This window comes from Papaver somniferum, chromosome 1, assembly GCF_003573695.1.
Source record: "Papaver somniferum cultivar HN1 chromosome 1, ASM357369v1, whole genome shotgun sequence".
Lineage (NCBI taxonomy): Eukaryota > Viridiplantae > Streptophyta > Magnoliopsida > Ranunculales > Papaveraceae > Papaver > Papaver somniferum.
This window is the reverse complement of record NC_039358.1, coordinates 171,964,273-172,035,684: the sequence shown is the minus strand read 5'-3', so window position 1 is coordinate 172,035,684 and position 71,412 is coordinate 171,964,273. Positions and strand designations below refer to the sequence as shown.

Below are 71,412 nucleotides of genomic sequence, written 5' to 3'. Positions count from 1 at the left end.
TGTAAGATGTTACAAGGCGGTTTTCACATGATCATATTTTGACTTTCGTCAAGAATAAAAGATGAACTTGGTTAAAGCGAAAGCTTACCAACACATATTTCGAGAAATAGGTAAGCGAGATAAACTCGTCTCAAAATATCAAATGTGTATAATTGAAGTATATATAGCAATACGACTTTTGTCTAAAATAGGAGATAGAGTAGATAGACTTTTGAGTGATAGATGAGTTCTAGTCTCCACATACCTTTTGTTGATGAAGTTCCACAAGTTCCCTTGAGTAGTTCTTCGTCTTCATTCGATGAACGTCGTGAAGTCTAAAGCTCAACTACACTTACTATCATAATCTGAGACTTAGCTATAAGTAGACTAGAAATAATTTCTTGTACATCTCATCTCCAAGAAATGATGTACATTTCTTAATACGTTTTCCAAAACATATGAAAAACAAGTTGTACTTCTCATCTCCAAGAAATATACAAAGAAATAATTCTTAATACGTTTTCCAAAACACCCGCTTGTTTATATTGGAGGAATAATTCTGAATGAAGAGAGTTTTGATGTCATTGAAGTTATGAACTGAGTTGGATGGCAAGTATCTGAAACATACTAATGCATCATCTTTTAATATGTTTTGAAAGAACCGTTCCATGATGTATGTGTTCTCGAGATACAAGGCCATCTGCTGCTCATAGTGAAAGACATGCTCGTTTGGGTTGGTATACGCTTTGAATCCTTTGAAATGAGATAAGTGAAACTTTTCTGGGAGTCGTCACTCTTTGATCTCTCTTGAAAATGGATCATATTTAAAAGTATAGGTTGGGTCTGACCTTGGCTTATTGATAAGAAGCTTGAATATGTCCTCATGCTCTTTAAATATCCTTTCTAGATTAGAATCAACTGATTCCTGGATAGTGTTTGTAGGGACCAACAAGTCTGGTTCAGAGTTTTGCTGTCTACTTGTTGACAGATACTGATTAGTGAGTGGGATCCGGTTACCAAATCATTGTCGTAGTTGTTCTTGATTAACCGGGCTTGTCCTCGGAATATGAGTTATATTAGTTGTTGAGGAGGATGAAATAGGTGCTTTCCTCTGTTCTGGCATCTCAGGTGTTGGTGGGGTCACCTGATTAACCCTGTCAGTTAAATTTGAGATGGATTTCAGTAAATATTGAAGTATTTCATGTGGAATATGCACCACAATAGAGGTGCTTCGAAGGAAGAGCTTTTGGCAGGTTTATCCTTGATACAGGTGTCATTGTTTGTCCTACCAAAACTTCTAACTGGCTGACCTTCTGGGTCCAACATAGTCGATGGCATGTCTGCGATTTTACCTCGTGAGGTAGTTGGCTCAGGTTGAAGGTCAGCTAATGTACTATCTCGACCTGGAGCTGTTGTATGTATATGGGGTGTAGTAATTGGCGTATGTGCCTGAGGCATTCTGCTTGTTGAGGATGCCATCTCAGATATTGGTTTCCAACCTAGGGAAGTTGTTTTAGGTCGTGGAGGTAGTACTCTTCTTGGTGTTGAATTTAACATGTGTTTGTACTACACACTGACAATCAACACGTAAGAGTTTGTACCCTAAAATCTCTTTCTTGATTTGGGGTAATTATTATTTTAAGCCTAAATCTGGAAGATTATTCGAGGACACAATAATCATATTTATTGTTTGGCAGTTAGATCTATGATGATTTGTAACAAACTGTTAAGTGAATCAGATGAAAATCGATAATTCACGACGTGGTTTTCAGATTTGTAGATATATATCTTTCCGGATATTATTCTTATTTTAGATGTATGGAAGTATCTCAAATTCCTGTGATTGTTGTTTTGACTTTCGATGATAGATTATATCGTTATTATGTTCAATCAAAAATCACATGTTCACAGGAGGATCGAACATCAATTATACTTTATAGATGTAGCTAGAAAATGACATGAGAATAATTTCATGGATCTTTTCCTAAATCATTCATATATCAGAAATCGCATCAATTTATGGATATATGTTATTAAAATGGAATCATGTGATATTTATACACGTATGAAATCAAAATGATGAGGTAAATCTAGATATGTAAGAATGACACATATATGTACTGAATCATTTTATGATGGACTCAGATCATTCGTTTTTACGCTTTCTTGACGAGAAAAAAGATGAGAAAAGGCTAGATTTATATAACTGTTAGATAATATGCTTCAATTTTGAGGTGGTAAAGCTTAAATAATGTGAGATAGCACACTAGGGAGATCAAAATGCTCAAAACATTCATTATTAACAAGATTCAAAACAGATCGAAGTAGTAATGCTTAAAACATTCATCATTAACAAGATTCAAAACAGAACGAAGTAATAATGCATCGTTACGATTAGGATGTAAGATTGGATGTCGTTCGTGCGTATCAATTTTAGATTTGTATTGGGATGATTATAATGCGGATGATCCATGTAAATTATCACGAGAAACTCAAAATTAATACGTTTTATGCATACAAAAGCTTAGATCTACATTTTCAGGTCAAGAAATCATGCACAGATAACATTTTTTATCTTTAGAAAAACGCATTCCCTTCCATATAAGCGTTTTCCAAACATCAAGATTACGATATATCATGCTTATTTCATAATTTAGATGTTAAAAGGTGTTTCTAGTGCCAATGAAGATGCATATTTCATGTCAAGGGAATAGAGACTTCGTATACATACCTACACAAAGTTATGATCTGATGATTCATTTAGTTGATCACCAATCATGATCAGTTACGGTACTCTTACTGTTAGAGCATAGCTCGGTCGACCTCGCATGTGTTGCTATCTCAAGCATGTTTGTCAATGTTAGTGATCAAAACTATGAGTCTTGATTTCTATCCTACATAGCTAAGTCTCGGACTAGGATAGAAAAGTGTAGTTGAGCTCAAGGACTTCATGGCGATTCATCATACAACGACGAAGATCTACTCAAGGAACCGTGGAACTTCATCAACAAAAAGGTATGTGGAGACTTGAACTTATCTATCACTCAAAAGTCTATCTCTTCTATCTCCTACTTCTTATGAGACAAAAGTCGTAAGCTATATAGACTGGATCATACACATTTGATATTTCGAGCCGAGTATATCCCGCCTATCTATATCTCGAAATCATGTGTTGGTAAAGCGTTTCGCTTTGATCAAGTTTATCTTCACCTAGTGACGAAAGTCATGAAAAGTTTCAATTACTTTGAGAATTGCTCTGACGCGAAACAGTCTATGAATAACGGCTATATAACGTCCTCTAAGAATGTCTCAATGATTGGAATGAGAGTTTAGATTACATAACCATGTATTCCTTAATCCGAAGTTTTCGAACTTTGTTGATTGAGAGAAACCGAAGGAATTAGCTTTGCCAAGTCCGCGAACCCAGTCCGCGAACTCAGTCCGCGAACTGACGGAAGTTCTTGTACCGAGAATTTCTGCCGGGATTTTCCAAAAACTTGTTTGCGAACTCAGTCCGCGAACTAGAGAAATTCTCTTTGCCGAGATTTTCTGCTGAGTTTGGAAAACTCCACCGGTTGTCTTAAGTCCGCGAACTTTTTTGTGAGCTTAAGAGGTTATGATCTAAAGATGTGCTCTGAACATGAAACTTAAATTACTAAGGAATGCAGTATGCAAACCGTGGCTATAAAGTTAATGAGTCGATTCAATCGAATTGAATCATCTTTGTTTCAATTGTGTCTTGTGTAGTTACATAAGATCTCATAGCAATTGAACAACTCTCTACCTAGTTCATTTGAGTCAATTGAACTAGTTATGGTGAAGAAGAACAAGGTTAATATGAAATGCTCATATGGTTGACCTTTTGGGTTACTATGTTGAACCAACATACACGTACACGTTTGGGCACGGTTTTCACAAACCCAGTAAACGTATATCTCAAGTGTGTGTGATAAGCTAAGTTTTCGATCTAACGGTTGAGAAATATTAGCTTGAATCTAAATCAGGTTTTCATCTAACGGTGAATATTGTTTGCTTTGTAACTAAGGAAAAACCCTGATTTGAAGACTATATATAGGAGACATCTAGCATTGGGCAAAACTAATCCCCACGCGTCTATGTGATACTAGTGCGCTCTCTAGAGTCGATTATCCTCTAACCTTTGGTTTTCTTCTCTAAAACCAGGTTAACGACTTAAAGACTTCATTGGGATTGTGAAGCCAGACCGATACTACTTTTATCGTAGTTGGGTGATCTGATCTTGCATCTTCTATCGTACGAGTACAATCTTTGATTGGCTTGAGATCGTGAGAGTTCTCCGATAGGCAAGATAAAGAAGTCACAAACATCTTCGTCTCACTGTTTGTGATTCCTCGACTAATCGCCTGTGTAGTCAGGAAGGATTGTAGAGAGGTGATTGATTAATCTAGGATGTTCTTCGGGAATATAAGACCAGATTATCAATTGGTTCCTGTTCACCTTGATTTCATATCTTAAGACGAAACAAAACCTAGGGTTTATCTGTGGGAGACATATTTATCCTTTGATAGACTTTTCTGTGTGAGACAGATTTGTTTATTATAAAGTCTGCGATTTTGGGTTGCACCAACTCTTGGTTGTGGGTGAGATCAGCTAAGGGAATCAAGTGCGCAGTATCCTGCTGGGATCAGAGGCGTAGGAGTAAAACTGTACCTTGGATCGGTGGGAGACTGATTGGGGTTCAATTAGAGTCCAGTCTGAAGTTAGCTTGGAGTAGGCTAGTGTCTGTAGCGGCTTAATACAGTGTGTATTCAATCTGGACTAGGTCCCGGGGTTTTTCTGCATTTACGGTTTCCTCGATAATAAAACTTCTGGTGTCCGTGTTATTTATTTTCCGCATTATATTTTTTATATAACAGAAATAATACAGGTTGTGCGTTAAGATCATCAATTGGAAATCCAACCTTTGGTTGTTGATTGATATTGATTGATCCTTGGACATTGGTCTTTGGTACCGTCCAAGTTATTCCTTGTATTTGATAAAGACTCGCTATTGATTTTAGCTTGAGTAAAAATCAAATCAAGAGAGAGATATTAACTCCTTGAGATACTTTTATCTAGGTTGAGTCTGGATGTCTAGTTGTTTCTCTAGCAAAGTATTTCGGAGTTAGTTCATACAGATTGCTAAGCGAAATATTGGGTGGTGTTGTTAGACCCCCACTTTTTCACTTACAAATGATTATCTCGATTTGAACTAGTTGGGATGGGTTATGGTTATCTTCTCTGTTAGTCAGATTATCTGTCCAAAAAGTATCAAGAGACAAAATCACTGAAAAATATTTCTTATTGATCAGTAAAAGTTGTGTACATTGTACTTGGTTTACAAGCATTGCCTTTCTGGATATTTATATTAGCGTGGCTATTACACAGGAAGCATGTATAACTCGAAACCTCCTTAATCTAGCTGGAGATGACGTCATTATCCACTCAAACATTACTTCCTTCTCGAATGATCTCCTCGACCTGGTTAGTGTTCCTTGTCACGAGACCCTTACACGAGGTCGTGGGATCTCAATCTTGACTCCTAGTTGTGTCTTCGGTCTATATCTTCGTTGTGGTCTTCAGAAATCAGATCGTGCACGTGGTTTGGTCTTCGTCTTCAGGTCGTGCTTATGAGAGTATGATGTCCTTTAAGTATTGCACGTACTAGAGACTCGTCTGCCCAACATCGACCCAGGCTCTCTCTCAGCACTCTAGCTCGTAGGACCTGTACTAGCTGTCAGTATTGGGCAGATGCTATATTTTTTTCATCTACACCAATTACAAGTAGATTTTAATCCCAAATATTTTTCTCTATTATCTCTATTTACGAACTAAAGAAGCTAAAAAAAGCGATCTTAATATTAGAGGCACTAAAATATATTATTTTTGTGAGAAAAATAATCATCGAAAAAAACTTAGCTCTAGGACAGTTACGAACAAAGATGATAATTTTAGTGATATCATTCAACATAAGAATTATATCTTTTCTATCCATGTACGAACATAGAGATTAAAGCTATCGATCTTATTCCCCGCCAGTTACGGTTTCAGGGAGGAAAGACGAAAACTAGAGAACACTTATAGAATCCATGCAATATATTTACTAAAGTATAATCGTGAGAAGATCAGTATTTCAATTCTCAAAATATTTTACTCCTCTTTTAGCCAGTAACCAACACAAAGAGTTAAGAGCTAACCTATGAGAACATATGAGATATCTGTTCCAATCACCATAAGTATGATAGTAAAGAATAAATCCCACAAAATAAGCAATACATATATATTTTCGGGATATGCAGACCCTAAAGTAATATACAAACCGAAAATTTATTTTAGGTTAAATTTTATGTTGAAAACATATATTGGGGTCGGTCCTAGTAGAGATCCTTTGGACCAGTCAGGCTATAGATCCCCATGTCAGGGATCGGTCATGCTATAGATCCCCAGGTAAGGGATCTGTCCTACTATATGTATCTTGATTCTTTTCAACCACGAAACAAGTTTCGCAAGTATACTCCTTAAGCTCATGTAGTTAAACATAGTTTCTAGGCACGGAATCTACCCAAAGCTAATATAAAATTCCAAACGCTCGTTCAACATCCTTCCTCAAATCCACTTGTTTCCTGTTAAAATACTTCATGAATGATCCACTTAGTCATGGGAGAGATGACTGTACGCTTGAATTAAGGTTGACCATTTTGGATAAGTTCCATCCGCCAACTAATACCCATGAGAGTAGTGATTTCCGTTGATTGTGAAATTAATCTTGAGAATTTTTTTATACTTTAGGTCTTTAAGCAGAGGTAATTTGTGCAAAATATTTATGTCATTTTGTGAACCCGAAAGACCAAAATGCATGCCCATCCAATAACTATAAGTTGCAGCAACTTTGAAATAACAATTGGCTTTGGGTAATGATATTTATATTGACATGCTCATAAGGTATGGCATCCTTGCTATACCCAATGCATGTAATCGATATTACCTTACATGCCTATAAATCCCCTGTCCTCTTTCGCAATTTTCTAACATCCGCCTAAGTTGTTTTCGTAAAAATATTGGACCAAAATAATTAATTATTGTTTCCCAAAACAATGAAAAATACTTGTATGCAGTTTTTTTCCTATTCGAATGTACTCATCGGTAGAATCCGTTGGACACACATAACCTAGAATCCTTAGGGTTGTAATAACCTTTTGTTCAGGACTATGACCTTTAATATTTCAGGCATCATACATACTGACAACGAAATTAACGTTGCACCTGACAAAGCTGATCGATAATTTTTATCACCAAATGTCGGGGCATTACAGAATCGATCCTGAAAATTTTGATTAGCGTACACAAAGTTGGGAATAATATGATTGTGCATTAGTTTCTGATGGTAAAATTTTGCCCTCAAAATGACAATCTTCTTGTGAATACTTGTTTTGGATCTAGAACTCTCGGTATATGTCCTAAATGTAGTTGTATCATCGTGGTTATCAGTTATTTATCCTCATTTGACTCATTCAACTATTACAACATCTGAATATACCTTTATTGTTCTTCATCAGACATCACAATTTTCATTTACATTTCTTCATAAGAAAAATCCACTAATCATGAAATTTTATTTTGAAATATAAAACGAGAAATTTACTTTAGAATTAGGTATGAATGAGTAAGAGAGATATGAAGAGACATGAGCAGTTAAGGGTAAGGAGGTTGGAAAGGGAAGTACGGTAAGGGATACCTTCGAAAAAAAGCTTAACGGTGAAAACTGCAACCAGATTCTTGGCCGCTCGATATAAGCTAAACCACCCAGTGCTTTCCCCATAGTGGTCGAGCATATTTTCCTGTCCTCTTGATTAGGCAGTATTTAGAGCAAAAAAAAAAGATGCCAGATCGAAAGACACGAAACTAAGATGAAGATGAATACCAAGAAAGTCTTATCTAGACCTTCAGAATGACCTCCATGTCATCTTTTTAATTATTATTTTAAAATATTTTTTTTTAAACCAATAGAAAAAAAGAAATCAATTTTATCCATTATCCAAAAAAATAAATCCTAAACATAAGACTGCACATCATTGTTATTTTTGGAGATGTTTTATGAGCAAAACACTGTTATTTTTGCCTGCCTAGCTAGTTTGCGGCCTAGGGCATTTATTTGGGGCATGTTACTAAAAAAAGGGTCATTAAGAAGTAATTTTTCAAAACCCATTAACCAACTATTCTCTTTCTACCCATTTTATCCGTGATTAATTAGTGTTAATTAATCGTTTTAGGTGTTAATTAACCGTGTTAGATGTGAAATCAACTAATAAAAATCGATTTTCAAAACATCAAACAACTGTTTTTTTTATTATTTTTTTTTTGAGAAAGACTACCCAAAATCGGTTAACGTTCATGCACTAGTAAACCGATCCTGGGTAGTGTTCTTTGGTATTCAAGAAGGGCATAAATAATCGGTTAAAGTATGCATAGATAAAATCCGATTCCTATAATCGGTTTTTTTCGGCGTCATATGTAAACCGATTGTTTGGTCGTAAGAAAAAAAAATCATTCATACTTTCATTCATTTCAAACTTACTCATTTTCGTAGGAATCATGGATGCACTTAGCACGTGCATCAGGCCTTTGATCCCCTAGGTGACCCTAGTGGACGAGTTATAGTCTCGTGAGGGTTTACATAGAGATTAACACACAAAAACTCCTAAAACTATCAATCTTCGTTTGAGGAATCCGAGTCTGATTCACCCACCATAAAGTCTGGGCCGAACTCCCAAAATTTTGGATACCATGAAGTGATAGCTTTCATCGAATGTGAATTATTCCCCATTTTCCTCCAAATAGCGCGCATTCACGGTTTCGTGCTAAAAAACATGACACAAACTTACTTTGTTAGTTACAAATTGATAAAAGTAGATTGTGTAGAATAAACCATAAAAATACTTACAAATTGTTTAAGAGACAAGATAAAGTAGCTAGCATTCAATATTTGTTGTTGAAAAGCCATAAAAGAAACTATCACATCTAAGATGACTTGGTGTCTATCATGGATTTGTTGAAGACTTCTTCTCTTCAGGTTCCCATAATCTTGCCTAAATTTATTATATATCTCTAGAACTCGACTTTGGGCGTACCATGCTTTGGTGATTGCCAAATCTTCGATGGAGTCAAACAATGCCATGCTTGTATGGGGATGTGTGAAATGAGTAGTTGTAGAGTATATGGAGTAGGAGCGAATATGATGAGCAAGTTTGAGGAAAATTGTGTCCAAGGATGAGGTTTCTATATATAGAGACAAAGACTCCAACAACTAGTTTTTTTCGAAAAAGGTGAAATAATTGAGCACAATCGGTCCTCTTAAATGTCCTTAAAACCTCATTATTGTTTGATGTCAACAGTAATCCGTTTTTATGTTTGGCAACATAAACCGATTGTGTGCGTGTAAAAAATTTGAGTTTCCAGCTAAAGTAATCGGTTTATATAGCTATATATGTAATCCAATTTTGACTAGAAAAAAGATACAAAAAAAACTGCATTTCTAAGGCATGAAGAATCATATTATACTGACTCCCACATAAACCGATTCCATGATGGAGCCTCAACAATCGGTTTATAAGTGCAGTCTTATAGCCCGATTGTTTACCTGTATTTGCAAAATAGAGTTTGGAGCATGCATAAACTTGTTTTGCCATAATCATAAAAAAAAAAACTTTAATCATCAAAAAAAGTGTTAAAGACTTAAACCACCCAAAGTATTAAAAACTTAAAACTTAAAATATTTAAAAGAGATCATCAACATCATGATGCACCAGTATCAAAAGTAGCAACAACAATTTCTGCTTCGGCAAAGGCTTGAGCTGCAGCCATCTCTTCCTAGCTTCAATCACATCCCTTATTCTCCTTGCAAACCGGATGATCTCAACGAGCTCTTCTAGTGCAAGATTGTCTGCCAGTGCGAGGGCCTGCTCCAAACGGGTCTCACAGCCATACCGAACTTGTAGAGGCTTCTAGGTACCATGGCCTGTGAACATCCTCCCGGTTGATCTCTCGAGAATAAAATGCTAGGTGTCCGAAGTCCAAATCTACAAAATAAAAAAAATAAAAAATCTAGGTCAAAAATCGATACATTGGACAACATACACAATCCGATTGTAACAAGAAACATACTGGAATTTCAAACATCAAGAATCGGTTTATGTGATACATGTATAAAAAACAATTATGAAATGGAATCTGAAGAAACAACTTCACAATCGGTACACTACCACGTAAATAAAACCCTTTTGTAAGGGTGCAGAGTTCAAAAAAAATTACTACCCGGAATCGGTTTATGCTAATGCACTTACAAACCGATATGTCTTTTCATATTCTGATTTCTACCCAGAATCGGTCGATGCAAATCGTCCTATAAACCAATTCCTCTGCAAGCTCTTCATGTACGAAGAAAAAAACTCATAATCAGTTGATACGATAGATCTACATAAGCCGATTCTGGGTAAATCAAAGATTTTGATTTTCAAAATGGTGGTTTTAAACATGCAAATCAATGAACAAATGCTAATAATAGAACAGGTTGATGGAGATTACATTTTCTTGGTTGGATCAGAGATCGTTGGAGAAGAAGATCAAAAAGAAAAATTGATTAGCGTTTATGGAATTTGGAAGGATTAGATTAGATTAGAATAGAATTTTTTATTTGTTTAGGTTTTCATGTTTTTGGTTTTTTTACTGAAAATGGTAATAGATTAGTATTTATATGGGTTAGTTTTAGGAATTAATTTGAGGTTATATTGGTCAATTTGTCAAGTTTGGCACCCCATAACCATTTGTAAAAGTTGGGAGAGGAATGTAGTAGGCCCCAAGGCCCCAAATAAATGCCCAGCCCCAAACTAGGAAGGTATTTTTGCTACATATATAAAACCTCATAAATAAGGATCTAAATAAAAATTCCATATAGGATTTTGAGCACCCAATGTTGGAGATGCTCTAAGGCTAAGTCTTATGGGCTAGATTTTGCTTCAAGATTTGACAAAAAGCGTTGTCTATTCTTCAACATTACTTCTCTCTCTAGATATATTTCGGATTCCAACTAATAGCGAGATAGTTGTGTTATTTCATTTAGCGAACCAAAATTCTACTGTTTGCGGAATGATTCAGCGAGACTGATTTATTTTTTGATCCGATGGCTGAGATGATTGCGCTGTTCCATTAGGAAAGATGCTAGATTATAATTGCTACAAGGCTTGGGGGTATTTTAGGTGACATGGCTTTCCAATCCCCATGCTAGATTGGAAGGCCATAAGACTAGGATTGGTTGGTTCTTGTCTGGGTTACGCCATACATACGTAACACAAAGCGTCAAAATTATAACCTTACACGATGGAATCTTCTACATAACATCTTCACTACTGTGACTTTCTTCTATCTCTAAGAAGCAGCAGAAGAAAATGGAGAAAGGGGGGAAGAAATGGATCATTAGAGGGAATGACAAACTTAAAGTGGGTACGGAAAATACAATCAGAGGATTGCTTGAAGTTATGAATAGTAATTTGAATGTAAATGATGAAAGACCAATTATTCCTCTTGGTCATGGAGATCCCTCTCCTTTCACTTGTTTTAGGACTACCCATATTGTTGATGATGCCCTAAATACTGCTATTCAGTCTGCTAAGTTCAATTCTTATCCTCCACCTGCTGGAATCCCCACAGCTAGAAGGTCTGTAATTCTCACTTCTAAGTTAGTTGACTTCTTTCAAGTTATCTGTTGCATGTCTAGGGTTTTAGTTTTGGTAGTATCGACAAGAATAAATAAATCCAACTTTCCTGTTGAACAGATCAATTGCTGAACACTTATCGCGTGATCTCCCTTATAAGTTATCAACTGAGGATGTTTTTCTCACAAGCGGTTGTCGGCAGGCAATTGAAATCATAACAACTGTCTTAGCTTGTCCTGGTGGAAACATATTGATTCCAAAACCAGGGTACCCACATTATGACGCATGTGCCGTTTTTCACAATCTTGAAGTGAGGCATTTTGATCTTCTTCCAGAGAAGGCTTGGGAGGTTGATCTTGATGCTGTCGAGGCTCTCGCAGATGAGAATACTGTTGCAATTGTAATTATAAACCCTGGAAATCCATGTGGCAATGTTTACACGTATGAGCATTTGAAGAAGGTGTGCTTATTGCAGTTACTTCTCAATATTAACTTAGTTTTCGTCAATACTTCTTAGGATAATAGTAAATCTCATTTCTTAATGCCTTAATGGAGGCGCTGATGATTAATCTATCTAGCATTGAAGTCCTGCGTGAGTATGATTTGATTATTTATTTATCCTATTAGAAGGTCGAGAAATCAAAAGTTAATGTGTGAAATATGATTCATAGTATTGAATTAGCTTCGCTGAAATAATTTTTGTTGGGCTAGGTGGCTGAAACGGCAAAAAGGCTTGGAATCCCTGTAATTGCTGATGAAGTGTATGCCCATCTCATCTTTGGGAGTAACCCTTTCGTGCCGATGGGAGTATTTGGATCCACAGTTCCTATTTTTACTCTTGGGTCTATATCGAAGAGATGGATAGTGCCTGGTTTACGACTTGGTTGGCTTGTCATTACTGACCCAAGTGGATTTCTGAAAGACACAGAGGTGCTTCTGAATTCATTAAGTTTTACACCTTGCTGGCTTGTTGTTACAATTTTATTGGCTTCAATTAATACTGATTTTTCTCTCTTTCACTCTCTCTATCACAGATTGTTAGTCTCATTAAGCAATGTCTCAATATGTCCACTAGCCCGGCATGCGTCATTCAGGTACATGTTCTTTGGTTACTTGTTTTAAATTGAATGCCAAAATTACCATAAGCATTTCACGGTTGCCAGGTAAAAGAAACTAAATATATGATCACAGTTGTTCTAGATTTGGGAGAAGGGTGATGGGTTCTCCTCGTGTCTGTGTCCTTCAGTTTTATTTTAAGTTAATTAGTCTCAGAAAGAAAAAGTCAAAGTCATGTAGACATGTTCTCTTTGGTAAATAGACGGCACTATGCAATTTCAGTATGGGCTTTTCTGTGTGCTTACTTCTGGTTTTGGAATGCACAGTGAAAGGTGCAGTGTGTCCTTCACAAATGTTGGTATCTACTTTGAAATGTGCATTGTCAATTGCATACTTCAGTCCTTTCTTCCAAGGAGAAATATATTGCAATATTTCTAATGTTGGTCGTTTATCCTAATTTTCCGTTCTATATGTGGAGTAATTTTCACACTGTATCTTCCTATATATTTTAACTCAGTCCTGTAGATGTTCAAGATTCACTTTTATATAGTTTGATAGGAGATGCAATTGCTCAATGGGCTTTTGCTGACTCTTTTTCTTAAGTTCTCGTTCCAGAGATTGAGAAATAAAGGACATATACGAGCTTCCTTGCTTTCTGTTGTTAATTGTTATCTTGATGTCTCTGTCTTAGGGAGCACTTCCTCAAATCCTCGAGAATACAAAAGAGGATTTCTTTGAAAATATTATTAGTTTGCTTTGTCAAGCTATTGATATCTGCTATGAAGAAATAAAGGAGATTGCTTGCATTACTTTGCTCCCCAGACCAGAAGGATCCATGTTTCTCATGGTGAGGGAATTGAAAGTTATAATTTGCATAATATTGTGGATGGTTGTGGGCTTACTTATCCTCGAGTTTCTGTTCAGGTAAAGCTGAATACAGTACTTCTGGAAGACATTTCTGATGATATGGACTTCTGCTTCAAGCTGGCAAAAGAGGAATCTGTTATTGTTCTTCCAGGTTAGAGTTTTTGAACTTCAAATATGACTCATTATACTAGGATTACTGAACACTCATATGCACCATTTGTATATTAAATTAATTTTCTTGCAAAAGCCTTGGAACAGTGTGTAATGGAAGGTGAACCAGATTTAGACCTTCATAAACCAAGATATATAGTAGCTTGAGGCTAGCACTCAGTGAAGCTTGCAAAGGAATAATAAACCTTCATCTATCATGTACCATTTAAATATACATGTTAGTACTGATTCAACTGTAAGCATTCTATGCCTGTAGTATGTATAAGAACTATCTGAATCATTCGTTTCATCCATGAAAGCTTCCAATAGCTCTCAATTAAATGCAGTCAAAAAATTCTTATTATTAACGCCAATCTGTATTTGTTGCAGGAGCTGTGTTGGGTTTAGAAAATTGGCTCCGAATAACCTTTTCAATTGATCTTGCTTCTCTTAAAGATGGGTTGCAGAGGATGAAGATGTTTTGTCGTAGGCACGCCAAACAACAGTAAGTGAAAACAACACATAAATTCATCATCCTCGAGTTATCGGATTGATCATGTTACGGGTTTACTCTCTACTCTGAATTGTCTCTATTGCTTTTTTATTACTGTTGTAAAATTTTATGTGCTCAATCGTAGCAGTTGGAACTTTTTAGATATTGTGATCCGAACAAAGTCTATATCTATTGTTCACAAATTCAGTGCCTGTAGTTTATCTCTGCAAGTTGGTCTTCTTTCCGAGTTTGTGCACGCCTTGTAACGAGTGTTCACATGACATTTATAGTTATGTAACGAGGGACGAGATTCTTTGAAGGGTTAAAATTGAATGGGTTATTCCTAACAGTTTGCAGGATGTCCTTGTAGGTGGTATATATCAAACGCACAGTAAATAGTTGGTTGTTATACTTCCATGAAACCTGTACATCCTATTTTGAATCAGAGCCTAATAAAGACCATCTCCTTTTCTGTTTCAAATGGAAGAATCGTGGTTTAGCCTTTCTTAGTGACGCTTGATACTATCTCCTTTTTGCATAAGTTTCTAGGCTTAACATGTACCCTCAACCACTACAAAAATAATTCTTCCATGTTTGGAACTACAGTTTTCATTAATGTTCTATACCAAAATCTTGTTTTTTTTTTGACCGAAATCTTGTATTGATCCTAGCTACTTGTGATTCTGTCCTCAACATTTAGAGATTTTTGGGGATATTTTGGAAGCTCATGTGTTTACCATGTGTTGTATGCCGACATCATCCTCAAAAAGTATCGTTATGATCTAAGGGTCGTCCTAATTATCGGTATATTTGGGTATCTTAAATTTTTTTATTATAAAATAGGATGGGATTTTATCGATCATGATTTTTTCCTTTTTCTTTTATTTTTTGATGCAAATTATCTCTGTAAAAGATATTTCGTACTAACTAGTTCCACTGCTGATTCATGTGAACTCGATTTACTAACATTTGGTTGTGGTCCAATGGTCCATTCATGATGTTTGTGTGAAAAATAAAGGCTCGTGTGATCCTTATATGCAGCACAATTTATATAAGCTGACCACGTGATCCTTATGCCGGAACACAAGTTATCACATGCATAATTCCCTCATCAGGGATGTTACGTTCTCATTTCAAAAAGTACTGTGTGTATTGTTGTATACACAGTTTTGGTGAGAACTATTCCCGTGTGAAGTTAGCTACCTCAGGTAATTGCATCCTTAGTACGCAGTGGGTTTCTCTTCCAAGTATCTCTATTGATTCCCTTTCAAATCAAGACAAGGAGAGATTGAGAAAGGAGTAAAGAAATGCGCTTTCAGAAGGAATGATAAATTTAAAACGGGTCAAGTTCTTTCAATTGGAGGAACTCCTGAAATTCTGAGAAGTGATCTGAAAGATAGAGATGAAGGTGTTAGTCCTCAAGGGAGTTGGGGGAGTTGGATGTAGTTTGGTTTTTTCCTGTTAGTCGTGGGGAAGTTCAAAAGAGTCTCTCGAAATCTCTGTTAGTCGTGGGAGAGTTTAGAAGAGTCTCCCGAACTCCCTAGAAAACCCTGTTAGTCGTGGGGGAGTTTGAAAGAAACTCTCAAACTCCCTGTTAGCCGCTAAAATTAGAATGATAGGGAGTTGGTGTTTTTGGGGGAGTTCTAGGGAGTTTATAGTGTATTTTTTCCTCACTCCAAATCTCTCAAAAAAGTAGAGATTTCTGGAGAGTCTCTCAAACTCCCCACACTCAAAACACCAAACTCTCTCAAACTCCCCACACTCTCTTACACTCCCTCAAAATCCCCAAGACTCAAAATACATTAAACTCCCCCAAACTTACTCGTGGACTAACCCCTGGAAAAGATCTGGTGATCCCTCCCCAGTCTCCATTCTCTTGTTTTAGAAACTCCCCCAAACTTACTCGTGGACTAAACCCCTGGAAAAGATCTGGTGATCCCTCCCCAGTCTCCATTCTCTTGTTTTAGGACTACTCACACTGCTAACGACGTCAATTCAATCTGCCAAGTTTAATTCTTATACTCCAATTTGTGGCATTCTTTCGTCTGGAAGGGTCTTTCCTTTCTCTTCCCTTATCTTAGATTAGATTTTTTTCGTTGTGGTGTTATTTTGTGCTTACTCTATTCATGTTATTCCTTCACTGTTACTACTAGTGTGTTTACATTTGATTTTATAGTTCGCATCATCAACTTCACTACCCATTTACACTACCTATGAAATAGGATTCGCGACTACTGCATTGCCGTCTTCAGTTGCCATCTAAGATAGTCGAGACGGGCACCCACCGATCTTGTTGAAATTCTTCACGAAATCAAGCCTATTTTAAAATTTCTACATATGCGTAACAGTGAAACATACGAACTCTAGGAAAGACAACTCTAATTGCTGTTCCGAGTCTTCCTACGTTCTTATTCGATTTTACTCTAATTTAGTGACGTCTTTCTGATGTACACGACTAACACCTTTGTCTGTAGGTCCTACAGTGGGCATTTCTGATGCACACACATAGTGTACACACCTGACTTTGTGCACATAACCAGAAAACTATTATTATGGGCCTAGTTAATTTTTTCTTTTGAAGCATTATGGGCCTAGTTAATGGTAGGTCGGCCTATTAAGAATTTAAGAGTCCATCAACTGGAGGTTCATGATAAAAGGGAAAAACAAATTGGAACCAATTTTTTATCCTCAGGTTCTGTACACATACCAGACATATTATGTCCATTTTGAAAATACCTAAACTATCTTTCTATACTAATAGATATTTAAGCTGGTTATTTCAAAGTTTCCATGATTTTTTCCACAAATTTTCACAGATTCGAATTATGTTTTCTCTCCTCTTTCAGTTTCTGGATTTCGATCTAGGGTTTCTTGAAGATTCTTTCGTGATTGATTTTTTCAATCATGTTCTATAATTTTTCTCGTTCCTCTTTCTGCTACTACTGATGATTTTTTTGTTTATGTTTATGTTTTCAACTGAATTATAAAGAACATATCGTTTTTCATGATGTTTTCAGAGTGTATTTCGTTTTTGTAACTCGATATATAATGTTTTGTATATTTATTGATTAGTTTTTTGTTCGTTTTTGTTTTTGTTGTTTTTTATGAATCTTGTTAGTAATTATTCAATTTTTTTAGTTAAATTATTAGGTTTTTAGCTTATTTTAACTTTTGATTTGATTATCTTTTTGTTTTCATTTTTTTTTTCTCAAATCATGCTTACTAGATAATAACCCGTGCTTTACACCGGGTAGCGACCATTTTTTTGTTTGTTTGTACATTTTGATTCATAATGTACCATTTGCAGAAGAGAGAGGGAAACGAAACAATACATGCATAACCGGAACAAATTGATAGTATAAATTTTGTATTGTTGAAAAAGAAAAAGAAATGCAAAAAACATGACTGAATATTAACCCCTGAATTAATAAACTCAATGTTTCTTCAAGCAGTCATGAAAACTATGTATGATAAGTACATAGCTATTGTCAAAACATTACAGAAGAAAAGCAATCAAATATAATCACATTGAGATGTTCCACAACATGAACATACTGAAAAAACTTTACACTAAATTACTTAATAAGTTAATTGTGTATGCTGTGAACGAGAGGTCCCCATCTCACTTTCATTATAGCTTAAGATTACGCGTTAATTATGAATCGTGATCAGCTGCAGGTCAGTACCTGATCCACCATTCCACTTTCACTATGCCTCGTTGTTTGAAACAGAAAGCTTGTCTTTATTGAACATCATCCTGTACAACGGTAGTGGTATTCCAATAAGGACATCTTCACCCCGAGACAATTGTCCCCTGATTCAGAAAATAGAAGCTTTATTTCAAATAATCAGAATTAAATGTTACTACGAAAACGACTTTCAGCTGGTGGCACACGTGACAGTAACAAGCTCCTCGAGCTGGTGGTGATGGTGAACTGTTGATGGTGGTACGGACACTGAACTGGTGTCTGATCGTTGTCGTAGGCGTCAAAAATTATTACACTTTCTGACTACTCAAAATATAAATATAGCAAGGGCAAGAAAGGATCGTTCCCACAGAGAGGACTTAGGTTGTCAATATGCTTCGGTTTCCTATAAATAACAATGGGTAACAAGGGAGGTTTTCTGATTTTTATAAACTAAGTTATACTAAAAACAAATAAAGTAAAGCAAACACGCAAATCAAGATATAAAGATATTGGTTAAGGATATAGTTTTCATTCACAAACATGTTCTTGTCTTAATAACTAGAATTGATATTTAATCTCTCATTATCAAAGGCCCTAGGATACCTTTATCGCAAGTATATCCCGCAAATCTCCTCTTATCATCAATAAACACATTAAAAGATGCGAAAATGAATTCTATCTAAGAGAACAACCTAACGTGTAAAAGCACTAATCAAGTTTAATTCCCTAGATGCATTAAGTTATATGAAATCAGGCCAATCAAAGCAATCGAACGTGTAAAAGCACTAATCCGATTTAACAAAAGTTATAATTCACTTGTGACTACTAGGATGTATCACTACAAGCAATACTCACAATTATGCTACTTGCAATCAGAAATTTATCACTTTTGTGTATAATAAACTCTAATCTAGCAATAAAGATGAAAGCAAACTCAATCGATTCGCGACTCGACTAAACAAGCATTCAAATCATGTAACAATATTAATGGTGAATCATAAACGATAATACTGAGACAAAATTAATATATCAAACAAGGATTCATGTTATGTGAAATCAACTTTATCCATAACCAATGATAAAAACTAGGTACACATATTCATGGAGTTCATAACAAGGAGGAAGATAAAACCTATCATGTTTCTAAACCCTAGAAAAATGAAGTAGAAGTAAAGATGCTACCCTCATGTATAAAACAATAGAATCCTTTTATAACCTCTCTCTGGAAACTCCATTCCAAATCTCGGTTAGGTTTTGAACCAGCCCAAAACTCTTCTCAAACTTGTCCATAGAAGTTAGGCCCACAACCCATTAACTTGTTAAGCTTCTTAGTTTTGTGAAACTGACAAGCAACTCCAGTCCATCTAGCAACACAAGAGCCACGGCTAAGTCTTTGCAAAGATGCCACAGATCAACCTACCTTTCCACGACCTGTACCAATGCTCCTTGTAACCAATCTTCCCTGCATTCAGTCCATACATCCATTCAAGCAACACACAGCACCTACACTACTATCTGCAATTCAAACCGATACTCAGCTTCACCACCAACTCAGTTCACTGAATCTCATTAATTTCAGTACCATATGCTTCAGCTTTTTCTTGCAAAACCTGCTCAAACCCATCATTCCATACTCAAACCAGCAGCCATTTCTCTTCCCATGAAAACTTCATGATAAACCATCAGCTGCAGCTCATTTCCTCCATCTAAACCCTTGCTGCTACTCGAGTTCATTATCTCATTCTCTGCCAGCAACCAACAACACCGCAGAAGCTCCATTATCGCAACTATGCATCCCAGAACAACATCAACAGCCCACCAGGGTCCTCTTCTTCATTGCAGAATCAACTTCAAACCCACAATTCTGCCATTTCATTATTCTTCCAAAACTGCAATATCACTCCCTGCACTTGAGCTAACACCACCGCTGCCATCTCCAACTGCAGCTCAAACACAACACATACTTGCCTTTGAACCTCTCCCCTGCCAAATACAAATCCGATTCAAACCTAACTTTCCGTCTCCGATTCCATCACAGCCTCTGCATCAAGCTCGCACCCTGTAGTTACATAACACCAACTTTACTATCACCAGGTGCAACACCATCATAATCTTCACAGCCGCGACACAATCTGCTCATCTGTTCCATCACCAGTTCATGATCAAGTCACTGTACCTTTGTAATTCACCAATTAGCACCAGTAGAAACTCACTCAACAGCCCATTGCATCTGGAACCCGACCTAAACATTCACCTATTTGTGGAGCTCAAACAGCTACAGGATCTCATGTCATGGCTACTTGAAATCCACACATCTTCCAAGCCATTTCAACTGCACCACCATCTCAACTAGCATCAGACTCCCTTGCTCTGAGTTCAAGCTTCTGCCAACACAGTAGTGCTGAATCAACATCTGCAAAACCATTCTCAGCTGTAACAACTTCAATTGCAACCACCACCCTCTTAATTGCTCAACAATGCCCAGATTCAACACTTCCATTTCCATTGTTAGCTTCTTCCACAGCAAAACCATCTCGAGCACCAGCTTTGTGTAACCAATTCAACCCATCTCTCCAATTCTTACCGACTGCAACTTCAGTTATCAATTTCTTCAATTCAATTGAACTACAGAAAAACCCTAAATTCTTTCTTCTGTAAATTCCATCAGCAGCCATCATCATTCTTTCTCTCTAACAACGATTCCAACACATACCCATGTTCTAATTCTTTACAAACTCTTCAAACCCTTGCTCTTCATCTCTGAACCCATCTGATTTCGAGAACCCACTCATACTCAAGTTCCATCTCGCCCTGAATTTCTCCATCGTCTTCTCTCAAGAACATCACAAACCCATTTCTCTAATGTTTCTTCTCATCCATCACCGAGATCAACAAATAATAATTTCCCTTCTTTTAATTTCTCATCGCCATGAAAATCAGCAGCAACAGCAAAGAGAAAAGGGGAGAACTGAAAGAAATGAAATAATTGGGGAGAAACTGTCTTCTCCTCGACCAAATTCAGGGCAAAATATAAAGGAACTGATAAAGGAATACAATGGCTGGAGAAGGGCCACATGAAGTTATTTTTCCTGTCGGTTCTAGATAACCGACAACCTAATTCTCTTTATTGCTCAACTGTCAGTTATAAGGGACTGACAGTTCATTCTCCATCTCCCTCATGTACGAACTAGACGGCTCCAACTATAACTCGCATGTGAATTGACATTTTTCCCTTTTCGCTCCAAATAGCTAATTTCTTCTTCTTTTGCTCATAATGACTCCATTGCACCTAATAAACTCAAAATCAAACATAAGAGACACAATTCATAAAGACAATAGCAAAGAAAGCATAAATACTAGATATAAAATTAGGTGTTTCAGACACCTATCAAATCCCCTCATACTTAGACTTTTCTAGTCCTCGAGCAAATCAAACAAAACAATTTTAAAACATACATACAACTTTGTGTCGCCGAGGATACGGTTACTCTTAGCATGAATAACAGGCCTTTTAACCCCTAGGTGTCCCTAGTGGACGAGTTATAGTCTCGTGAAGGTTTACTAGAGATATACCCACAAAACCTACTTTACCAACTTACTAGTTCTCCGAAATGATAGCATCCAACGCGCTAAGAAGACATAGAAATTCTGCACACTAGTCATAAGAAGTTAGACACATAAATGAACACAATCTCATCCTTAAAAGTTGAGAGAGAAATAACCATCCCTTATCGAAAGAAATTCGGGTTCGGAGTGATCAAAAGTCTCGACTCTGCCTCACAAGAAAGGGTTTTATGAAGTTGCTCTCAATAATAAACAACTTTTTATGGGTCACACATGTGTCCAGGTAGGAATGAAGAGAGAATCCTGCGACACGTTGAATGGTATGAATGCAAAACCCTCCGAATTGTTTTGAAAACCCACATCTTTTATTCATTTTGAAAACCCTTTTTTCTGACGATCTCTAAGAAAGGAAATCAACCACTTAACGAAGGTGAAAATATGCTTACTTACCTCGTTATCCGTTCGGCGTGCACTTAGCACCACTCTCACAGCATCCATAGAAACGTCTTCGGTCTTCAATCCTTGTCTTCATCTTCGTCTTCGGTCTTCAACTCTTGATGATGAAATCTCGAACTTCGTAGAATCTTGACAATGTAATTCTTTCCTCTAATTCCTTGTTGCTTGAAACTTCATTACAGATATTTCTTCTTCCATTAGCTTTATTGAATGAATACAAAACCAAAAACGAACTAAACAAACCAAATATGATGCAATGAATATATATTTTTTCTCTTTTTTTTTTCCTTTTTTTTCCTTTTTTTTTTTTTTCCTTTTTAATAATATGCAAGATAAATAAAGTAAATACAAAATGAAAACAAACAAAATATTTAAACTAATGATGAACCTAATAAAATTGTCTCTTGTCTCCTTTTTTTTTTTTGACAAGGGATCTAGCATAGCGATGACCATATCCCAAGTTTTTTTTTTTTATTTTTGAGACAAGAGAAAATAAAATACAAATTAACAAATAAAAATAAAGATAAAATAAAAATGCAAGTACAAACATCATGGTGTAAGTACTTTACCGCTCGATTCTTCACAACTTGTATGTCTCGATATCATAAACTTCTTGAATTCTCATCTTGATAATATTCGCTCATGTACAATAGTCTTCAACTTGTAAAAATTCTGCTCCTTGTCTTGTTTCTATACTTGAATATGAAATCTGCTCATTTTTGTACTGTTGCTTGTAAACCTTGAACGTCTTCAACTTTCCTTCGAATTTGTGATGCTCTTCTTGTTGATGATGATGGTGTTTCTATGGACCTGTTGGTGTAGAGAGAGATAAAGTGGATGGTGCTAACTGCGAATAAGATTACAAGGGTTATGTAAGTTAGCAATTCGATGTCACCATTAATGATTGATAAAATAGCACTCAAGAGATCAAAATAGTGCTTCTATTGGTTGGAGGTTGGGTAGCTCACCATTCTACCCGGAGTTTACGTGCGGTGACACACACACTCTAAAAGCACAAATTTAGACAGGTACAAAGAATTGAAGGTCGGTGCCTCTTATGATGTAACATGGGTAGTCTCCACTATAGGGGACCGCTACTCTAATAACGAATTCAGTCTGCACCTCATTTGCCACTGGCATGGTTAAATCCAACTTTAACTCCCAAACAAGTAAGAAACCCGATCATGTTCTCTGTCATCTCTAAGTTCAGTCACTCTTGTGAGAATCTCGATGTAATCTTAGCGACATGTATACTATGTGACTCTAAACTAAATACAAGTTGGAGTTTTTTTATTCACTAATTTACACAAAAGTTGAAAATTTTGAAAATTTTACAATGCAAATGCTTAACCACTCCCCCACACTTAAACTTTACATTGTCCTCAATGTAAATTGAATCGTCCAAAGAAAGTCAAGGTGGGAAATCTTAAAATGATATGCGACAAGAAAAATAAATAAATACAAGACAAGAAAAAAATCAAAAGATAAGAGATACAAAACCAATAGGTGGCCTCCCATGCAGCGCTTGGTTTAAAGTCGTCAACCCGACTTGCAAGACGAATTCCCCATACACCAACAATCTGAAAAGTTGGGGATCCTTACATGTAACCTGTTTTGCAAATAGTAACTTCACACAAACATTAGTATAATAAAGCAAAAGTGAAGCTATAGCCCAATAGAAGTTTCCCCCACACTTATTCTTGTCCACACTTGGAAGTGTATAAAGAACATAAAATTCAGGAACTTCTATGGTTTCTTCTTTGCAGACTTGCATAGTATGAGAATCAAATGTTTCTAGTGGCGTAAATCGAGAAACAAAGTCATTCAACAATATTCTCGAAGCACATACATTCAAACCAATAAGAGGTAAAGGAGAAGAAACAATATGCAAAGGGTTAGACAAACCTTGCACAATCTCTTGTATCACATAATCCTCTTCATCCTTGAAAAACTCAAGTGAATGACTCACCTCTTTTATATCATGGTCCTCTATCAAACCTTGCAACCATTCTTCATCCGTTTCTGCCTTAACCAAAGTCTCGACATAAACATCATCATTACAATTCTTTGCAAGATCAATTGGGTCTTCCACAATATTGGTCAAATCGGTCACATTCTCAACACACTCCTCTTCGTTGTAAGGCACATACTCTTTTGCGGCTCCAAATTTCGCTACAAGGAACTTTTTTAGAAGACTCAAAAATGCATCATCCTCAAGCTCCCCCCTTTGAATGGGCTCTTGATCATTATAAAGATCAATGCTTGAGTAATCTACATAAGTGTCAACATATTCCTCTTCGTCTTCATTAGATTCAAACCTTGTTGCAACGAAATTATGTAAAACACTAGTTTCATCATACTCATGTACCTTTTGAATAGGTGCTTGATCATTATAAAGATCAAGAGTTGAGTCCTCTACACTAGTGTCATCAAATATCTCCAAAGGTTAGTCTTTTTCAACACACTCATCTTCATTTTCAGACTCACCGTAATAAGAATCTTCATTGGTTTCCCATCTTTTATCACGACGCCGTTGAAGCTCCATATGAATGGTCCTACTAATTTCATCGACAAGCTCTTCCGAGTTTCCATCATCTTCCAACTTGTATAATTTCTGTGCAAGTTTTCTAACGTTCACACGCTTACCACCATTGGCTACAATAGGTTCTCTTTCCCATGACTCTTCCCTTTGAATGGGTGAATGATCATAACTACGATCCGAAGTCGGGTAAGAAAAAGTGTTGCAGAAATTGGTTTGTGCGACGTTCCCTTTATCACTGTCAAGTTGGTCTAGTCCATTTATAGCACTCATACATCTCGGATAAACAAAATAAGAAGTAGAATTGTCCCACCTAGGTGCTTGACTTACATACCTACTACAAGGTTGTTGTTGGTATGTATGAAAATCACCATAAGCTCTTGGATATTGATCAAAGCCAATAAATTGGTTTCGAACGTATCCCATAGGTGATGGCCAATCGTCATAATGTTGAGGAGGTTGAAAACCGTATCCATTATTCCAATATGCTCCTTCCATAATAGGTACTTGAAACAAGAGTTCTCAAACCAAGGTTAAAAACCAATAAAATAAGAAAAACAAAAATAATAAACAAACTAAAAACAAAAATAAGGAACCAAAAACAAGTGACAACCGCTGCCTCCCCGGCAGCGACGCCAAAATTTGATTGCTGTCGTAGGCGTCAAAAATAATTACACATTCTGATTACTCAAAATATAAATATAACAAGGGCAAGAAAGGATCGTTCCCATAGAGAGGACTTAGGTTGTCAATATGCTTCGGTTTCCTATAAATAACAATGGGTAACAAGGGGGGTTTCCTGATTTTTATAAACTAAGTTATACTAAAAACAAATAAAGTAAAGCAAACACGCAAATCAAGATATAAAGATATTGTTTAAGGATATTGTTTTCATTTACAAACATGTTCTTGTCTTAATAACTAGAATTGATATTTAATCTCTCATTATCAAAGGCCCTAGGATACCTTGATCGCAAGTATATCCCGCATATCTCCTCTTATCATCAATAAACACATTAAAAGATGCGAAAATGAATTCTATCTAAGAGAACAACCTAACGTGTAAAAGCATTAATCAAGTTTAATTCCCTAGATGCATTAAATTCTATGAAATCAGGCCAATCAAAGCAATCGAACGTGTAAAAGCACTAATCCGATTTAACAAAGGTTATAATTCACTTGTGACTACTAGGATGTATCACTACAAGCAATACTCACAATTATGCCACTTGCAATCAGAAATTTATCACTTTTGCGTATAATAAACTCTAATCTAGCAATAAAGATGAAAGCAAACTCAGTCGATTCGCGACTCGACTAAACAAGCATTCAAATCATGTACCAATATTAATGGTGAATCATAAACGATAATACTGAGACAAAATTAATATATCAAACAAGGATTCATGTTATGTGAAATCAACTTTATCCATAACCAATGATAAAAACTAGGTACTCATATTCATGGAGTTCATAACAAAGAGGAAGATAAAACCTATCATGTTTCTAAACCCTAGAAAAATGAAGTAGAAGTAAAGATGCTACCCTCCTCTATAAAATAATAGAATCCTTTTATAACCTCTCTCTGGAAACTCCATTCCAAATCTCGGTTAGGTTTTGAACCAGCCCAAAACTCTTCTCAAACTTGTCCATAGAAGTTAGGCCCACAACCCATTAACTTGTTAAGCTTCTTAGTTTTGTGAAACTGACAAGCAACTCCAGTCCATCTAGCAACACAAGAGCCACGGCTAAGTCTTTGCAAAGATGCCACAGATCAACCTACCTTTCCACGACCTGTACCAATGCTCCTTGTAACCAATCTTCCCTGCATTCAGTCCATACATCCATTCAAGCAACACACAACACCTACACTACTATCTGCAATTCAAACCAATACTCAGCTTCACTACCAACTCAGTTCACTGAATCTCATTAATTTCAGTACCATATGTTTCAGCTTTTTCTTGCAAAACTTGCTCAAACCCATCACTCCATACTCAAACCAGCAACCATTTCTCTTCCCATGACAACTTCATGATAAACCATCAGCTGCAGCTCATTTCCTCCATCTAAACCCTTGCTGCTACTCGAGTTCATTATCTCATTCTCTGCCAACAACCAACAACACTGCAGAAGCTCCATTATCGCAACTATGCATCCCAGACCAATATCAACAGCCCACCAGGGTCCTCTTCTGTTGGAATATTTTGAACTGAAGGTTTTATTTGGCCGATAAAAGCCTGTTCGAAAATTTCGAATCCAAAAGACACCATTGATGTCTGTTGATGAAGGAACCTGACGTTTCGTGAATAGAAACCTGTTGGCGAATAAAAAACCTATTCCCAACAGGTGCAAAACCCTTTATAAATAGCTTCTCCCAGTTTCGTTTAACATATAACAAAAATCAATCTGTTTTCTCTATTTTAAAAAGCATCATCAGAAATCAGAAATCTCTTTGTGTGTTCTTGATTGAATCAAGGGGTACAAACCTTGAATTCAGTTTTCGTTGCAGGGCTTTCATTGTATCCTGAAGGCAATATTTCGCATACCTGTTGTAATCGCCAATTGTTATTGGGAGGGTAGAAATATTTGTCTAAAAGAAATTTATACAAGCCTTGAAAGTTTTGGAGTGCAACAATTTCTTCTCTGTGTCATTCATCCTTTGTGAAACCCATTTTTTTCCAACATCTTCTTCATTGCAGAATCAACTTCAAACCCACAATTCTGCCATTTCATTATTCTTCCAAAACTGCAATATCACTCCCTGCACTTGAGCTAACACCACCACTGCCATCTCCAACTGCAGCTCAAACACAACACATACTTGCCTTTGAACCTCTCCCCTTCCAAATACAAATCCGATTCAAACCCAACTTTCCGTTTCCGATTCCATCACAGCCTCTGCATCAAGCTCGCACCCTGTAGTTACATAACACCAACTTTACTACCACCCGGTGCAACACCATCCTAATCTTCACAGCCGCGACACAATCTGCTCATCTGTTCCATCACCAGTTCATGCTCAAGTCACTGTATCTTTGTAATTCACCAATTAGCACCAGCAGCAACTCACTCAACAGCACATTGCATCTGGAACCTGACCTAAACATTCACCTATTTCTGAAGCTCAAACAGCTACAGGATCTCATGTCATGGCTACTTGAAATCCACACATCATCCAAGCCATTTCAACTGCACCACCATCTCAACTAGCATCAGACTCCCTTGCTCTGAGTTCAAGCTTCTGCCAACATAGTAGTGCTGAATCAACATCTGCAAAACCATTCTCAGCTGTAACAACTTCAATTGCAACCACCACCCTCTTAATTGCTCAACAATGCCCAGATTCAACACTTCCATTTCCATTGTTAGCTTCTTCCACAACAAAACCATCTCGAGCACCAGCTTTGTGTAACCAATTCAACCCATCTCTCCAATTCTTACCGACTGCAACTTCAGTTATCAATTTCTTCAATTCAATTGAACTACAGAAAAACCCTAAATTCTTTCTTCTGTAAATTCCATCAGCAACCACCATCATTCTTTCTCTATAATAACGATTCCAACGCAGACCCATGTTCTAATTCTTTACAAACTCTTCAAACCCTTGTTCTTCATCTCTGAACCCATCTGATTTCGAGAACCCACTCATACTCAAGTTCCATCTCGCCCTGAATTTCTCCATCGTCTTCTCTCAAGAACATCACAAACCCATTTCTCTACTGTCTCTTCTCATCCATCACCGAGATCAACAAATAATAATTTCCCTTGTTCTAATTTCTCTTCGCCATGAAAATCAGCAGCAACAACAAAGAGAAAAGGGGAGAACTGAAAGAAATGAAATAATTGGGGAGAAACTGTCTTCTCCTCGACCAGATTCAGGGCAAAATATAAAGGAACTGATAAAGACATACAATGGCTGGAGAAGGGCCACATGAAGTTATTTTGCCTGTCGGTTCTAGATAACCGACAACCTAATTCTCTTTATTGCTCAACTGTCAGTTATAAGGGACTGACATTTCATTCTCCATCTCCCTCATGTACGAACTAGACGGCTCCAACTATAACTCGCCTGTGAATTGACATTTTTCGCTTTTCGCTCCAAATAGCTAATTTCTTCTTCTTTTGCTCATAATGACTCCATTGCACCTAATAAACTCAAAATCAAACATAAGAGAGACAATTCATAAAGACAATAGCAAAGAAAGCATAAATACTAAATGTAAAATTAGGTGTTTTAGACACCTATCAGTGTCTGTTGTGTGCGAGAAGGAGATGTTGTGTGAAAATGTTGATAGTAATGGACCAGGTGAAACCAGTTGTTGGTAGTATGTAATCGGCAGGTGGTGAAGATTCATGTGGGTGATGTTGGTTGCTGTAAAGAGTGGCTGGTGCTGGAAAGGAGAAGCTAAGTTTTTGTAGGTGTTAGAGCATTGCTCGATTGAATCCACCAAGCGTTGGTATGTCAAGTTTGGTTGTCATATTTTAGTGAATTAAAACTCATGTTAAGAGTCACTTGATTATGTACTAGAGTCAACTTCGTATAGGTTAGCTTGAAAGTATTAGGATATGAGACATTACAAGTATTGCGAAGTATTGAAGATGTGAAGAAGCAAGGAGATACAACGACAACAATCATCCTTCCACTTGAGGTTAGTGATATTTCACTTGAACTGTTTCATTCCCCAACGTATCTTTCAAGTCGTGCGTATTGAAAACAAAACTGCGAAACATATTTGAACTCTAGATAGACATAGTATTAAGGAATACAATACGAGGTTTATTGCTTAACCATTAAACTTTGTAGATAAGACATCGCCATAATCATTTGAATGCTATTGTGATTATGTATGGGTATGAGGTGAGGATTTCATCCTAGGGAACAATGTTCTACATGTGTTCTAAGGAAGTAAGTTCATAAACTTGTTTGTGAACCGAAAAGGAAATTGTCAGGTGTTATTGGTTTTGTTATTCATTGCATATCTTATGAACAACCAATATGTGTGATTGAGTATAACCGCTCACAACTTGTTTGTGTTCTTGGTAGAACTATTCACAAAGGCCTGACTTATGTATTGTTATGACTTTTATTAGTGAAACCGATCTTAAGTAATCACCTGAGATGGTGTGATCGGGTTTGTGATTTTATGTCTGACCAAATATGGGAAAGGGGAACTGATCCTAGTAAGAGGTGCAGTACATCACAAAGGGGAACTGATCCTTGTATGGGGTGCAACAAGGTTTATAGCAGAAAGGGGAACCGATCCTATGGACATGTGCAACACGTTTTTAGGAAAAGGGGAACCGATCCTATGGACATATGCAACACATATAAGTTAGATACCATATATATGTGGGGAACCGATCCTAGTACCTAGTCAACCGAATTTCGGAAAGCTAGTGTGACTATGCACAATACTCACATGGAAGGTAGAACCGAAACTTGTTTTGGTAGAACCGTTAAACCCATGATTGTGATTGAATGTTTGTTTGATAAATCGCATAGTTCTTGAAAGTCAGATGAACCAATTCTAAACTTGTTTGGAAGTGTGGCAAATCGGTTTCAAGGTTGTAAGTGTGAAAGAGAACTTACAAAGTAAGGATGTCGACATACTTTGAACACGCACTATGAATGTTTATTATTTAATTGTTCAAAGTTATTCCTTAATAGCTAAGGGAAGAGAATCCCAGGATCGAAACATAAATAAGTTAAGAATCTTTTAATTAAGGTATTTAACTTCATTTTGTAGGGAAATAAGAATTAGTAATGTGCATTTACTAATTAGAGATTTTCCGAGAGATTTCGATCATTATTTTTGGACAGAGCATTTTCAGGAATTATGAAACCGAATTTGTGCTTTAATGAATATCTTGAGAATATTTTCGGTTTTGGAAATTCCTTTGTGTCCAAACTTCCTTGTATATAAATACTTGAAGTTTGCCCTTCTAGCAAACTAATCCTTCGTAACAACATACTTCCTCTTTGTTGTGTTGCGCCTATTCGGAGAGGAGAGTAACCTAATTAGGCGAAATCTCTTACGACCGCTCAATTTAAAGTCTTCTTTGGGATTAAGAAGCTCTAGCGTGTACCGTTGGTGGGAAACTAGATAATTGCGGTTTATCTTTTGTTTTCATTGATTTGATTGATTAACGGTGGTTGAACTTTGATTGCACCTAGTTTGTTTATGCTTGAGAATCTTTTATTCTGATATAAGATTCACTCAAACTAGTTTAGAGATTCAACATGGATCTTTAGACTGTTGTTAGTTCTGAAGACGATCTTGTGATAATCCATTGTTAACAGACTCCGTTCTGTGCGTGATTGATTACAAGAGATTCAAGTGATTGTGTGCAGGTTATTATTGAAGATCTAAGAAGTTTTGAAGACGAAGAAGATATTGAAGATTTCTGATTTGTGGGTTCATAATCTTTGGTGTGCACAATACTTGTTTCGGTAAAAGAGGATCCAATTAATAATCGGTTTATCCTTGTGATAGATTGGATTGATTAATTGAGTAGATCGGCATCAACACAATTCTTTGGATTAATAGTGTTGTTGGCTTAATCTTAAACGATTACTTCGGTAATTGAACATAAGATAGATCTAAGGACATGACGAAGGAGTTTATGTTAAGATAAACAGAAAGAGTCTTTGTCCGACTCATATCACTTGGTTGAATAGAGTTGATACCAAACAGATTTGTTGTTCCTTTACTGTTTGGAATACAAACCAAAGGAATTGTTCCAAGTACATGACTAAGGTCGGAGGCGTGGGAATACAGACGGAACTAGGTGAACTATAGGTTTGGTTTCTTGGTCTCAACTATACGAAGTTAGGTGTAATTTTGTGTAGCGGCTAATCTTGAGAGTATTCAATTATGGACAAGATCCCGGGGTTTTTCTGCATTTGCGGTTTCCTCGTTAACAAAATCTTGCTGTGTCATTTACTTTGTATTTCCGCATTATAATTGTTTTATTATAATTAAAGTAAATTACACAAACATTAATTCCTATTTACTTGATAAGTGAATCCTATTGTGTTTGGTTAAGTCCGAACCTTTTTATCAAGTAACATACTTCGTTGTTGTATTGTCTCGATCTCGTATCCATAGACGATCACACGAAGTGTGAACCGATTAGTTGTATTTTCTCGACTCAGTCCATAGACAATCACTTTCGGAGAAATGACTTATAGGTAGGAAATTTTTTAGCTTGAGGTATATTTGGGTACCCTCGCCTTTTCAGTAGGTTGAAGAACTGTTGGTGGTTTTGAAGGTGGAAGAGATAAAGGAGCATATACATGCTTGAATAACGGAAAAAAGAAAGGAGACTCGAGTATCACATTTTACAGGGATCTACTCTCCCATGATCTCTGACAAAATTGTTGCCAGTCCATAGGTGGTATAGCCTTTACTTGTAAAAAAGATACTTAAAATTAAAATAGAAGAACAATAAATCAGTGTATAATAAAAAATCAGTATTAAACTGCAAAATTGGTAATTAACAATAAACAAGGGCTAAGAACCGTAATTGTTAAACCCGACGTGTTTTAAATAACTAGATTGTCAAATCCACCCACTGCAATGAAATGAAAGGCGTGAACAGGGAATTATTAGTTCTTGGAATATAACTTCCTAAAGAACCAATATAAAAGTCGAGGACATCAAACAGTTAATGTGGCAAACAACAATTATTTCCTCATTTGAACAATGTTTCCCTTGTTTAAGTAATATAATACAAACTAATATTTTAGAAGGTTTGAATATTAAGCCACAATTTCTATCTCCGGTGAAAATCGCTTCGCACTGTTCTTAAGATTACCAAAGGCATCATTCTTATGCAGCACAAAGCTTTCATAATACAAACCAAGTTATGTGTAAGCAAGTAATTCTCCAGTTTTTTCTAGTCATAGATTTCAAAATTTTGGACTTACAATGATGTTTATATACCGACAGTAAACCAACTCAAGGAGGTTTGGATTATGTTTGACGTTTTGTATCCTCATTATGAAGATTCCATCTTTATTCATGATGATCGGGTGCATTGAACTGCAAAATTAGTCAGCTTGACAAATTCATGTATAATTAATATTCAATTCTAGATTCACCATGTCATTTACGCAAACAACTAAAATTCATTGAACAAAACAACAATAAAACAACTTAAGAAAGTAGTACCGAAATTGCGACGATAGAGTGCCAAGTCCGACCTAGTTTCTTGTCAAATTCCATCTTGATATACTCAAACACTTGTTTTTTCACACTGTGTTGCTCAAATTTCCTGCTCAAACAAAATCAAATGAGGAAGAAAAAAAAGTAAGTTCAAATCGAATAAAGATTGAACTTTGTTAATAAAGATTTTAAGAATATACCTTTGTTGGATAACATAAGGACATCATTTTCATAAGATTTTCAATGGCATCATTTGCAAGTGCAATAGTATAAAGCTTTTTCTTTGAACTAGTTATGATAAAGATAAATAAGGTTGATATGAAAGTGCTCATATGGCTAACAATTGGTTAACTATTGTTGAACCAACTAAGCGTACACGTTTAGGTACAGTTACCTTTATCTAAATGACGGTACATTTCATTTGTGTATGACAATCTAAGTTCGATATAACGGTTAAAAGATATTAGCTTGAATCTAATCAGGTTTTAATCTAACGGTGAATATTGAATGCTTTGTTACCAAGGTAACATTGATTGCAAACCCTGATTTGGAGACTATATAAAGGAGAACTCTATAAACTGGGAAACCTAATCCCCACACCTCATGTGTGATACTAGTTGCGACTAGAGTTGATTCTCCTTTAACCTTAGGTTTTTCACGAAACCCTGTAGGTTAACGACTTAAAGACTTCATTGGGATTGTGAAGCCAGACCCAACTATTTTCTCTGTAGTTACGTGTTCTGATCTTGTTGTTTTCTGTCATGATTGAGTATTATCTTCTTTAATATTTGCTCAAGATTTATTCTCCGATAGGAAAGATTGAAAAGTAGTCACAAACATCTTCGTTTCATCGTTTGTGATTCCACAATATCTTGTTTCGTTAATCGATTAAGATTATTGTGAGGTGATTGATAATACTAGGATGTTCTTCGGGAATATAAGTCCGGATTATCAATTGGTTCCTGTTCACCTTGATTTATCAAAAGACAGAACAAAACTCATAGGTTTATCTATGGGAGACAAATTTATCTATACAATAGACTTTTCTGTGTGATACAGATTTGTTTACCAAGTCTTCGACTTTGGGTCATAACAACTCTTAGTTGTGGGTGAGATCAGCTAAGGGAATGAAGTGCGTAGAGTCATGATGGGATTCAGAGACGTAAGGAGCCAACTGTACTTTGATCAGTGTGAGATTGATTAGGGCTCAACTACATTCCAGTCCGAAGTTAACTTGGAGTAGGCTAGTGTCTGTAGCGGCTTAATACAGTGTGGTATTCAAATCTGGACTAGGTCCTGGGATTTTTCTTCATTTGCGGTTTCCTCGTTAACAAAACTTCCGTTGTCTGTGTTATTTCTTTTTCGCATTATATTTTGTTATATAATAGAAATATCACAGGTTGTGCGTTGAATCGATCAATTGGTAAATCCAACCTTTGGTTGTTGATTGAAATTGATTGATCCTTGAACATTGGACTTTGGTACCGTTCAAGTTATTTCTCTTATATTCAATCGGGCTCGCAAATTCCTATATTTTTTTGATTGTGGATTGAATTGAGAAATTGAGATACAACTCTTGGATATACTTTTCTTGAGATTGAGTCTGATTGTCCAGTTGATTCTCTCGAAAGTATATTGGAGTTTGTCCATATAGATTGTTAAGCGAAATATTGGGTGTGGTTGTTAGACCTCCGTTTTTCAGATTCTGTTATTTTCTGTTATGGAGTTTATTTTATTTGATGTTCATTGTTGTTATGTTTTAATGTTGTTTCATTTTCATCACATTTACAGGTTCAAACATGTCTATTGTTGATGGTTTTAATCCAAATACTTACTGTTATTCATTTGTGTACTATAAGGAACATCATTTTTCCTACCTGCTTACTTTTAGTTCGAGCATCACTGATTTGAAGTATTGTATTTGTGAGAATTGGAGAACGTTGTGTCCTTCTAATATTGTTATCAATTTTGTTGACAATGGAGCGAAAGTTCCTGTGGTTGCTGATTTTAACTTCACGGTCTCGCTGTGTTGCACTTCAAAGCAAGCATCATTCTTTGAATTGCATGTGGAATGTCTTTCATACGGTGATTCTAGTTCTTCCAGTTTCAGTGACGTTCATAACAATTCAGAACTAATTAGAAGTGCTAGAGATAGTTACGAAAGTGATGGAAAAAAAGTTTCCAAACCTCTTTTTTTGGATGAGTGGGAGCATGCTTTTGAAGATCGAGACAAAGTTTTTTGTGGTGGTGTTCAATTTGTTCGGTTCGCTTAGCCTGTCAAAAGTACCGTTGAGGACTGGTATCGTGTTACAAAAGTGAGCAATCACCGAGAGAGGTTCACAACAAAATGCAGTAAGGTACCTTGCACATGGATGATACATGAAATCACCTTATTCATGATCGTGTCATGCACAATCCACTTATCAAGCTTCGGGAGATTACGGATTACATGAAAGTTGGGGTTGGGGTTGGTGTTAATCTCAAGTATCACCATGGATACCATGGGTTGGAACTTTCACACCAACAGATTTTGGCAATGATGTGAAGTCTTACACTGATCTAATTTGGTGGGCTAATTCTTTTAGGAAACAAATACGAGATCTTATGTGGATATTCAATTTAACAATACGTATAACTCAGAGATTTGAAAGGTTGTTCATTGTAATCGGTGCTTGTAATAAATGTTATAAGTTTTAAAGACCAATGATCTTTTGCGATGCAACTTTTCTGACTGTTAGATTCAAAGGTGGACTAATGACTGCGACTTATTTTAATGGTGATCAAGGCAAATGTTTTTTTCCTCTTATTCTGCATTAGTCCCTGGAGAATATGTTGATGATTGGGATTGGTTTATGCACAATCTTAATGAAGTTGTTGATGATCGCCCCATCATATTTATGACTGGTCGTGGTGAAGACTTGTTGAGGGTTATTCCTGACGTTTTCTCGGAAGCTCGTCATGTGTATTGCTATTACCACTTGAAGAACAACTTGCCCATTAGGAAATCAGATGAGAAGTATAAATATGTTATGGCTTCTTTCAAAAAATATACATATGCTCTTTCACCAGCTAAATATGAAGAAGCACTGGGGGAAATGGAATTGACGGGAATGTCTTGGGTTGCAAACTATTGCTGCAATATTCCCAAGGAAAATTGGTCCAACGCATTCTTCACCGGTTTTAGGTTTGGTCAGACTACGTCAAGTGTTGTTGAGTCCTCTAATAATTGGATTCGGGGCAACAGGAAGTTACCTGTCTGCGCTCTCATTGACATAATCAGTTTTTTTTTTTTTTTGTATGTGTGTGTGTAAAGATGAATGATTTTGCTCATTTTTCTTGTTCTCACGTGTTCTAAAATTCATAGTATATTGAAATTCTTTTTGTTCCATAGATAGGTTACGCATTATGGAGATCATGGCTAGTGTTACCCCCTAATTCAAGTTCTTTGGAAGTATAACATACATGTACCAATGAATCATATCTGTGAAGATAGTTTTTTTTTTTTTGGAATGATTTTGATAAAAGCAGTTGAAACTATTACATATTCTTTGATAAATCATAGTAGATATAATAATTTATGTGTTTTCTTGTATGGTATATATGAAAATTCATATTAGTCATCTTTGGCAGATATGAAAATTCATATTAATCATCTTTGGCAGATGCAACTTTTTTGCATTTGTGCATATAGTTTTTCATACTCTAATGCTATTGCAGTTATTTATTTCAAGGGTGATACATACGTAGATTATATCCAAGACTACTCAAAATTACCTATTTTCAGCAGTTGTACTCATTTGCGACCAGACCTGTTGCTCATTACAACAGGCCAGATCAGTATGATCCAGAGGATACTCTTTTACCACCTAATCCACGAGTTCCACCAGGGAGGCCAAAGGTGAATCCTACAAAAAGTGCATGGGAGGAGAGTAGGAAGTCCGTCAGATGCTCCAACTGTCATCTCAAAGCTAATCATAACAAGGCTACGTGCATTGTCACTTGTTCGTACCCATGAGTTTTGAGTTTCAATTTTTCTTAGTACTTCTTTGGGTCACAATGCAAATTTTATTTGTTAAAACATGTGGTAATATATGAAAGAAAATTAGAAATAAATCCTTAGAAAGGTAAAGATAACTCCAAGCCCCCAACAAAACCCTAAATCTTTCGTTTCTCTGTCACGGTGTATGTTGTCTTGAACCCTAAATGTCTTCTTAAATATCCCTCAAATTTGGCTCAAAGTCTTCTTCGAATGAGAAAGTATGGCCCTCAAACTTGGCTCTAAAGTCTTATTCAAAATGAAAATTTGATTCTTGGAATTACTTAGATCTTCCATATCTTTTGTCAGGGAAAATAATTTAATCTATTATTCTCTTGGTCTTGGTTTATGAGAAAGAATTTAATCTACTATTCCCTTGGTCTTGGTGTCCATGGTTAGTCTTTTTTACTGGATAAAATTGTCTCTCCTTTTTAGTCAAATTATTATGTATCATATTTTTTCAGGGGTATAAATGGCAAGCAAAATAGAATATAACATATTTAAAAATCCGTGTCTTGGAATTTTACAAATTTCGTCTCGTTGGAAAGATTTTAAAGAAATATACAATGAGTAGAAACAACAATATCAAATTTAGAGTTTTTACGAAAAAAAATCGAAGATGTTTATCCTTTTATGCACAATTTTCGAAAATCGAATGCATAGTCATTATGCAAACCATCACAATGGATGCATAATTGTGTTTGTTTAATAATCTAATAACGGTTTTTGTTTTTCTTCGATCGGCCCTCCCCACTGTAATAGCGGTGTTCTAGTCTATTAACACGTTTTGATGCTTGGAAATATAGTTATGTGCTAAGAGATGCCAACAACATACCAGGCCTTTCTAACTACTATTCTCAAGTTGTAAATGTGTCTCTAGTTTAATTAGATTTAATGGTTACAATCCTCAATAGAGGAAGATAATGTAGTTTAAGCTATTTTTTCTTATTTCTTTAGAAAAATAAAAATTAATGCAATCATAATGCGCAACTACAATCAATTTTATTTTTACTTTTTGTTTTGACACATCTAAGAAAACTCTATTGAACTAACCCGAATTTCTACGTAATTTTAAAAAGAAAAACTTCTGAATTTTGAATTAAAAATAAAAACTTCTGAATTTTGAAATCAGTTTTAATGTATTATTAGTGGCGGAGGTCGAAGACAACCAATCTAGTCACTGGTCAATTCTTGTTTTGACAGAGACTGTCCGTTTGAGTTGTTGGATATTCTCGGCCACTTGAGTAGTTTCCTTAGACTCGCCGCCCTATAAACTAGGATTGGAAGGATATGGCATGAACTCACCCGCGAGAGGATATTACTTTCTTAATAAAGACAACTTTTAGACCCATGTCAGACACAAGTTTTGTTCCATTCGAAACAGTGCCATACCCATGCCAAACACAAGTAGAGTGCCCCCAAACTTGGCGAGGTTTTCGTTTCAACAAAGCTTCTCAAGTGTCAACATCTCACCATAGAAAAGGAAGTTGTGCAATCTTAGTTGGCAAGGATTACCTCATTCCTCCAAAACAAAGTCGTAATTGGTGGAGAACTTTATCGGGAAGTTAGTTGCTTTACACAAATTATAGAAAGAGGGTCTTCTTATTTATAAGAGCCATGGTATCCTGTTGGAACTCAGAAGTGGTCTATAGAAAAATAAGGGAGATATGGGCTCGCTAAACAATGGAGGCAAGAAATTTGTTAGACGCAATGAAAGACTTAAAGCGGGTTCGGATATTTCAATAGGAGGGGCTCTTGATATTCTGAGAAGTAATCTGAATGCCAAAGATGAAAGACCAACTACTCCTCTAGGTCATGGTGATCCTTCTCCTTTCTCTTGTTTTAGGACTACACACGTTGCTGATGATGCCCTAAGTAATGCAGTTAAATCTGCCAAGTTCAATTCTTATGCGCCTGTTGGTGGTATTCTTCCCGCCAGAAGGTCGGTCGCTATATATCTATTTTCTGATTCTTTTTGTGTTGTTAATTTTTAGTCTGGTTTGTCTGTTTGTCCAATACTGACATGTTTTTTTTTTGTCAACTTGTCTGTTGAACAGAGCGGTTGCTGAATATTTATCTCGTGATCTTCCGTACACATTATCAGCGGACGATGTTTGTCTCACGAGCGGTTGTAGACAGGCAATTGAAGTTATAATATCTGTCTTATCTTATCCTGGTGCAAATATATTGATACCAAAACCAGGGTACCCACATTATGATGCTTGTGCTTCTTCTAACAATCTCGAAATTAGGCATTTCGATCTTATTCCTGAGAGAGCTTGGGAGATTGATTTAGAGGCTGTTGAAGATCTTGCCGATGAGAATACGGTTGCAATTGTGGTCATTAACCCTGGAAATCCATGTGGAAATGTATACTCGTATGAGCATTTGAAAAAGGTGCGCATATTTTTTCCTACTTTTCCTTGTACTTCGAGTTCACCTATGTTCTTCTTAGATTAGTGGTGCAAATGTGAATTACTTTTATGTAGTCTCACAAGGAAATTTGGAAGCCACCATATCTTCTCTTATACGAACACATTGGACTTGGAAGTGAATGTCAAATTTGAACATTGAGTCATTGTTTAGTTGTTTAGAAGGTTTTAATGATTTTAAGTAACATATCAGGTTGCTGAAACTGCAAAAAGGCTTGGAATCCCTGTTATTGCTGATGAAGTTTATGGTCATCTCACTTTCGGGAGCAACCCTTTTGTTCCCATGGGAGTATTTGGATCCACTGTTCCTGTATTTACACTTGGGTCCATATCGAAGAGATGGCTAGTGCCTGGTTGGCGACTAGGCTGGCTCGTCATTACGGACCCAAAAGGTTATCTGAAAGAGGCAGAGGTACTTTTCCTCCTCATATTACTTACTGTGATCTTTATGTTCTAAGTTTCTTTCATTCTTCACCTAGTTGCGCATAAACACGTTGAAAGAAATTTGTGGTGTTTTTGTCTGGAACCAAGAATATAACGCTAACATCTCTGTCTCCATCGTCTCTTGTAGGTTGTTGGTTCCATAAAGCAATACCTCAATATGAGCAATAACCCAGCAAGTGTTATTCAGGTATGAATCCTTTGTTTACGTGTATTGGTAAATGCCTAACTATTTGCAAGCATCCCCTGAATATCTTTCCGTATTGCATGCTTGCTTGATTCTTTTACATTGGGAAGAAGTGTTGGGGCTTTGCTCACCTGATATTTTCTTTGAATTTTCTTTTAACATAACATTCTCTGTGTAACCTTCACACTAGTCCTACATGTACGTTTTTCAAACCCTATGCCTGGAAACTATAGTGTCAGATATAGATTGATAGCACTTTTCCTTGCATCAAAGAGCATCTGTTATTTTCCCTTTCTGGAATTGAGCTTTGAAGGACATAGGTAAGCTTATCTTGGTTCTATTATTAAACTGTAATCTTGGTGTTTCAGGGAGCAATTCCTCAAATTCTAGAGAATACTGAGGAGGATTTTTTTGAAAATACTATTTGCTTGCTTCGTCAAGCTCTTGATATTTGCGCTGAGGAAATAAAGGAGATAGCTTGCATTACTTTGCTCCAAAAACCAGAAGGATCCATGTTTGTCATGGTAAAGCTGGATACTTCACTTCTGGAAGACATTTCTGATGATATGGACTTCTGCATTAAGCTGGCGAGAGAGGAAAAAGTCATTATTCTTCCAGGTTTGTCTTCGCTAAAAGTCATTATTTGATGCTTAAACAACTTAATCCGAATCACTTGGATAACCAATGACGAGATTATTTTTCTCATTAGCACTGGGAATTTGTTGCAGGAATTGTACTGGGTCTCAAAAATTGGCTCAGGATAACCTTTTCCATTGATCCCCCTTCTCTTAAAGACGCTATGGAGAGGATAAAGTCGTTTTGTCAGAGGCATGCCAAGCCACAGTAAATACACATAACAATTGAATTTCACAATTCCTTCTAGATCATTCACTTCTCGACTGAACGCCGCGTAACATTGACTCTTTTACACAATTCTGAACTACCCTTCCTCGATCAGATAGCTTTCTATATTTATGATCCGCTCCCCACTGTCTTCTCTTGCGTATTTTGTTACTCCGGTTGCTAAATGATACCTATACAAATTATATGATACTATTGTGACTTTGAATGAATCAATGGTTTTGTTATTCAGTGTGGTCTAACCTCTTCAATCTGTTCATTCTACTAGGAGCTTGAAATTGGATGGACGCCTAACAAGTGAAGGATATGTTCCTGGAAGCAACCTTCAATCATTAGAGTTCCATGAATCTAGCGAACTCAGAGTCAAAAGCAAAACATTTGAAAGTTGAAAAGAAGTAGATGCGACACTCAATGCTGGTAAAGAGACGAGCCTATCGGAAGTGGCTGCGTTAAGTTTTTTTTCTTTGATAGGAAAACCTCGGTCAAGATTACCGTTTATCATTTCCATAGTTTTTTTTCGTTTTCTGGTTTATAGTTCCTCAGGTTTTTCATTCTTAATTCTTAATTACTAGTGTCCAGGGCCAGGCCCCAAGAGTAATTGTATATGAAGTTATTTTCAGTAAAAATTATCTAGTAGTTGCAAATATCTATTGCTACCTACAGCCCAAGATTAATCTGAACATATTGTAGCATTCCAGAGCTGTCATGAGTCCTGTTAGGAGGACATCACACATGCTTCATTAACGTTTTCTTCACCACGTTTGCAATGGACCCAATTAAGAGCCTTCAGTTATTGTGAAACAGACATGGCAGCATTGAATTGAGACGTCGGTTGAGTGATACTCACTAGCTACCAAAACAGAGCTTTATAAGTTTACCAGACTCTGAAAAAGGGCTGTTTACCACTGTTGGTTGATTACCCCCCACCCGGCCTAAACGTAGCCGGCAATTTTATGGATTTGTCTTTTCTTATGGACTCATCCTCAATCGAATATGGAATAAGTCAAATGACTACACAGCAGGTATTTTTGTCCGTTGAATGAATGAATGACCCTGATATGAATGAATATCATAGTAGGAAGTCTCACTCTGGAAACTATATTCATGAGCGCAAAAGTTAATGGGATGTACGACGCACATGTAATGTGTCTATGGAATGAATCAATTCATATGTCGGGAAGGGGAATTGAAAGCCGGGAAATAAGAAGAACTACAGTAAACTTCTTTAGAATATTCAAAGTTTTACATCAATGGATAGATGGGTAGTAGAAGACAAGTCATTTGTAAGAATCTTCCAAATTCCTAAAGGAAGATTGTAATATCTCTCTCTTTTCAATAAATCCAACATCGTATTGATTACTATAAGTTTCACTTCTTCGATTTTTCCTAGCTAGTACTACTACTCCTCTTGATGCTATGGCTACTGAGGTTTGTCTCTAATTTATTTCTCTACTTTGATAAATTAAGCTATCCGTTTATACTTTTCTTTTTTAATGAAATCCTTGTTTACCTGTTTCTTACTTTCTTTCTTCTTCGTCAGAATGAAAAATCGATTTATGGGTTACTGTTGATTACCTGTCTTTTAAGATTGATTTTTCCCATAAATATTTTCTGTATTCCATTTCTTCTTCTACTCAGTACGATCTTATGTACAGTATACCACGGCTCATGGAGAGTCATGGTGATCAACTTTATCATTGTATTACCAAGTTCGGACATCTTACTCTCGATTGTGTTAATGCCCAGTTTGTGACTTCTTTCATTTCTGTAACTGCCATTCAGATATATACCTTGTTTTCTATGACATGCGTCCGTTACTTACTGGTTTCCTTCGAAAATCTTGCATCTCTTCTGTTTCCGTCGATGCTTTGTGGCCTGTCCCTTTAACAGGCTCAAATTTTGTAAACTAATTTCCCAGGTAGGAGTACTGTCCGGTGGATGGCCACTGGGGCTAGAGAATATGAACATAAGACTAGAAATCGTGGACAACTTCCAAATCAGTAGAGAGCCATACACCTCCCAACCACGCTCAACCAGCTTTTCTTCGTTCACATCTTCTGAGCTCGACACTGAGGTGATATTCCTTCCGAGCTTCTTTTGTTTTCCCATTGCCACCTGAATCACAATTTTGGGTTTCGAGTCTTTCTTAACATGTTTTGTTTTATCTCTTCGCGATCAGTCAACAAGGTCCTCCTTCCAAGATCCCAGCGTATCATTAGGCCGGCTATTAGGAATGAAACCCAGGCAAGGAGAAGACTTTCACTTCAAAGATTCGACTCGCCTAGAAGAAACCCATGGGATGTTATCCACCGCAACCAAGAGACATGAAATGGATATGTCACAAGGGATCTGCATTCCGCTCTTCGTAAATTTTCGCTTTAAGATCAGCCCTAGTAAGAGCTGTGGAAGAGGTCAATGAAGGTTTTGGAGCAAGACAGACTACATCGTCTCTCTTGATAACCTTCAAAAGTAGAACTTATCTAGAACAAGATTCAGATAGTTCAAGTATCTTTCAACTTCCAAAAGTAGCACAAGATGTTGTAGTAATCAACATTACTCAAACCACTAGTTCTCAAGTTTACTTTTGCATTCAAAACTTGTAATAGAGACAACAAACATTAGCGGACACTTGTAACAGAATTCCATGGAACATTGATATTGTTCAGGTTCTTGCAAGATAGGCCTCTTACATCTAATATCACTGCCTATAACTCCGGGCAAGATAACAATTACAAATCAACCAAATTTTTAACTTTAGAAAAAATGCATCTGGTAGACATGGTTGAGAACTGAGTATGGTGATATGATCATGTCAGGTTCCGAATAACTACCCAGTTTAAAAACATACAAGACCATATTGAAGATTGCTAATGTCGTCGTTTACTATCATCGTCATCATCCTCGTCGGAATCACCGCTCTCACGGAATCGCGGATTCTTTTCCTGCACGATTAAAAGAGATGTCAAACTTGAGATACAGGCTCGTTTATACGCACTACATTGACAAACAACATGCAAATAACAGATGCAGTACCGGTCTAGATTCATGGTCGGATGTTCTTCGTGATTCATTGTCAGCAAACCTTTTCGAGTTCCCAGGTGGACGTCGATCATCCTCTCGGTAACGCTTGCGGTGAAAATCTGTTAACACAGTTTAAATTGTTCAATTATGCATATAATGAGTCTTTTCGCATTAAAGCAGCAGCAATAAGATATAAAGCCTAAAACGTCATCATCTGTAAACAATAGGAACATGTACCTCTTCCCTGTCTGTGGCCCCCATGTCCACGCTCTCCACCATGTCTACCACCGCCACCGCCACCACCCCCACCACCATCTACAGGCAAAGAAAACGTCAATAAAACAGGTTCTCATACTTGCTCTCTACAGTGAGGATTTGCACTAGGATCCAACATGATTACAAAAACAAATAAAAAAATTGCTTGCTACAAATCGCCCTCAAGGTCTAAAAATTCAGATTCACAAGAATACCTATAACTGAGACCCAGAGATTCATGAAAGGAGTAAACCAAATCTGGCAACACGTAAGCCAGGGAACAAAGATGTCACCTAAGGACCTCAATTGAAGGACTTACACTGAGGTGGTGCCATTACTGGGTGGAAAGAGCCCAACGACCCTGTACCGTAATCTACTAGCTGCCTCTGTGCTTCTAGCTCTTTCTGTACCAATTTTCCGTAACCACCTCTACGTGAAATTCATTAAGGAAATAAGAACTGAAAAAAGGTCCGCATTTCATAATAAACAAATTCCTACAACCTAAAAGCTGAAAGGAGAGGTTAGACGAGATTGCATACTCATGATAATACAGCCTACACGCATACTCATTCGATGTATTATGTTTTAAATGGCCGAATCAAAAACAAATTAATAGCCTTCAATGGTACACCAAAACAAAAGCTTATAAAATGAAGAAGACTTGTTTTAAAAGGATATCTGGATCATAGTCCGTGCGATATTCATCTCGAACCTGACCACCACTTCGACCTCTCCCCCATTGCCTCCCTTCTTGGAAACCCCAATCAAAATCCACACGAATTGGGCGATCGTCCAGAATTGTCCCACTTATATACTTCACTGCATCTTCAGCATCATCTCTGGAGTAGTACCTAATTAATGCACCAACATCATGCATCTATTTTATTAAACAGTATCTGGTGAAGTAAAGAGATTTTTAATATTTTGCCAAAACACGACCAAAAATGCATTGACGGCAAAAGGTATTGTGAAATCTTTGTAACTAAAACTCTTTTAGATACAACATGCAACCGCCAAACATGATTCTCTATATTGTAAATTTGTCTTCATTATCAGAAAGGCAATAGTGATTATCAGGTTCAAGGTTGTAAATTTGTCTTCATTATCAGAAAGGGCAATAGTGATTATCAGGTTCAAGGTGTTAGTGATTCAAATAAAGCCATGGATAACATCCGTGTGCATATCATGCATCCACTTAATCAATCAACTACAACTGAAGTGAATTTAAGAACACCAGCAAAAATGACATGCTTCCTCATATCATGATCCATTTTTAGGTATAGCCAATCAAAAGACCCTATAACCAGCTTTACACACAAGAGAACTACTCGCCAAGTACTTCTGGAAGTAGAATTCTATTTCTAGTAGGAATAGCTAGGGGTTCTACATTTTTTGGTAGATTACCAACATTGTACAGAATTACTATTATAAAGGAGGCTTAATATATATTTAGGGTGCGAGTTAGCCCTTGTAGAAGGGAGAGAGAGAGAGAATGTTAAAGAGGGAATTCAGAAGGAAAATAGAAGAAGAGAGATACAACACATAGGGTAGAGAAAATAGATAAATATGATAAAGCAATAGTTAGATCACAATACATAAATATGTGAGCTTAGTCATTGGAGGGAATTATTAGATGCTATCTATCAAGAAAATAGTTAGTAAAAAGTAGAAATCTTAATCTTACATGATAAAGCAAAAGCCACAGGGGGTTTTGCTGTTTTTGTCCAAACCCATGACTATCTTCTTAATCTCTCCAGCACGAGAGAATAACTCATAAATCTGCTCCTCCGTTGTGTAAAAGGACATGTTCCCAATATATACAGTTGTTGAAGTTTGAAGTGCATGATCGAATTCTTCTTGTGACCCAGGAAATCTTCTATCTCGATATGCTGAGAGTAAGTTTGGATCCTAGAATTTCGGATAAACATGTTATAAATAACAAAGAACCACATAGAAACAGATTGAAGCGCAACAATCAAATCAATAGCAGTAAGGTCAACATAAATGAAACTACACCCATCCAAAACAACCACGTTATTCATTATAAGTAACTACTCAAAAGTTTCAAGATACAAAAGTTTATAACAACATGAAGTGATCGAATACACAACTGGCCATTCTACATGTCCAAATCATAAAGAAAATCATGATTTATTATTATTAATTTCCCAAATTTACACAATATCTAGGTTTTTAATATACCTTAATCAGTCTTACCAACTACAATCTCACAATTACATCCAAAAAGCATATCAATCAATGGTTACTTCCAAACAAATGTCGCCTTAGATCGACTAAAGAAATAACCTAAAAAAATATTGGAACCTGCATATTATTCTTAATGTTAAATTTTTCTGAGAAACTCTCTTGAGAGAGACAAAATGGCGACCATTTGTACGAAAGGCAGGGTAGAGTGAGAGTCATCTACCTAGCATTCGAAAACCTATTCAAGCTGTTTAGGACGATTATAACATCTAGTATGTTCACTTCCCCAACCAATCGTTGCATAAGGAACTATTGTTACCTCAAAAAAAGCTTGCTATCATATTCCCCGCCTCCCATCCCTTTTTCATAGTTCTAGTAAGTAATTGCTTCCTAAATCAACTTGTTCTCCCTATTTTGGCACTATAATCCACACTTCCGTTGTTAAACAATTTCGTCAAACCCTAATTACTCAACCATTACTATCGAATAGAAATTCAGTAAGATAAAGTATGATCTGGGAAATTAGGTTACAGAAACAACAATAAAAACATACAGAACATATTTCATAGTTTAAAATGTTACGCTACAAATGAATAAGTTTCTAAAGAGATGTAAAACTTTGTACCTTAAACAAAGAAGCCATGACAACCTCTTCTGAAGGAATTCTTCAGGCAGTGAAAGAAAAAAAAAACTGTTCGCTATTAAGGGCTTCTTCTAAAGAGTTCTCCCGAAAGGTCTAATAAACCCGGCGCTCATAAATTGCAAAAACCCAGTGTTTGGACATAAATACCCTTTAAATATTTCTTAAAACCAATTTTATCCTCTTTATCACGTGTAAATGTGGGCATATCAAAATTGAGACCTAATAAGTCTTTTTATCGCTTCACAAAAACCCTAAACCCGAATCATCAGAAGCATTTGGAGAGATCAATAAGAGTCAGCCATGGCTATTGCTTCTTCGTTCGCTAGATCAGTTCTTCGATCAAACACGTTTCGTAGCTCAGCTGCGAAATTCGCTTCTGAAGCTAAGTCAACTCGTTCTGCATTTCGTATCCCGAAACAGAAATCTATGAATAGTCCCATTTTCAGGTTAAGTAATGAGAAATTTCTCTAGCTCTTCCTAGGTTTATCATTTTTCTGAATATGGAATAATGATTTTGATTATGATTTTTGTTTTCTAAAGGTCACCTGTTGAGATGAGTTGCTGTGTGGAATCGCTGATGCCATATCATACTGCTACTGCTTCTGCATTGTTTACTTCAATGCTTTCTGTTTCTCACCGCTATGGTTGGCTTTCTGAAGGTACTTAATATTTACTCAATTTGTAACAAAACTACAAGATCTTGTGTTTCGTTTAATTTTGTATTGATTGATTTGTTTTGGTATTTGTATGTTCGCGATGTACTTCAGGGAGTTTAATTGATGATTATTAATAGTTGAGGAAGACTAGATATTGTGATAAAATTATCTTTTTGAGCGATGAAAATCTGATTCAGGAGAAATTCTACCACGAGAACTGTTAATGGTTGATATCTGCTATTGGATCTCTACTCACTTGAACATCTTAGAATTGAATAATTATTCTTTTAGAATCAAAAATCTGATCATTAGAAATGTTTTTTTTTCTTCCTTATCATCTAGTCATTTTATTGTTCTAATTAGTCAGATTCCTATGTACATTCCACCTTATTTGTTTAATGAATTTACCATCCATCAAAAAGAAAAATATGTTGCTCAATTGGTATTATATGTTTGTTCTAGTTGAATTGAACTATCCCAGAGTTTTATGCATTAAATCAATCAAAACAAAACCGAGCTGTAACACTGACAATTACGAAGGGTCATTAATTTGATTTTTCTCCATGTTTGCCCTTTATTTGAAGTATACGAGCAACCTTGATGATTCTTTAGGGGATACAATTCGAAACTTAGGACATGGATAGTAACACACACATAAATGATGCGCAGTAAATTCAATAAATGTGGTCTTGGCCTCTTGGGATCTCAAAAATAATAAAACAGAAAAATTTGTTCATTTTATTATTGCTGTAGTGTAGTTCTTTTCTCATTTGTTTGATAGAAGAGTGCATACTCTTTTTCCTCTTGTAGGCCAAGACAAGACTAGATGAAGAGCATGCAATGGTGGAATCGCTTGGATTTTATTTTGTCTGTCAAACTTTTAGGCGTAGTTTTATTGATCTTTCCAAAAGTTCTCATGAGAAGCCATCCTTTTTATCTTAAGTGGAGGGATGAACACTGTTGTGTATGCTTACAATGTTGAAGATACGTGATTATCATTCATCAACAAACTAAATAAGTTCTATTTGATCACTTGGCATCACAACACTGAACATGAATTAGCTAACGTCCTAAATATTTGATTTAACTTAAATCAGTTAGTCATTTCTCTATTAGTATTTGTGATGATCATTTATGAAGTACCATACTGATATGCTGTATTCAATCAGCTGGCAATGATGACGTGTGATGAATGTCGAGTGGACTCAACCAGAGTTTTATATACAAAACTCTCGCATTCTAAGAAAGTGACGGCTGATAAGTTAGAAGTATTGAATAAGTCAAAGGCAGCTAAGTCAGTTTTTCTGCATTTTCAAACCTAGATATTGTGACACATGCGCAAGTTAGATTTAATGCCACAATTTTTGGCTGTTTTGTGTTTGATTTTAAGTCTAGTGACGCAGATGTAATAGTTTTATTGCAAACGTGCCATTGAACTTGAACAGGATACCAGTTTCCCTCTACTTGTTTTTTCATTTTTTGTTCAGAAACATACTGATCTGGTGTATTCAATCAGCTTGCAATGATGACGTATGATGAATGCCCAGTGGATTCGAGCACAGTTTTATGTACAAAACTCCGTGCATTGTAAGACACTGATTCCTGTTCTTAGATGTTCCACATAAGCTGCAAAACTGCTTTATTTCTTTCCAAGCTTCTAACCTAGAAACTAGTACATTATTTGTTTCTACATTCGACAATGCCTCTTGAGACACTGAATGTAAAGACCTGGTCAGCTTTCTTCTTCTTGAAGTGCGGTATGAAGTTATAGTCATCAGGAAAACTATCTGGGTGGAACTGTGCATTATTTTTTATATCTTTAACTATACATTATTGTTTATCATGACTGGTTAGCTAGATATATATATATTCGGATGTTTCTCTGGGAATTTACTGAATCCCTTCCTTGGAGGCACTATGTATGTGCTTTGACCAGTAAGCATTGCCCCACTCATGTGTCTTGCGAACTTTATGGCTTGTCAAGCTTTCAAGTAGCATGTCTTCTCATGTAAATGACCTACCCTAAAAGTTAGTGAATTTGGAGATGATTTCTGGTTCATGCTATAGTTGAGTATCAAGATCTTGGACTCTTGGTATGAGAACACCTACTAAGATCAAATTAGTAATTGATTTATTGTAATCTTACTAGAAGTTATTTTTCCAAGCAAACTTGATTGCTTCAGAATTACGCTGTGTATGAAAGCATTTTTGTAGGCAGGATTCAAATGAAAAGTACTGCAAGATTGTCAGATTCTATTATGTCAGTCACTTGATAGGCTAGATGCTAGACACGGATCAGAATTCAGTAGATGACTTACACGAGCCAATTAGTTGTTCCGTTGTCTTTGAGTTGGTCTCTGTTTGTTTTGGGTTGTGCTGTGATCTTCTCATCGTCGGTGTCTCCTATTTTAGCTTCGCTGTTGCATTCTCGTTTATCCTTATGTTGCAATAGAACCATCTTAGTTGAGTTTTAAAATGTCTCCAACAACCACGTGATTTAAGCTCTCAGAAAAGTTTTACACTGTTTTTCGGGTATGTTATGGTTAGTGGACTTCATCCATCTCCTTTTTATTGTGTTGTAGATGGATAACTTATAATTTGTCGGGTGCAATGCGTTGGTGGTAGTTTGTTGGGTTCCAGTGGACTTGTAAAGCTCGTGCTTAAGGCATACTTTTTCATTGGATGTGATAACATAAAGAGAGAAACCATGTTCTACACATTTCATAATGTGCCAGAATAGGCTTATATATTCCTTCCTGTGCAAATTTTTGTTCTCTAAAACCTTCGGCCTGTGATGGAATCCTCTTTTTCCTTTTGAGAAGTCATTTATTAATAGTCTACAACTACTGAGCTTGTATTAGATCTTGTAGCGAATAAACTGCAGAATTTCATTTCATTCTGTATTTTCCTCCTCGAAGGTTCATGGTTTCTTGTGTTGGAACAACTTCCGAAATTTCATAGGAAGAGAACTCCAAATGCAGTCTCTCTTAGTGTTAGTAGGGTTGTGCAGACAGCAACAGGTTAGTTCACATGGTTAATACACACACTACTGTGCAGACAGCAACAGGTTAGTTCAAGTCGTTTACATGGTTGCACCAAATCTGATTAGTATTAGCCTCTGGTTAAGAGTAATTTTTGTTGTTTCATGGTAATGTCGTTGTCGTTACAATTTTACCAGAGGTGTCCCCAACTTATGGTTATCTTATTAGGGGATTATGCTTATAGCCAAAGATTAGTTTACATGGATAACAAATGTGGAGTCTTTTATGTCCTAGGACTGTTGTATTGGCTGGACCAACTCTGCGTTATAGCTGATACTTTAGCTGCCATTGCTATGTTGTGGTTAGCAAGCAGGTTGATGTGTTTCTTTTATTTATCTTCTTGCCCTTTACTAAGTAATGTTTTGGACATGTATGTACCAATTTCCATTTCCATTTTTGAATAATGCATCTAGTTGTACGGGTAACGTTTGAAGTTGCTGAACCAAAGAGAATGTGCATGACTACTACAAATATATTAATCTTCATTTGCCTTCAGCTGATGCCCTTAGCATTATGATCTTCAGTCGGGGCGGTAGCCACTACAGTTGCAACAATCGTTGTACCCCAGTGGCAGCTACACCAGTCCTATTCAACCCAATTACTGAACTTTGCAAATTGGTATTTCATTGAAAGAACCAACTTTGGGTGTCCCCTAATACTTGTGAAGTAGAGCCATCTAATGTTGAAAGGTTGGAGCTAGGTTGGAGCCTTTCCTATTATTAGATTTATCTACTGCTAGAGCTTGAATAATACAAGATGGGGGAGTGGTATCCCAATTCAAAATATAACTAAGATGTTCTGCTTCCTTGGCTGAAATGTTTGTGACATTATTGGTGTTTTAATTCAGTTTTGCATACATGCATTTAATTGTTAAGTCTTGTCAAGAAGAGCCATCTCAGTTTATCTGGTTTAAAACCAGCCAATTACTAAACTAATCTCATTTTCAAAAACTAAGAGAAAAAACTTACAATGGCACGCTAGACGCATTCTGCACTACTCCGGTACACTGTATTCCTGCCTGACGGTTTGGGCGTAAAAAAATAATTTTGCATCTAAGGTGAGTGGAATCATTTGGATATTATCAAATACCATGGTCGGAAAATACTCGAAGTTAATTAGAGTAATTGCAAACATTCTCAGCTGCAATGCTGTGTTTCTATCCACAAAACACCAATTCTCTTGTACTTGAGACAATAAGTATTGCTGCCTGACATTTTGGCTCACCCAACGACAATGCAATTTGGTACACTCCTTAAGAGTGCCTCACTAGTTGCAACAACTCAATTTGCACTACCCATGTGCTGCAAACGCAGCTTTACCTTACTAATTATAAAATTCTCTTTCGTCCATCAGGAAAGGAAAAGATGGGCAACTCCAGTGCAGAAACATATGCAAAGATATGCAGAAGTAAATCATCCAAAAGAAACAGAGAGAGGCTAATAGATTATGATAATTTAGATGTTATTACTTTCCAAGTGAATACATTAGGAGCAAAAGGTGGAAGGTACTGTATCCAGTATGTGATCCTTTTCACATCCAGCCAACAGCAAAAGATGATTCCTAAACTAATACCTAATTTATCATAATAAATATTTGAAGAAAAAGACGTAGTAGCTTCAGTGGTTTTAGTTTAATATTACCAGAATTTAAACCTTCATAGCAACTTCGAAGAACATTCAAAATAAACCTAACCCACATGGCTTTAAGACTCGGCCTTCTTCCAGTAGGACACAGAATACCAGATGCAAATCACCGAACTCATCATTCTGCAACATTTACCAGTTCATATTCAACAAGAGAGAGATTGTTGTCCTCTTTAACAACAAACTCTGCAGGTTCAGTAACCTCCACACGGCCCCATTTATCAACTGCTAACCTCATGGATCCCTTGAACATGTCAATCTTTGCATTTCGCAGAATAACTGTTGAGTCTGCCTTCATCAAGTCCACTGGGTAAAAGCAAAACCAAAATGAATTAAAACCCAAGGGAATTCATTATTCATTCAAGATGAGAGTGGCATATAAGCTAGAGAAAACAATTAGACCAGAGAACTTCACCACACAACATACATAATACTACAGACAGCTGCATACACTATTACCGATATGGGATTTTATCTCCTTCATAGGACGGCTTACTGTCAGCTAATGGTACATTGTATTTACATAAAAATCATTCACACATACTGAAACGGCTTTCGCAGCTTGTTGTCTTACATCATGCCCAAAACGTGTATGATTTGCATCGTGCCTGTCTAATCCCAAAGAATGTCGAAAATTATTTTCCAAAGTTTTATAGTTTCCAATAGAAACTCTAGAGGTTTAAATCGTGTCTGCCAAGCTTGCAAGTATAATATACAGTTAAAATAACACAGATCTTTAGGTATTAAATTCATGAACAGACCAAAATGATTAACAAAACATAACACAGAAAGGGGTAAAGGTTAAAAGAAAAAGATTAACAAAAAGGGGTAAGTGTAGCCCCATTTTCCAAATTCACATAAAAATCAGAAACCAAAATGCAGTAAGTGTTGAAATTTAACCCAATAAACAAAGGATAACACGACCAGAGTAATGCAACAAGAGTAAATTAGTGTTGGTATCAGAAAAACGTTAGAGGCCCGAAAGACAAAGAACTCAGTCACATATTCAGTCAATAAATGAGATATGCATAGTCTTCTCCACTCTAGTTAAGAAGAAAAGAGAATTACCATGTTAGGTTAACCCATATGCAAAATGAATATCTGTATGTAATATAGTAATTGCTACATAAACAAAGCAGGAAATTTTAATGTACAAATAAATAACATTCAAACCACGTCATATATGAATCATACAATTAGACTAGCAGGAAGACCAAAATTAGGGCATTCTTCTATCTCTAATCATTCACTCTTACACCTAGGGTTTTGCAACAAAAAGGAACATACAGCTCGACTTAAGCACGCACAACTAGACTGGACAAGAGAGCGAGAAATGGGAGTTTTTATACCTTGTTCATTGCGAGCGGTGAAGAGGATCGTCCCAGTTTCATCTCCAATAAGACACTCAGCAATGCTAGTCTGACGAGGTTTTTGTTGCTGGGTACCAGGACGTCCCTTCTGCAACACAGTCGTAGAAGTGACTACCTTCACAACGAGATTGTGTCCGCTAGTTCCAGGCTTTAACTGTTCAACCTTCTTGAACACAGGCTTCCTCATTTCTGGTTTGGTCACTGTTGTTTGCTGTTGTTGATCCGCCATTAAATTATGAGTATGTTTTAGAGAGAAAACAGAGATGTAAGGTGAGAGACAGTTTCAAAACCCTAACCCTAGAAAAATAAAAATGAAACGCAAGAAGAAAAAAATTTTCCCTTCTCTCCTAAACCCTTCTAGGCTGTTTGGTATTTCGAATTGAAATTTGTTTCTGACTTATCTCTCTCTTCTCCCGTCAAGTCCTCACTCCCCTCTTTTTCTGATTTTTATTTATTACTATTTCTTTTTTTGCGGGTTTTTTGGGGGAAGAGACTGTGTGTGAGTGAGAGTTATTTTTGGGTGCCAAAAATGCGATATTTAAGTGAGAGTGGTTGACCTGGTAGACCACGCTTGTTTTAACAGCTACGTATATCTCTAGGTCCAGTCCAGGTTCCATGATAAGTATGGATTGGGCCATGGTTTGTTTTATCTATGCGTAAGCGTGTTGTCCATATCCGTTGATGTCATCCAGGATCTTTATGCCGCATTTTGGTCGATTCAGAAACTCTTCCATATCTGTATTAATGTTTTTTTTTTTTTTTTGTTATACCGACTCATACCCGATCGCAATTATTCATTTTCTTTAACGATTTTGTTTTGTTCACGGTCAGATCTGAACGGATACTTTTAATAAAAATTGACACAAATCGCTATATGTAGCAACTAATTTTTCTTTTCAAATCATCTTCCTACAACTTGATTCTTCACTTAAATCTCCTCAAATCATCTTCCTACAACTTGATTTTTCTAGTCAAATTATCTTCTCAACTAAAAAATTTCTTCCATTTTTTTTGTCCAACTTTTTGTAGACAAAAATGTTGCAGCCTAAAACGCTGCAAACTAAATCAAGAAATAAATAATCTATTTAGACAAGTATCTTGTTACTAAGTTTTGTGTTACAGAAAAATAAGGAACTTATTATGTGTATAATAGCATGTTATAAGAGCAGTTCATATGGACTCAACAAACATGAAGTTTGTTGGTTTGTTGAGTGAGATGGAAGAACAAGCGCGCGCTTGATGAAGGCCGGGAGTTGGAAGGAAAAACGCGGGCGCTGGATGTTTGACCTTCCGTTGGTTTTCTCTCTCCAAACTCGGCTATATATTTAGGTTTTAGAGTTGTGTTGTGACGAGGTCACCCTCGTGACAGTCATAATAAGGGCTCACCTTATGACCATTGGATATTACATCTTAGATATAAACGCATCCCGAGATAATATTTATTTTTGAAGATATATATAAGGGGTAGGATCCATTGACATGGTTATAATGATATAATCTTGACATTTCAGCGCCATTTTCTCTACCGAACCCAACCGGCAATGAATTTGAAGCTAAGATTTCGATGACATGTTCCTCATATAAAACTCTACATTACCACCAAAAATGAGAGTATTCTGAGATGTATAAGACCACCATCTACCATTTTGAATATCAATCGTTGAAGATTAACGGTTGAAATTAAAATTTGTGGATGGTGAAGTTTCGTATTTCGGAATGCTCTCATTTTTGGTGGGAGTGTAGAGACTTATAAAAAGAACATATCACCGATATCTTAGCTTCAAATTCATCGCCGGCTGGGTGTAGTAGATAAAATGACGCTAAAATGTCAAGATCATGTCATTATAACCATGTCAACGGATCCTTACTTTTATTAGTATTTATCTCTTATTTATACCTATATATTTTTATTTGATTTGCTTGTCCATCCCTTTAGCCAAAACTTCTTATTTCGTGAGATTGAGATATGCTTTTTCATTGTTCTTACTGTTTGACAGAAAATACAGATCAATAAGAAAAGATCACCTACTCTATTACATATCAGTTAAACTTCTACTTTTTTTTGTCTTCTATAACAAACCCATTCAATCAAAACAAAGTATTTTCTAAGAAACTCACTCAATAAATTCTTGCTAGAAAACCTAAAACCGTGAATGAATCTCTTATGATTCTAAAGGTAGCATTGAATCATAAAAAGGCGAGGGTACCAAATATACCTCAAGCTAAAACTTTTCCTACATATAAGTCCTTTCTCCGAAAGTGATTGTCTATGGACTGAGTCGAGACAATTCAACTAATCGGTACACACTTTGTGTGATCGTCTATGGATACGATATCGAGAGAATGCAACAACGAAGTATGTTACTTGATAAAAAGGTTCGGACTTAACCAAACACAATAGGATTCAATTATCAAGTAAATAAGAATTAACGTTTGTGTAATTTACTTTGATTATAATAAAACAATTATAATGCGGAAATATAAAGTAAATGACACAGCAAGATTTTGTTAACGAGGAAACACCATGGAGTCTAGAGCTCAACCATACTTTCTATCCTAGTCCGAGACTTAGCTATTAGTAGACTAGAAATCAAGACTTATATTTTTGGCAACTAAACTTGACAAACAAGCTTGAGATAGCAACGCTTGCGAGTTCGACCGAGCAGTGCTCTAACAATCTCCCCCTTTGTCAATTTCAGTGACAAAACTATCAATACATATGGAGTACAAAATAAATAAACTTTGCAGCTTCTCTTCCACATGCATGATCTCCTTGGTTCTTCAACATTACTCGAAATCTTCGTCACTTCCAAGTACTCCTATGATTCCAAAGGTTGTAAGTTCAGCATCATCGTTGTTGAAAATCCGTAGCCATAACAATGAGAAAACAAAAGCTCTCAATAATTGTTATACAGTATCATAGTATTATTACACAGCATCAAAGTTCAATTGTATCACAACTTCGACAACAATACTATGGTGATATGTATCACTCCCTCTTAGTCAATACTCCATCTCACATGGAAACCACTCCCCCTTACATAATGATCCGAAAACCATATGTATTTGTAGTATGAACTACATATTAATTCTCCACCTTTTTGTCAATAAAATTGGCAAAGGTACGAAAACTAGTGGGATCCTAATGAAATTTCCATAGAGACACTTCATGATAAAAAGAAAGTGCATATCAAATTTTTTAGATGCAATCATATAGCCGAAGCTAAATGCATTCATCAAGGAGTTTATAAAGATACAAGACAACTCCTATAATACTCCACATCCGCACTCCCCACGAAGATTTGGAAATTAAGCACAAGTTCAATTAAGAACTCTCCCCCATAAAATGTCATTCCCGAAAGAACCTTACTTTCACAAGAAAAGAAGAATTTCTTTGGACAACACAAATCACATAAAAATATGAATTTGTATCCAAAATACTCAATTAAATTAACCACAAGAGAACCCATGATTAATTTAATCGGAAATGCTCGACATAAGAGAACTTACGGAGCCGCACAGTACATACATAAGAAATATGGATCAGGGAAGATCAATATTGTGGAATAGACAAGGATTCATTCTATTTTCCATCACTGTTTGCACAATGACATACAATAGACAAAATCCTTGTAAACAAAAGTTTTATCCTTTCTTCCATCAAATAATGACATAAAGGCTTTAACTTTTGTAAGTCAAAAGTTCATTCAATCTTTTATCAATACTTGCATATCGACATATGAAGGACTTAACTTTTGACCACGTATGGGACAATCATAGTTCACGGACGCAAACACACATATCCCATAACAAATTGCAATATATGAAACCATAAAGATTAATACTGCAAAAATCATCTTCCAAACAAACTTTAGAATTTAAACAAATAAATCTAAAAACATTGTAAATGAAAATCGTTGGACATAGCTATGTGTAATCACTATAATGGCTATTCCAAACTCTATTTATTCTTCCTAAAACACAAGAATAAAATTCTTATAAGAATATTTCCTAGATATAAAATCAAGGACATACTCTTAAACCACCAAAACCGAACACGAACTGAAATCAAAAGGACGTTTCGGAATCCACACGAGCCTTGAGGTATTTGAGCTTGTGATTGACAGCATCTACTACTTCTTTAGAGAAGATATCCTCATTGAGAAGATCTTTAACATGTGTCTTTATGAGACCAAGGTCAGAAGAAACCTTTTTCAACTCAATTCTTAACACATCAAGACTCTTCAAAGTATGAACGAGCTGCAGTTTTGCTCCCTCAAAATATTTAAGAAAATCATGAACCACTTCAGCAGAGACCATATCCTCATTCTCAACATCCTGATGAGTATAGGCATAGTAACATGGGGCATTAGGATGATCATCTTCTACTAGAGTTCTTTTCTTCCTTCCCTTGGACTCGAAACCAATACCTTTGTCAGGAAAACCTTTTGCAAAACCGCTAGAGTTAGAAGAAGACATTCTTGACAAACCACAAAATATCCAGAGCATGCGTACGTGACTCAAGGGATTTGGTATTTAAATGGTTTCTTAGGAAAGGTAACTTTTAAGGTTTTTAAAAATTGATTCGTGACAGTAACACGGGTACTTGTACGAACACAACTTGACCCAACAACAAAGGTACGCAACCGGTCGTATTTTTTACGACAAGACAAAATTTTTGCTATGTGAAAATTATTACAATTTTTTTTGGCTCAATAATTTTTATATCTCCATAGAGGAATAATTTAGAGCACACAACATAGTTGTAATGAAAACAAAATAAGAATAACATCAGACACAACCAATACTTTAAGCAAAGTAGTCTGCAGACAATAGTTTAGCTATGGACGATAAGAAAATAGCTCAACTAAACAAAAAGCAATTTTGCCAACAGTATACCTGATTATTAACACATCTTACTCAAAAAGATTTTTATGAGTAAGTTTTCAATCCTTGTGATTAATTGACACAAGTATGAGCTCTAAGCTCATTAAATGAACTGTGTTTATGGTGGAGTCTCTTTTTCCTTTTGAATCTAGGAAATAATTCTTTTTGATGTGAAAATTTATCATAAAACTTACTGTCATCATAATACGAGACAAGGTTTGAGTTCTTACCAGAAGAATTTTGACTGGAGGAAGTTGACAGTCTGTCGACGATTTGTTTATAACCTTCAATTCTCACCTTTAGGTTATTTCTCATATCATCATTTTTGCTCCCTTCTTCTGAAACCTTGTTCACATCAAAAGTATCCATATCTCTGTAGATGGTGGATTTTCGACAAAGGCTAAAATCGTAAACCCATAATTATACGAACTTCTGATCCAGCAATCAGACGCGAGTATCGAGACACAGGTCTCTCATCGAATCTCTGACTGAGAATGTTGTCTCTCAGAGTACATGCAGATATGTAGTCTCTCGGCTAGGCAACGACATATCTCATGAATACTTAATACTTCAGTAATTACTTTTATATAGAATCACGAGATTGGACGGCTCCTAGACAGCTTACCTGCTAGTATAGAGCAATAACGTCTTCGGGATACAAACAACAGTTTTCCCTGACTATATAAAGGATATGACGCTTCAACTAGCTCATGTCGCTCAGAATAATTAATGCTCCTAGACGATCGTACTAGTATATAGCCATCAATTAATTATTCCCAAATTCTTGGATTCATCCACTGAATTTTTGAAAATATTCAAATATTTTCGTAATATTTCGTTACTTCAATCTATGGTTCTTCCCAGCAGAATTCCATGGGTTAGTAATAAATATTCAACATACAGGCGTCTGAGTTACCTTCGAGTAAGCCCCGACTCAAAAGGTGCAAGTGTACTCGACGGTGATGCACTAACAATAACCTGAACGCACGAACGAGTATTTCAAAATACGACGAAACGATGAACCTATGCAAAATATGAAAGAAAATAATAAATAATAAAATATTGACCAAGGTGCTGGGGGACTGGGCCCACTGGCCGGCCAGCCGTGCCATGGCCAGTCCCATGCCAGTTTTATATTTTATCATATTTTTGTTATTTTCCTTGATCTTATGAAAATTCTTTCATTTGAACAAATATCCTTCGTTTTGAGGAAACTCCTCAGTTTCATGGTGTTTCCTTCGCACCAAGGAAATAATATAAAATTAGGAAAAATTTCGTGGGGCCGTGTTTATTGGCCAACCGGCCATGTCTTGATCCCGGCCTGCCCCACACCTCATGGTTTCTTATTATTTTATTAATATTTCCCTAATCTCATGAAAACTCCTTAATCTCATGGTATTTTCATAAAACCATGAAAAGTATAATATAAAATTAGGAAAACTCGTGGGACCGGCCCCAGCCGGCCGGCCATTGATTAAGATTTTTGATGGGGTTGTTGTAAATAGGATTCGTTTTAGACTTGTGAAGGAAATGGAATTTTTAGATTTAATAAAATTATATATACAAAAATATTAACAAAGTGGGAGAGAGGTAACCAAGACACTAGAATCCACTATTACACATGAATGATGTCAAATATTTCATAACTCTAATTATCCTTTTAATCCTTTATTTCTTAATCCACAAATAATCAAAAATATTCTCAAAAATTAATTGTATCCCTTAAGCATAGATTATCTAACCAAAGCATAACCTATCTAATTGAATCACAACTAATGAAGAAAATTATGTAAACTTTTAAGAACTCTGCAAAAGCAGTGATTGACTGAATTATAATTAAATATTAGAGAAAATGAAATAGTTACCCATTGTTCATGTGTGAATAGCTTCATCCATTGCTTTGGTTACGAGAGAATTAGCCGCTCATCATGTTGGAAAACCTCTCAAAGAATTTCATTGATGCTCAAAAATGGTTTACAAATGATGAGAATATGAGAAAATACAATAAAACCAGAGAACTACGACCCTCAGTGACAAAATAAGACTGTTGCAGCTGTGTCGCAAACGCTGTGGCAAATAAGACTGCCTGATGTACGACCCACAAGTGTGAGTCGTTCTTACTGTAGAAAAACGACTGCTGGTACAGGTCCGTTCTTCGTGTTCTTCATGTTCATCAGCAGCAGCAGCAGCAGAAACCGAGTTTGGGAAAACTCGAATTTCTTCTTCTCTGGCTCTCCTCAGCCCCCCAGACTCTCGACACCTCTTCTATCAGTCCCCAGCACTCTATATATACTCCACAGGATCAAGAAGTCTCGCTATAACTCGAGATAATTCTCTCTTAACTCGGTTTGATGGAAAAATATTCTGGGAATATTTTCTTCCCTGATTTAGCTTCTCACGCGTAGATTTCCATCCTGGTCACTCTATAAATGTTTACACACGACCCACAATGTTGCTAGAGCCCTCATGCATGAGCAGAACACGCTCAAATCTTCTCCAATCCCGTGTTCAACCCGTGTTCCCCTGCTTTGCATTCCGTGAATTATACAGCTAATTCTGGCCAAATTTGATCGAACCAAAAGCCCAAAACGTGTTTGATAGGACATATCACAACTTCATACCAAAAATCAGCCATTGAATCGCCCTAGAACACGTTCAAAAATTCCAACAAAACATCTGCCAGTTGATAGTATTTTTTTCCCGCCAATTTTTGGTTTTTGAATTTGGGAAGAAGATGTCCTCCCCCCTAACCAGAATTGGGGTGCGAATAGCAGCTTCCTTTGAGGTGATCTGGGGTGCCCCTTAGTAATATAGGTGCCCCTTATCCAACGGTGAGAGTCCGAATAACACGTGTCCTCCGGGGCTTTTACCAACTTTTCGAGCCGAATTTTCCAAAAAATGTTTATTTTCCAAAGGTGCCTACAAACACATAAAACACCAAAATTAGTACAAACTCGAGTGCCAACAATATATAGTATTGATATCAAATTAAACACAAAAATGTGTCTATCAAATACCCCCAAACTTATTATTTGCTAGTCCTCGAGCAAAATTTATTTTTGAAAAGATAAAAAGACTACACTTAGCACGTGCAGCAGGCCGTTAAACCGCTAGGTGGCCCTAGCGGCGGAGTGTTGTCTCCGGAGGGTTTACCAGAGGTGTACCCACAAAACCATTTCTCCTAATTGGTCACAAGTATCCAAAGAGCTATGAGGACATACATATTCTCAACCTATCTCCAAGTAAGTAGAATGCCAGAGAAATTAAAGGTGTCAGCTCTAAAGCTGACTGAAGAAAAGGGGAGACACATCCACACGACTGCTAGATAAAGAGATATCCGCTACACAGCTAGATAAACATTGTAAGATGCGTCCGCTGCTTTACAGCTGGATAAGATTAGGAGAGAGATAAAAATGAGAGGGACATCTGCTACACAGTTGGACTAATTACGTGTGATGAGTTAAACCAGTGCTAGAAAGATTTTGTGCCAGATTGAAAGCAGACTAACAAAGCAACCAAAATGCATCTTTCTTCGACTCTCTCACAGTGCTCAGTAGAAACAGCGCCTTCTTCGGTCTTCAACTGTTGATGATAAACTCTCGAACCTCATAAAACCTTGAAAATTAACTCTTCTCTTCGATTTCTTGCTTGACTTATAAATTTCTTCTTCCCTATGGCCTTATTGAACAAAAAGAACGTAATGATGTTTTTTTTTTTTTTTTCATTTTTCACATTTTTTTTTTCATTTTTTCTTTGAAAACAAAAAATTACAAGACAAAAATTTACATGGCCATGAGAGAAGGACTTTCAAAACTTGGATCTTCGCAACTTGTGATGTCTTGGTATCATGGATTCTAACAACTTATATCATTTGCTCTTATAACTTCAACTTTGATTTTTGAATTATTCTCTTCTATTGTTGCTTCTAAACCTAAAACGTCTTCAACTTTCTTCATAGATTTTGATGTCGCTCCGCTTGTTGATGATGATAAGTTTCTACTGAGAGAGAGTCGCAATCCAGTAACTAAGACTACATTGTGAGGTTGCTTTGTCTTTCTGGCATTTCCCTGACCTACTTGCCTTTCCATCATGTATGGTTAGGTCCATCACGGTTACCCTCTAAAAGGAACAAGTTCTCTCCTGAATTTCAAGGATCTCAATGTCTTTTTCTCTAATGTCTGAATAAGTTGTTATCTCTAGCATTCCAATTTCTATCTTTTCGGTGAGAAACAGTATGTAAACTTAGCTAACCGGATACCATGTGACGCTAGAAGTTTCAAAAGTGCAACTAAAAAGTTTCTCCCATACCCCCAAACTTAAATCTAACATTGTCCTCGATGTTTTAAAGATAAAATTAAAAGCATGAACAAGGAGAAACTGTTACCAATGAAGCAAAAGAGATAAGGAAAGATATTACCATGTCGCATGAATATTGGGTTACCTCCCAAGAAGTGCTAAGTTTAAAGTCTTCAGCCAGACTAAGCAAGGATTAGTCACCACTTAGAATCATATAGTAGTAGCCGGAATAACTGTGGGTCATCTGGATCAAAAAGTGTTACCCACAAGAAGAGGAAACTGCAACAGACCAAGAAGATACCGAACATACCCTTGCTTAAGACAACTACATCTAGTTTTGGTTCAGGTTCAGGCTCTATAAAAGGGTCTAAATAAAAGGTTTTCATCGGTTGGATTTCCTCAAAGCTAAGATCCGGTTCAGGTATTAGAGTCTGGAAAAACTCAACTAAGAACTTAGAAGCACATAAAAACAACCTGAATAATTGGGGATCCTCTGAGTCAATTAGATTAGACTCACAAAGTTGACCATAATAATGGTCATTCTTAAGAAAATTTGTCGACCCTAATATCCTAAAGTAATTAGGTTTAGTCTCAAAACTTAATATCCGACACATCTGAAAATCATACGTTCCCACAATTGGAAGAAAAGTTTTTGGTGGGAAAACAAAGTCAATCTTGGTATCATAGCCTGGGTTAACCATATCAACCAGAGGATGGGTTTCTAACAACTGAGCTTCTCTATGGACATCATTAGGTTCGGGAAAACATGTATGAAGATAATCTTGTAATATAGTTGAGGCATAAATGTCAAGTCCTACACGAGGGAACTTTCTAAGAGTTAAAGCACATGGAGAATGATAATCACCCCCCAAACTTAGAGTTTTCTGTGTCTCTAGAAAGACTAGTCATAAATTCCCTAATTTCTAGGTCATCAGATTCCTGGAAATGGTCAATTGATTGTTCTAAGTCAAGTTCATCCTCACTCATATCTACGAGTTCATCTTCTTCGTCTAAGACTATTGTTTCTAAATCGCTAGACTCTAAAACATTATTCTCAGAATAAACTCGTTCCTCTGAATCATTATCGGCTTTGTAAACAGGAAATACTACATCGTCTAAAACGAGGGTATCTCTAGTCAAATCCTCGTCCTTTTGAATAGGTGAATAATTATTAAAATTATTTGGATTTGAACTAGAAATAATATTATCATTGTAAAGCTCAATTGGAGTAACCATTTCCTGATCACTATTCCTACATAAGTATGATTCTCCATCAACACTATCCTCATCATAATAACATGAAAAAGATCGAACCTCATCAAAACAAGTAGTGCTACCAATTCTAACCTTGTCATCTTGATTATAAAAATAACTATCCTCATTTTTAAGGGTATTATTGGAAACACTATATTGGAAAGTAAGATTATTTCGAGCAAGTCTTTGGTTCGTCTCAGCCATCAGCTTGAGGGATTCCTCTATAGAAAGTTCACTCATTATTGTAGTTCTTTCGTCTAGAATTACACTATTTATCTCAGCTAACTTACGCGTCGACTCAGCTAACTCCCTGAGGGACTCTTCTAAAGGAGGAATAGGAACAGAGGGATCATAAAAAGGACTACTTTTCAATAGTTTGATTGTATCCTCTAGAGATGAAGAACTAGTACTATAATCTTCTTGCTCGTAAGACTGATGCATGTGTGGATAGTAATTGGGCTCACCAGGGTATGACCCATATCCTTCCAAATGATGGCGTTCCCAACCACTATTCCCAACATGGTCATAGAAAGGATGATGTACATATTCAAATTCAGGTCGATAATCATTGTATTTGCTTCTATCATACCAGTTCGACATTCTTAATTGCAAGGGAATTCTACACAATCACAAACAAGGCTGACTCGACCAAATCAAACCTATAAAATCTAGCAAACAACAAGCATGATGGCTCCACTTAGACTGTTTCTAGACCAGCTTCTAATCCTTCGAAAGGGAATTCGTTACAATTTAAGCAAACCCCTCTAGAATCAATCTGAGTCAAAGTAAGTTGAATTGAGGCGAGGGAAGCTCAGTGGAGCTTTGATACCCAAGGCCTCACTGCTATCACAAGGCGGCGCAGTCACGCATTCAACTCACAGAAACCATCATGAACTTAGAAGTATGCTAAAAGAGTAACCAATATTTTTCGAACGACTTTCCTATTAAGCTCGTTACCCTATAGGTCTCGTTCTAGTCAAAATTTTAAGCTTAGGTTCGCGTTTGGTTTCGTTTTCCTAAGGCGGGCAAGAAGGAAACAGTGATGAAATCCGAGTCCTTATCTTAATTTGGCCAGGCCTTGCTCTTTACTAGGAAATTAAAACAACCGTATTCAAATCCTCAGCATATATTCACCTTAAGGCATACAATAAACCCGCTGACAGGGGATTCACGGGTGTTTCGAAAGCTTACCTCCCGTACTAGACGGGCGAAGAACCGCTGAAGTCGACTCGGGCCACGACTCCTATGTCATGTGCGAACCCGAGGGGCCGAGACGATATTGTAATCGTCGTCCTTCCCTGCAAACAGTTTTATATTTAATGTACCCTTCCTTAGGGTTTAAAAAAAATAATTGTCCAAGTCCAAAGTCCAAATAAAGTGCAAAAGAAAAGAAAAAAAAAATAATTACAAAAAATGGAAGGTCTCTAAAAAAAATAAAAAAAAATTCTCTCTTTTTTTTTTTAATTTTTCTTTCGCTTTTTTTCTTTTTGCTTTGTCTTTTTCCTTCTCTTTTGGCTTTAAGCTTTGATTCCAAGTCTTTAGTATCCAACTTCAAACCTGTAATACAAAGACACACCCAAAGAAACGTAAAAAGAACAAATGAAATAAAAAAAAAACCTAAAAATTCTACCTAAGCACAAATTCGCGTCGGCGGCGCCAAAATGATTAAGATTTTTGATGGGGTTGTAGTAAATAGGATTCGTTTTAGACTTGTGAAGGAAATGAAATTTTTAGATTTAATAAATTTATATATACAAAAATATTAACAAAGTGGGAGAGAGGTAACCAAGACACTAGAATCCACTATTACACATGAATGATGTCAAATATTTCATAACTCTAATTATCCTTTTAATCCTTTATTTCTTAATCCACAAATAATCAAACATATTCTCAAAAATTAATTGTATCCCTTAAGCATAGATTATCTAACCAAAGCATAACCTATCTAATTGAATCACAACTAATGAAGAAAATTATGTAAACTTTTAAGAACTCTGCAAAGCAGTGATTGAGTGAATTATAATTAAATATTAGAGAAAATGAAATAGTTACCCATTGTTCATGTGTGAATAGCTTCATCCATTGCTTTGGTTACGAGAGAATTAGCCGCTCATCATGTTGGAAAACCTCTCAAAGAATTTCATTGATGCTCAAAAATGGTTTACAAATGATGAGAATATGAGAAATACAATAAAACCAGAGAACTACGACCCTCAGTGACAAAATAAGACTGCTGCAGCTGTGTCGCAAACGCTGTGGCAAATAAGACTGCCTGATGTACGACCCACAAATGTGAGTCGTTATTACTGTAGAAAAACGACTGCTGGTGCAGGTCCGTTCTTCGTGTTCTTCATGTTCATCATCATCAGCAGCAGCAGAAACCGAGTTTGGGAAAACTCAAATTTCTTCTTGTCTGGCTCTCCTCAGCCCCCCAGACTCTCGACACCTCTTCTATGAGTCCCCAGCACTCTATATATACTCCACAGGATCAAGAAGTCTCGCTATAACTCGAGATAATTCTCTCTTAACTCGGTTTGATGAAAAAATATTCTGGGAATATTTTCTTCCCTGATTTAGCTTCTCACGCGTAGATTTCCATCCTGGTCACTCTAGAAATGTTTACACACGACCCACAATGTTGCTAGAGCCCTCATGCATGAGCAGAACACACTCAAATCTTCTCCAATCCCGTGTTCAACCCGTGTTTCCCTGTTTTGCATTCCGTGAATTATCCAGCTAATTCTGGCCAAATTTGATCGAACCAAAAGCCCAAAACGTGTTTGCTAGGACATATCACAACTTCCTACCAAAAATCAGCCATTGAATCGCCCTAGAACACGTTCAAAAATTCCAACAAAACATCTACCAGTTGATAGTATTTTTTTCTCGACAATTTTTGGTTTTTGAATTTGGGAAGAAGATGTCCTCCCCCCTAACCAGAACTGGGGTGCGAATAGCAGCTGCCTTTGGGGTGACCTGGGGTGCCCCTTAATAATTGAGGTGCCCCTTATCCAACGGTGAGACTCCGAATAACACGTGTCCTCCGGGGCTTTTACCAACTTTTCGAGCCGAATTTTCCAAAAAATGTTTATTTTGCAAAGGTGCATACAAACACATAAAACACCAAAATTAGTACAAACTCGAGTGCCAACAATATATAGTATTGAGATCCAATTAAACACAAAAATGTGTCTATCAGCCATGCCCTAGCCGGTCCCGCACGTCCCTTTATTTTATTATTATTATTTTAAGTTTCCTTGATCTCATGAAATTCCTTGATTTCATGGTATTTCTCTCAAATTAGGAAAATTCTTTCAAATCATGGAAATAATCATGAAAAATTACATAAAATTAGGGAAACGCACGAGACCGGGTCCCAGCCGGCCGACCATGCTCAAAGCCGGTCCCACACGCCCTTATTTTATTATTTTAATATTATTTGTTCCCTTGATCCCATGGAAACTCCTTCACTTCAAGGAAACTCCTTAATTTCAACAAACTCCTTGATTTCATGATATTTTCATAAAATCATGAAAAATAATATAAAATTAGGAAAAGGCACCATGGGACCGTGGTCACTGGCCGACCGACCATGCCTTGGCCTCAGCGGTCCCACGCCTCATCATTCCTTCATTTTATAATTATTTTCCTTCATTTCATGAAGTTTCCTCAGTTTCAGCAAAACCCTGATTTTGTCATATTTTCTCAAATGGTTGCTCAAACGCACGCCAGAAAATATCAAAATTCTCAGGGCTGAGACACAAACATTTTGACGACGTGAACATGTTACCTTGACCGACCAAGGTTGACCCTTTGGCTCGCAAGGAGCTGGTCCCACGTATTTTCATGATTTGACCTAATTGCACGTATTAGGTCCAAAACTCCTCCAAATAATTTTGGAATTTTCATAGAGTGATCGTCATTCGATACCGTGACCATCCAGGGACGATTTCATGACCCCTTGGTCGGTCCCTCACCTCTTCATAATTAATTAGGTTTTATCACCTAAGGCTCAGACGAGCATTATATGAGGAATGATTGAACCAGCATTTGATCATTCTTTCACCAACTCTTCAAGAGATATTGGTATTTGCTCACTCGAGCATACGGGCGCTACATGGTCGATCCCTGATCCCATGTATCCGGTCCCTCCTTCATTCCATGGTTGAATTTTCAATAAACCATCAAATTGGTCATCAATTGATCAAATTAGGGTTTCTGAGTCCAAGGATCATAATTCCATATTCGAACGCTAATAATTTTGCGACGATCTCATGATCATCATTTTATTATACTCGGTTCAACTATCAGTATTCTAATTAATGTTTTATTTTGGTCACACTACCAATATTTCATCAGACGAGCAACATTTGCTCAGATGAGCAATATTTGCTCAAACCAAGGAATATTGGTTCAACCCTCAATATTCAACAATTTATCGAATGATCAATACTTGCTCGTCTCAACTATCAACGTGAGAATTATACCTCTGTCTCAATATACACGTTCAATTCATGAGTCTCAGAACATTTTACAAAATCATGTTCAACTCAGCAAATACATGGACTCATCGTCCCATGAAGTCATGAAGTCAACAACTGACTAATTACACCACGAGACGTCAATCGTGTCACATGGGGGGATATTAACTAGGGTTTTGATCTGGCGGTCTACGGCACGTGTGTTCATACACATGATGGAATGTGAGCAAGTCGTGCAATCAGTTGAAGGAGTTAACAAAGTAGTGGATGTAAAATCGACCAAGTCTCCGCACGATGAGCATCTGGTTTCAAACATGATTTCCATTTCCCCACTCTTTGATTCCATCAACTGTCACACTTCATGGGATCATGGTGTCTACAATTCCATCAATATAAATAAGTCTCTGAATCATGATTGAAAACAAGGGGAATCTCACGTCAAACAGACAACAAGAGATTAACAACTCATCATCTGAGCAATTAATCTCAATAGAGATTCAATCATTCAGAACTTATCTTATTCATAATATACAACATACCTACAATCTTTGATTACCATCGATTCCACACATTTCTCAGCTTTTCTCCTACAGATCGACCCACCCTCTCTTGTGACCGAATTTACTCTAGAATGGCCATTGTCTTGGTTTAGGCCGGGGTACTACATATTGATCTCTCGAATTCAAAGCAATCTCTTCTTGCAGTGCATCTGTGTGAGGTTGAACATTTCGCTCGGTTCAAGGAGTCTCCCCGCACGGTCGTCTCCTCAATTCCGTAAAAAACAGCAAATCGTTTTGCCCCATTTACATATTGGCGACCACAGTGGGAGATCATTCTCTCGGTTGCAATCTCACAACTCCACAAGATGGATGGTCTTAGGTCTGGGTTAGTCACAGGTTCCAACGCAAACGGCGCTAGCACTAGCAACAACAACACCAACGACAACGAGGATATCCCGGGAACGATTCCGGCCTCTAACACTGACGGTGGTAATGTTACTCCTCCTCACGTCAACACGGAGGGTCATCCTTTGTTCGGACGACACCCCTAGGAAGTCAGAGGAAATCCACCACCTACCATTGCTGATCTCATCAAAGTGCAAGAGACTCTTGCAAAGAATCAAACCGATATGGCTACATCACAGAAGGAGCTATTTAATAAACTGAAGGCTCTCACTGATACAATGTCAGGGAAGACCCAAGGAAAAGAAAAAGAGAAGTAAAAATCCTTAGACGCTGATCCTGAGGTAATCCCGATTCACACAGTATATGATGATGAAGTCCGCAAAGCTGCGGACGATTCAGCGAAGGATTCATCCAACTTCATCACTCGGGAAGATTTGGAACGCCTCCCGGAGAACCGTGGAAAAGACAAGACCCCACATGTCCATCGTCACCAGCCTCCATACCCTGCTGCTACGCAAAAGATTCCTCTTCCAAAAGGTTATATCTCTCCAACCTTTACTTTGTACGACGGAACCGACAATGCTCGGGAACATGTTTCTCGGTTCCTGGAAGCTTTGGGTGAACATGAGCATAACCATGTTGTTCGCCTCAAAGAATTTTCAAAATCCTTGAAAGGCAGAGCATACACCTGGTACAACAACATCGCACTAGGAACTATCAACAGTTGGGGATAAATGGTTAATGCTTTCTATAGGAAGTATTTCTTTGTTTCAGAGAAAATTACCCTCTCTGATCTCGGAAGGATGTTTCAAAAGAACAACGAACATCCTAACGATTATGTGAAAAGGTTCAGAGTTTAAGCGTTGGATTGCCGTGATCCAAATGTCACAGAGCAACAACTTGTGGACTTATGCATCAACGGAATTATTCCAGTCTACAGAGCTTTATTGGAGAATCTCAGGTTTCAGACTTTCTCAGAACTCCATGAAGCATCCAAGAGGTCGGAAACCACTGCACCTGCTCTATTAGAAAGGACTAAGGCTGCAAAAGCTGAAGAACCACGAGAGGCTAGAGGCAGCAGCAGACGTTTGATCAACAAACAATACAACCTTCAACCTTCCACAAATGCTATCGCGGAAGGGAGCAAACGAAAAGCTGAACCACAGCGTAAGCATATTTCCTCGACCCCTTTAAAGGCGCAAAAGAAGGATAACGTGCAATCTCCTCCTCAACACACGGAAGATCCAAAAGCACCTGATTTCCATTGCTCCATTGAAGAAGTTATCGAATTGATGGATGCTTGGATTCAATATGGTGCAATCAAGTTGACGTATGTCAAGAAGGAACCAACTGAAGAGGCCATGGAAAATCCTCGGTATTGTCGCTTTCATAGATTTGTCAGCCATCCCACAAGTGATTGTAAAACTTTGAAGCGCATATTTAAAGAAAAGGTTGAATCGGGAGAACTCAACTTGGGGACTGAAGGAGTACACAGAAACCCCCTTCCAGTCAGAACCTTTACTATCTCTGAACCTCCCGTCAAAGAAGCAGTTCAATCCTTAATTGAGCATGTATGCGAATTTCTATATTTATCAAAATCTCAAAGGAAAGACATGTTTGCTGCATTAAACCACATCGTGTCAGGCAAGCGTCTGTTGATTCAAGAGACACTCACTGAGCCTCCAGCAACGAACAAAGAAATGTATGACTGGGGATTTCTCACCACAGTGCACATCAAAGGAAACGAGTTCAAAAGAGCATTTGTTGATGTCGGCACTGCCGTCAACATCATCCCTTTGAAAATTCTCAGAGCCGCTGGCATTACTCGACAGGAAGCTACTCATGCCCCCATGGCAATCAGAGATCAAGAAGGAGTTTCCATAGATGTGTATAGCCACGTCATCCTCAAAGTCAAAGAAAATTTGGTCTGCACTGAGACCAAGTTTTACATAATCCGAGAAGATCCAGGATATGATATGATTCTTGGACGCACATGGATTCATGATAGGAAGGTGACACTGACACCTTCAATTACACATCTCTCTGCTGAAGAAACCTCTGACTCGGAAGAAGAAAAAGAAGATATCTTACCATTCGAGTATCTG

At 36.8% G+C, this 71,412-nt stretch overlaps 6 protein-coding genes across 11 annotated transcripts; 4 read left to right on the top strand and 2 right to left on the bottom strand.

Annotated features, from left to right (window-relative positions):
* The first annotated feature begins 11,373 nt into the window (after positions 1-11,373).
* On the top strand, positions 11,374-14,620 carry LOC113308110 (probable aminotransferase TAT2). Its single transcript, XM_026556599.1, has 7 exons — positions 11,374-11,707; positions 11,826-12,165; positions 12,417-12,635; positions 12,740-12,799; positions 13,453-13,608; positions 13,686-13,779; positions 14,169-14,620. The coding sequence occupies exons 1-7, from the start codon at positions 11,439-11,441 to the stop codon at positions 14,285-14,287; spliced, it is 1,257 nt and encodes a 418-aa protein (XP_026412384.1). The 5' UTR covers positions 11,374-11,438; the 3' UTR covers positions 14,288-14,620.
* Positions 14,621-38,277: 23,657 nt separating this feature from the next.
* LOC113334119 (probable aminotransferase TAT2) lies at positions 38,278-41,231 on the top strand. Its single transcript, XM_026580461.1, has 7 exons — positions 38,278-38,668; positions 38,784-39,123; positions 39,352-39,570; positions 39,730-39,789; positions 40,155-40,404; positions 40,515-40,629; positions 40,916-41,231. The coding sequence occupies exons 1-7, from the start codon at positions 38,394-38,396 to the stop codon at positions 41,034-41,036; spliced, it is 1,380 nt and encodes a 459-aa protein (XP_026436246.1). The 5' UTR covers positions 38,278-38,393; the 3' UTR covers positions 41,037-41,231.
* A 522-nt stretch (positions 41,232-41,753) lies between these two features.
* On the top strand, positions 41,754-43,343 carry LOC113308104. Its single transcript, XM_026556590.1, has 3 exons — positions 41,754-42,075; positions 42,566-42,721; positions 42,827-43,343. The coding sequence occupies exons 1-3, from the start codon at positions 42,064-42,066 to the stop codon at positions 43,064-43,066; spliced, it is 408 nt and encodes a 135-aa protein (XP_026412375.1). The 5' UTR covers positions 41,754-42,063; the 3' UTR covers positions 43,067-43,343.
* On the bottom strand, positions 43,214-46,856 carry LOC113308098 (nuclear cap-binding protein subunit 2-like). Its single transcript, XM_026556577.1, has 7 exons — positions 46,754-46,856; positions 45,608-45,831; positions 44,602-44,774; positions 44,243-44,356; positions 43,906-43,983; positions 43,681-43,787; positions 43,214-43,589 (listed from the first exon to the last, which is right to left on the bottom strand). The coding sequence occupies exons 1-7, from the start codon at positions 46,769-46,771 to the stop codon at positions 43,515-43,517; spliced, it is 789 nt and encodes a 262-aa protein (XP_026412362.1). The 5' UTR covers positions 46,772-46,856; the 3' UTR covers positions 43,214-43,514.
* Positions 46,857-46,991: 135 nt separating this feature from the next.
* Positions 46,992-50,350, top strand: LOC113308064 (protein NUCLEAR FUSION DEFECTIVE 6, chloroplastic/mitochondrial-like). Of its 6 annotated transcripts, XR_003339498.1 has the most exons (4): positions 46,992-47,217; positions 47,312-47,430; positions 48,944-49,014; positions 50,010-50,350. XR_003339498.1 is itself a non-coding variant. In XM_026556558.1 (3 exons), the coding sequence occupies exons 1-3, from the start codon at positions 47,072-47,074 to the stop codon at positions 48,961-48,963; spliced, it is 285 nt and encodes a 94-aa protein (XP_026412343.1). In that variant the 5' UTR covers positions 46,992-47,071; the 3' UTR covers positions 48,964-49,073. The 6 variants fall into 6 exon arrangements, 5 of the variants coding, with proteins under 5 accessions (XP_026412343.1, XP_026412324.1, XP_026412352.1 ...); XM_026556558.1 differs by lacking the exon at positions 50,010-50,350 and having other exon boundaries at positions 48,944-49,073; XM_026556539.1 differs by lacking the exons at positions 48,944-49,014; positions 50,010-50,350 and adding an exon at positions 47,539-47,608.
* Positions 50,351-51,880: 1,530 nt separating this feature from the next.
* Positions 51,881-53,938, bottom strand: LOC113308058 (uncharacterized protein At4g28440-like). The gene is made up of 2 exons (XM_026556530.1): positions 53,461-53,938; positions 51,881-52,417 (listed from the first exon to the last, which is right to left on the bottom strand). The coding sequence occupies exons 1-2, from the start codon at positions 53,708-53,710 to the stop codon at positions 52,230-52,232; spliced, it is 438 nt and encodes a 145-aa protein (XP_026412315.1). The 5' UTR covers positions 53,711-53,938; the 3' UTR covers positions 51,881-52,229.
* Positions 53,939-71,412: the final 17,474 nt, after the last annotated feature.

What these genes read in the sequence shown, in the direction of transcription:
- LOC113308058 (XM_026556530.1), bottom strand. Translation starts at nt 53,710, where the DNA reads ATGGCGGATCAACAACAGCAAACAACAGTGACCAAACCAGAAATGAGG. An exon ending in CACCGCTCGCAATGAACAAG is followed by an intron (nt 52,418 to 53,460) that starts GTATAAAAACTC and finishes GCTTTTACCCAG; the next exon opens with TGGACTTGATGAAGGCAGAC.
- LOC113308110 (XM_026556599.1), top strand. Translation starts at nt 11,439, where the DNA reads ATGGAGAAAGGGGGGAAGAAATGGATCATTAGAGGGAATGACAAACTT. An exon ending in GATTTCTGAAAGACACAGAG is followed by an intron (nt 12,636 to 12,739) that starts GTGCTTCTGAAT and finishes TCTCTATCACAG; the next exon opens with ATTGTTAGTCTCATTAAGCA. An exon ending in ATCTGTTATTGTTCTTCCAG is followed by an intron (nt 13,780 to 14,168) that starts GTTAGAGTTTTT and finishes TATTTGTTGCAG; the next exon opens with GAGCTGTGTTGGGTTTAGAA.
- LOC113308098 (XM_026556577.1), bottom strand. An exon ending in TGTGGCTTTTGCTTTATCAT is followed by an intron (nt 44,775 to 45,607) that starts GTAAGATTAAGA and finishes TGCATTAATTAG; the next exon opens with GTACTACTCCAGAGATGATG. An exon ending in AGTAATGGCACCACCTCAGT is followed by an intron (nt 43,984 to 44,242) that starts GTAAGTCCTTCA and finishes CTTTGCCTGTAG; the next exon opens with ATGGTGGTGGGGGTGGTGGC.
- LOC113334119 (XM_026580461.1), top strand. Translation starts at nt 38,394, where the DNA reads ATGGGCTCGCTAAACAATGGAGGCAAGAAATTTGTTAGACGCAATGAA. An exon ending in CGTATGAGCATTTGAAAAAG is followed by an intron (nt 39,124 to 39,351) that starts GTGCGCATATTT and finishes GTAACATATCAG; the next exon opens with GTTGCTGAAACTGCAAAAAG. An exon ending in AAAAGTCATTATTCTTCCAG is followed by an intron (nt 40,405 to 40,514) that starts GTTTGTCTTCGC and finishes AATTTGTTGCAG; the next exon opens with GAATTGTACTGGGTCTCAAA.
- LOC113308064 (XM_026556539.1), top strand. Translation starts at nt 47,072, where the DNA reads ATGGCTATTGCTTCTTCGTTCGCTAGATCAGTTCTTCGATCAAACACG. An exon ending in ATGAATAGTCCCATTTTCAG is followed by an intron (nt 47,218 to 47,311) that starts GTTAAGTAATGA and finishes TGTTTTCTAAAG; the next exon opens with GTCACCTGTTGAGATGAGTT. An exon ending in CTATGGTTGGCTTTCTGAAG is followed by an intron (nt 47,431 to 47,538) that starts GTACTTAATATT and finishes GATGTACTTCAG; the next exon opens with GGAGTTTAATTGATGATTAT.
- LOC113308104 (XM_026556590.1), top strand. An exon ending in CTTCTGAGCTCGACACTGAG is followed by an intron (nt 42,722 to 42,826) that starts GTGATATTCCTT and finishes CTTCGCGATCAG; the next exon opens with TCAACAAGGTCCTCCTTCCA.